The sequence below is a fragment of the Cinclus cinclus genome, chromosome 11 (assembly GCF_963662255.1).
Source record: "Cinclus cinclus chromosome 11, bCinCin1.1, whole genome shotgun sequence".
Taxonomy (NCBI): domain Eukaryota; kingdom Metazoa; phylum Chordata; class Aves; order Passeriformes; family Cinclidae; genus Cinclus; species Cinclus cinclus.
This window is the reverse complement of record NC_085056.1, coordinates 23,388,111-23,460,199: the sequence shown is the minus strand read 5'-3', so window position 1 is coordinate 23,460,199 and position 72,089 is coordinate 23,388,111. Positions and strand designations below refer to the sequence as shown.

At 43.3% G+C, this 72,089-nt stretch overlaps 2 protein-coding genes across 2 annotated transcripts in view; one reads left to right on the top strand and one right to left on the bottom strand.

Moving 5' to 3' along the window:
* The first annotated feature begins 26,074 nt into the window (after positions 1 to 26,074).
* Positions 26,075 to 61,866, top strand: LOC134048174 (uncharacterized). Its single transcript, XM_062499775.1, is given in 6 exon segments — positions 26,075 to 26,114; positions 44,200 to 44,409; positions 46,542 to 46,683; positions 56,580 to 56,796; positions 56,798 to 56,823; positions 61,533 to 61,866. Coding segments are annotated over 6 exon segments (969 nt in total).
* A 9,552-nt stretch (positions 61,867 to 71,418) lies between these two features.
* LOC134048178 (thymidine kinase 2, mitochondrial-like) overlaps positions 71,419 to 72,089 on the bottom strand; it is a 10,989-nt gene continuing 10,318 nt past the window's right edge. Inside the window, exon 10 of the mRNA XM_062499779.1 lies at positions 71,419 to 71,765. Within this exon, the coding sequence (XP_062355763.1) occupies positions 71,667 to 71,765 (99 nt within the window). The 3' untranslated portion in view covers positions 71,419 to 71,666. The remainder of the gene's footprint in view (positions 71,766 to 72,089) is intronic.

Sequence of the window (72,089 nt, the reverse complement as noted above, 5' to 3'; positions counted from 1 at the left end):
AGCAGCACAGTTTGAGCTTCCCCTGCTGGGCTCTGGGCACTGCTGGCTCCCAGTCCTTGTGTTTATTTTCCAGGAGATCCACAAGCAGAAACCACAGTTACTCTGCTGTGGCACTCCAAGCAACATTAGCTCAACGCGTACAACATAAACAAGGCCTTTTAAAAGCATCCACCAACTCTCTTCGTGCACCTCTTCTTCCTCAGGGACAGTCTCCCTACATATTCACAGAGTGATTTGAAGTTTTGACTTGAATATTAAGGCCCAAGATTGAACTTTTGACCAGAATTTCAATGTCAGTGGGCATTGGCATTCATGCAGCCCAGAGAGACACAGGCAGCAATTACAGGGGTGACATCAACTACTCCTGGACAGCCCTCGTTGGAATATCCCCCAATTCAATCTCACATTTCAGACCAGAGGGGACACATACCCATGTTAAGGTGTGATCATTGGAAACTGGGAGAACTGACATTGCACCCCCTGCATTCATGTTATTAGTATTTGTTGCATTTATAAGAGAAAAAAAGTGTTTTCCTTGCCAGGACAGCAAATGCTGGAATTTACAAATCCACATGTTCTTTTTCCTTCTTAAAACTTGGGCATTTAAACCAAATATTTCTGGTGGTAAAACATGCTACAATTGCTCAAGAGATATTTATATTATATTTCAAAATCTGGCAACAGAGATCATGTAGACCCATATGTAGTTATAGTTAGTTATAGTTATATAGTTATAGACTAATAAATGTTTTCAGTTCTAAGATTTAACAGCTATATGGTTTTGATCTTGGCCCTTACTCAGTACTAAAAGAAATGTGTTATCAACCTTTTGGCCACAGATGTTAGTTTGAAGATAGACTTGCAATTAATTTATTACATATAAAATACCAAAGTCTATCATTGCTTTAACAACTTCTTCAGATCCAAACTGTTACTGGTGGTATCAGCAATCAAAGTGCCCCAGAATAAGCAAGACTTGATCTTCTTACTATATTCCAGCACCCGAATAATTGCATTGAATTTTTTCTTTGTTATTTTTTAAGGCTCTCAAGCTCATTCCCAGTGTCTCACACAGTATCTGGAAGCAGAAGTCAGCACAGGTTGAGATCTTTTCCTCTGCAGTAATGGATTGAGTAAAGGTGACTTTCACAAAATAGTAAAATGAGCTCTGAGTGTTTTATTGGCAGAAGCAGGGAGTACTGTGAGATAGTTTTAGATGAGCATGGAAATCAGCCTCTCATATTGTATTTTATTTAGCTTTGTTCCCTCTGCATGCTCATATTCTTATGCAGATCTTCACCTGCTCGAAAGAGATCCAGGTAAGGCATTGGAATCAAATCCATGCTACAGTACAAAAACATGAGTAAATGTCATATTCCGGGTGACTTCTGGGCACAACACTGGATAACATCCTTGTTTCTGATGCTGGATGATCCAAAGAGAGCAATGCAGTCACTGGGACAACATCATTTTTCCCCTAAGACACTTGCTTACACTGTTGTGTAGCAGACCTGAAAAACTAACTGCTGGTACAGGAAAAAAAAAAAAAATATATATATATATAATTCAGCTAAAAAGTTAAAAAAACAAAGTAATATTTTAATAAGTCATATCATCAAGGTTCAATTCTGAAACTTCTTAGTGTAAACTGAATACTTCAGTATTTAAGAAGTGCTCATTTTGGGACACTTTGGAGACCTTGGGAGTGGTTTATTTGTTAGAGATCTGAAACAAAGTAGCATCAGAGCTCATTGATGAAAATCTGCACATAGTGTTCATGCTATACTTTAATGACAGATAGTTAATGATAAGAACTTTTAACAACCAGAGTAAAGGAACCTCTAAAATATTAACTTATTCCAAATATTAAAGTGCAAAGTATACACTGAAATTAAAATTAAATTTAAAAAATACTAAACAAAACAAAAACAACCCCCAAAAATCAAAACAAAACAACTCCAAAACCAAATTTGGTCACTTTTCACGCTAATAACCAACCAATTTTTTTTAAAAATCTAGTTGCCCTTTAGTTTCCCCATCCCCTGTTTGACACTCAGCACATTTTCAGTTAAACTTGGACCAAACCTGGGTTAGTAAGAAGGGCATGCTCCTCTCTTCACCTTGTGCTGTAAAGTAATGAAAGCAAGAGTGGCAGAGACACATTCCCAGCGCTTGTGTTTGTACCATTCAATTGTTTCTACTGGGCTTCTGATAAAAATCAATTGTCCTTTTAAGTACTAAGGAACAAAAAAAGTAGCTGTCCTAACTACAAATCACCAACTCAGGCAGCCTGTGGCTTCAATTCCTTTCTCTTTTCCCAGCTACTTCCCATCATTTCCCTCTGCAGAGAGTTCTGGCTCTGGCTCACTTCTACCTTAGAGTGCTCAATTCACAACTGCTCCTTTATAATTTTACCAGCAATTTTGGGAACATCATGTTCTGTCCCAGGTATACACAAAGGCTGACCAGAAATTGTTGCAGTCTGAGGGCTGCAGCACCCCAGCCCCTCTGAGTTGCTTTTGGTATCTCTTTATCAGTTTGTGCCACCCTCTTTGCTCTTCCCATTGCGTTAAACACCTGCCCAGGTTGTCCAAGTTTTACCCCAAATCCCAGTACAACCTTTTTGTGTTGCAAACTCTCAGGGTCTGGTCTACTCCTTCTCCTTTGCTTTGTTCTGTTCCTTTTTCCCCCAAGCCTGCCTCGAATTCCTCTGCAAAGAATTGCACAAGGCACCTGACTGCCCTGGTTCCCCACCTCTCCACATCATTTATCACAGTGCTCCTCTCTCCCAAAGGGCAAAACTGTTAAACAAGAGGAGAGGTTACACCCACTTTAACCATTAATAGTTTATAAAAATGCATGTCTCATTTTAGATGTGGTACCAGTCCACCAGGAAACCTGGAGGATGCTGATTTGTTTGGTTTTTTTTTCATGTTTCATATAAAATCTGGCTGTATTTTAACCATTCCCTGAATGAGCAAATTCTTTTGTGTCACTGGTTTCTGCAATGGCAATTCCTCTGGGGCAGGAGCCTTCCCAGGGCCTTATCCTACCCTCCCTTTTGCCAGCCCAATGCCATTTAAACCAAGCTGGGGCTGCACAAAGGTTTCATGAGCCCTAAGGTTCCTCCCCAAGCACTTTGATCTCCAGTCTGCATCTCTTCCTTACTACCATGAAAAAGTGCGCAGCTCCAGTGAGGAACTTTGCACCACTGCTTATTTATAATTTTTTTACCACCTTCAGAGGCTCTGCAGATTCACAAACACTTTGTAAATAAACCAGTAATAAAATTGAGAGATACGGACTTGTGCATTAATTGGTAAAACACAAACAATGAATAATATGGTTTGTACTGCCAGATGAATGAAGTATTTCTTGTTAGCACACAACAGTGTCAGAGAGATAAAATCAGTGTTGGGTCACAATTACATTTTGGGCTGCTGCCATGCTGCCTTTTCCTCATTTGTACTTTTGGTTTAGGTGAACAAAGGCATGGCTGGATTATCATTCTTGTCTGCAGTAACGGCACTGCAGGGCTGCCTTCTCTGCCCTCTGTCACAAGCCTATTTTTAAAACCTTCCTGAGAGTAAATGACAAATACTTTACTTCAGTGTAGAAAATAAGGACTAAATCATAAAACTTATAACCTCTACGAGGGTTACACCAACCAGCAATCTTTCAAGTAGTCAATAAGCTACCCTGGAGTGTGGAGTTTCCTTTCATGTCCCTTTTCTTTGCTCCTTCCTGTGACATTGGATGCACACACCAAGCTCTGCCAGTACAGGAAGTGGACTCTGCACCAAAAAAAAACAGATTTTAAGCCTGGTACCCCACAGGGCCATGGGTACCCCTCACCTTAGGAACAGGTATATCCATGTTTCATGGGATATGGGTAGATCTGATCATCCAAACACAGGATTTCCAGCACCAAGTGCAACAACCATGTCAAAGAGTGGACCTACAACATATAAAATGCTTTTAACTATTCTGACATGCAGATTTACTGTTGTTGCTGGTGGTAGTGGTGTTACCTAATTTTAAATGCTGTGTATGACATAATTCAGTATTTCTTTCCATATATTTTGGTACGTTTATAGTTTTGCATCTCCAGGGATACATCTGTTACTATTTGTAAGTAATCCATTGGCCATCTGTAATTCCAAAAGTGCCATTAACCTTTATAACAAATTCACTCAAGGACCCATGGAAATAAACACTGACACTCTACATTCACTGTCAGATGCTCTAAGGTCTTTGAAAGGTCAACACAAAATAAATTGCATAATTAGCTCTAAATTTAATTAAGGAGTCAGATTGAGTGGGAAGAGAACACTGAGATTAGATTTTCCGTTTTACATTCTTAAAAATTGGCATCAGGAAGATTGAATGCATTTAGGGGAAATATTGGACTTTCAATAACAATCTTGGACCAAATTATTTCTTAGCATATATATACAGATATTTTTTTAAAAATGTACAGAAGGCACTGACAGAGTAACTCACCATCTTCCTCAAAAGTCTGCAAGCAGGTGAATAAATAAGAAATTATTTATCTAAATCTGGCCCCATAGCCCAAGAGAACCTTTTGTTCAAGAGAATAAGACAGTTGGCAAGCTAAAAATCACAAAAATGGCCTTTGAGAATTTGGGCGTGACATAAAATTCCTACAGAATCTTTTCCTGCCATGGCAGTTATATAAAGAGAGCCTCTTCATTCCAGGTCTCATTCCTTTACATGGCAGATAAAATAACAGGACTTCTGCCTTTGGGTCTTCAGGTTGCTTTGAAATATTTATTACTGATATGCTTCATCTGTATTAATAATTTAAAATTATTTTTCCTCTTGGCAGATTTTATGCCTAAAGAAGAAAAACACTTGATTAAAAACTCTAGAAAACACTGTTCAAAATAAATTTACCTATCCTATAAATGCCAGCTGAAAAATGTTCTACAGTAAATGTATATATTTAAAATTCCACCTTTTTCTTTAAAATAGCTTTCTGTATGGAAGAAATTCCTTTGTTAACAATTCTACAATAAGTCCAAACTCAGAAAATATTTAAAAACTGGCAAACACCTGTTTGTTTGGGTTTTTTCAGAAAATTTGAAAACTTTTCCTTCAAAGGACTCTTTTATTACATTTCAGAACCCAGGGAGCTGTGACAGCACGAGATGCTTCCCATCAAGCTCCAGGGCCTCTTTTCCTGACCTCTTTTGCTCTCAGCAGCAGGCACAGTTTTACTCAGCCAGCTCCACCACACTGCGAAGATTCCAACAAGGAATTCCCTGAGCCCAGGGCCTGGTATAATCAGCTTTTGCAACAGTGCCAGAGCACTGGGAATGCCCAGCACAGGGCAGGATGAGCCCGCCCGAGGTGACGAGAGGGCAGGAAGCTCTGCAGACTCTACAGCAGCGATGAAATCTCACTGCTCCCAGATTTTCCATGCAGAAAAGACTTTCCTGTTCCCATCATCGATTTTGCTGATCCTGAGGCATTTTATCTATGACTAATTGTATAATCCAACCGACATTTATTTCATTACCACCTTTTCCACAAAGCAAAAGAAAGACGTGGTGAACAGTATCCCCCAAACGTCTCACTGTGAATACATAAAAATTCTCAGTCAAAAGTGATCTCATTACAGCAAGGAAATTTATTTTGCCTTACAAAAATTGGCTACCAGACTGCAGCTTCCACTCGACTCCAAAGATCCCAAAGCAAACTAGAGGAGATGGGAAGCTGAGCCAAGGTCTGTCACTACACTGATGGCAGGTTTATGAAGAAGTCCCACAACTGGAGAAAATGTTAAATCATCCAAAAATAGAATTATCTGTCTTCAGCAAGACTTTATCACTGTTTTTTCCCTTACCAGTAAATTGGGCAACAGCCTCTGTGGACAGGAACTCTGTGCAGCTCCATCCATAAGGAAAACCATTCCAAACTTTACCTAAATGTGCTTGGGCTCCCAGGAAGTCACACTCTCCATTTCTATAGACTGGGAAAAAATGAGAAGATGGCAGAATTCAGACTGGAACCATTCAGGTTCACCCAGGCAGTGCCTTGGTCTCCCCTGCTCTGTGATGTCCCAAGAAGGACAAACTAACCCGAAGTCAATAGATAGGAGCAGCAGAAATACTGAATAGTTTTTATTTTTGTTCCAGCTCTCCCAAATACCATCCATAAGCAAACTCCTATGTGTTAAATGATCCATTTGTGGTGAATTTTCTTTAATACAAATATGTTTTACTGAAACAGAAAAGCAGATGCTACCAGAAGAGATGACTAAGGATGTAAACTACCCACAGTATCATGCCACAACAAAGCACTGCTGCACTGGGTGTGCAAATACAAGTCTGCACCCATCTCAGTCCACAGTCAGGTTCCCCTCAGCTGCACAAGGAACAAAACAGAAAAGTGTAAAAGCTGAAAAACATGCAGGAAAAGGGGTAATAAACTCCACCATCGCCACATGCATATGATGCAGATTTAGAAATCAGTGGGGTGAGCAAAACCCACACCATTCCAGCCCATTGCAGCTGGGTGCAGCGAGTACTGCCGGGACCCAGAGGTTCCTGGAGACTGTGGGCATATTCCTGCAGGCTCTGATGGACCCTGCTGGGCACCCTGGTGTCTGACCCAGAAACAAATGTTCTCTGTCTCAGGAACAGTTGCAACTCCTACTGCAGCAAAAGGACAAGACTCTCACAGAAAGGGCTATAAAGGCAAGCTGAGAGATTTCTTCAGAATTGCAAACACTGAGCAATTCCCCTGCATCTGAAGTCAGCTACTAAGGCACTTTCCGCAATTTGTGAGCTTATTTAATTGTCTGAGCAGGGATATTTCAGTCAAACTTAAGACCCCAAGTCTGTCAGGACTAAACTTCATACTGATACTGTGAGTATTTTTGAGGTACCATTGAACAAAAATGTCATCACCAAAATTTGCAGAAGCACTAAACATTAGGAATTCCTGAACTTTAAAGCAGAAAATATTTTGAAATCCTTAAGTGCAGTGTTACACACATAGATGATTCTTGACAGAATGAGGCCAAGGGGCACATATCCAAAACCCAACACATAGAAAATCAGATTTTCTTTTGCATTTTCTTTTACATTTTTTTTTCTTCTTCTTCATGCTGTAACCAAACAACAAAGACCCCTAAAAGGAATCCATGCAATTTCCATTTACTGAAATTATAAATGAGGAGTCTTTCAAGGAGTCAAACGCCCTAGGGATTGGAGAAATTTATTGCCAGGCAATTTCTGCAGCAGCATTCTAAGGGATTTTAGGGTGCCAAGGTACTATAGTTTTGGAAACAGGTACAGATTTCTATGAGCCATAAGGAAACACACCCGCAAATTCCCATAAACCTTCATTTCAATTGCCTTAGACTGTCTTAATGCTCACCTGGATTTAGAAAAGAAAATGGAATAAAAGGTGGTAAGTGACAGCAGGTAACTTTTTACCAGGGAGTTCATATGTTTTATATTGACCCCAAACTTCATTACAGCCCTGTATCCATCACTGCTAAACCAAGCAGAAACTGAACAGCCTAAATACTGACAGCAAAGCTGTTCTAATTGAGAGAACTTGTTCTCCAGGCTACAAAACCACTCAGGGCCAGGGCAGTAAAGAAGGCTGCCGGCACACCCGTGGAGCTCCAGCTCCACGTCCCCACACACGGGATCAGTGGGACCACTCTGCAGTGTCCTGCATGAGTGCATGGGTGACAGAAACTGCCAGTGGAACTTGGATCATAAAAAACCCCAAACTGCTTACAGGACATTCAGAAAGGGGGCCTCACTTCATATATTCTTTACCTAAAAAGCCGATGATGCTTTTCTTAGAGTTAAACAAGCAGTTACGAAAGCTCATACTCTTCAGCACCTGCTGCAGCACTGTTCCCTCTGTATCCAGTACTAGAGCATTTAGCAAGCACAATGAGCAACGTCCCCAAGATCACTGGTAACAAGTAGATCTTACTACTGTAAAGTGGGTTTAGCTCTCGATTGGACTACATGACTACATCCTCCTCCTAGCACCGATCCAGCCCCACGGAATTATATCCTCCGCACTGCCGGATAATCCCGTCCGTCCCGGTGGGTTTACTCCAGGCAGTGCCTCCCTTTCATCCCGAGCGCTGGGCTGGACTCGGCTTTCCGAAGCCGTTATCCGCCTACAGCTCCTCACGCAGGCAGCGAGCCCCCGCACCAGCTCCGGTAACGCCGCTCGCCGCTGCCGGGCGCTGCCGCAGGAGGGATGAGCGGCGGGCTCAGCCCCGGCGTGTGCGGCCCCGGGCCCCCCCGCGCTGCCCCCGGCATGTGCGGCCCTGCCCGCGGGGCGGGGGTCACCCGCTCCCCTGCCCCCAGCTCGGGGCCGCCGGCTCCGGCTCCGGCTCCGGCGCGGCCCCGCTCCGGCCCCGCGCACGGCAGGAGGCGGCGGGGCCCCGCCGGCCCCCGGGGAGCCGTGGCGGGGGCGGATGGAGACAGCGGGTACGGCGGCGGGCTGGGGTAAGGCAGAACAGGGCAGAGCAGGGCGGGGCGGCATGGGAGAAGGCAGCGGCTGAGCCGGGATGGGGGAATGGCAGCGGCTGAGCCGGGATGGGGGAATGGCAGCGGCTGAGCCGGGATGGGGGAATGGCAGCGGCTGCAGAAAGACAGAGGCTGAACCTAGCCGGGGAAAGGCAAGAGCTGAGCCGAATCGAGGAAAGGAAGAAACCAAGCTGGGGGAAAGGGTGAGCCAATGCCTGGGTAAAAGGTAGCGGCCGAGCCGTGCCGGGTGAGGCAGTCTGTGAGGGACCGATCCCAGGTGGGGCACGGTGTGAGGGACCGATCCCAACAAGGCGATCCCAGCCGGGTGGGGCAGGGTGTGAGGGGCGATCCCTGCCGGGTGGGGCAGGGTGTGAGGGGCGATCCCAGGTGGGGCAGGGTGTGAGGGGCGATCCCAGCCGGGTGGGGCAGGGTGTGAGGGGCGATCCCAGGTGCGGCAGGGTGTGAGGGGCCATCCCAGGTGCGGCAGGGTGTGAGGGGCGATCCCAGCCGGGTGGGGCAGGGTGTGAGGGGCGATCCCTGCCGGGTGGGGCAGGGTGTGAGGGGCGATCCCAGCCGGGTGGGGCAGGGTGTGAGGGGCGATCCCAGGTGGGGCAGGGTGTGAGGGGCGATCCCTGCCGGGTGGGGCAGGGTGTGAGGGGCGATCCCAGGTGCGGCAGGGTGTGAGGGGCCGCGGGAGCCCGTGGGGTCCAGGGATCGCACAGCCCAAAGGCCCCTGCCCGAAACTTTGAGCCAGCGGTGGGAGCGCAGCGGGCGGGGTGGGGCAGCGCCGAGACCCCGAGCCGCAGTCTGTGACACGGCGAGCGATTCTCGGGAGTCAGGCTTTAAATCCGTCTGCAGTCGCAGGCGAGCTCATCTTTTAAGAAATCTAAAGAATTGGTTATTTAGGACACGTTTTACTCGTGTGCATTTTGTTGCCTGTAAATATAAATCTTTGAAAAGCAAGTTATAAATATTAAAGCCTAAGTGCATAGGGGGAGTATGTGTATCAAATTTTAGACTAAATTTATTCCAACCCAGTTTGGCACACACACACACCGTGCATTCAAGCTGTACTCACACAAATCAGGGAAGTTACTTGGTTGTACAGTGGTAGGTGCCTGTTTCAGAGACTGGTGAATGACTTAACAACAATAACTAGCCTGTTTATATAACACGTTGTTTATACATGGGGTTTGGAATCTGAGAAGCACTAATATAATTTCCTGAACAGGAGGGATTCCTGGAAGTATAAAGCAATGGCTTATTTGGTGTTTCCCCCCCATTCGAGCTACATCTGTGTGTGTTCAGGGTCTGAGATGTGCAATCCTGCCCAGAGAGAGCAGGTGAATCTTAGCTCACATCTGGTACCAAACAAAACCAAACTGCTATTAAGGACCTTTCTCTTCATTCTTCCCTTTTTAGTTATTTTCTTCCATCTTCCTCTCATCTCTGGAAGCTCCATCAGTATTGGGATTGGCAGCAATTATTCCAATCTCCGTAAGTAATCTCTTTTTTTTTTTTAACTGCATTTTTGACATGCTCTGCAGTCATGTACAAATGCAGGAATATTATATTTAAAGTTCTCTAGCCGATAAAAATCAATCCACTAAAAAGCAAATAGCTTATTGACTGAGAAAAAACTGAGTTATCAGAAATGTCCTTAACTTTGTTATCTTTAGGGAGACCACAGAACTCATAGAAATGACAGAATTGTCTGAAATAAAGGACCATAAAATTTAGTGTCAGGTACAAGTACTTATATATTTTATTATTTTATTTTTTAAAAAAATTAAATCCTCCTTTCACCATTTCTCCCACAACAGCAAACTAGCAAATTGACAAATGGAGCACACTGACATCAGTCAAAATTTATATCAGTTTGGCACTCCCTAGTGAAACAAATGTGGCTTAAAATTACTTCCAGTCATTGAAATAAAACAATTCCTGATATTTGGCTTCCTTCTGGTCTCCTTTTTTATGACTGCCTTTTGTAGTCATTACCTGAAGGTTTTTTGAAAAGGAAATACAGCATCATAGGAGACAATTATCGTCGTGTCACTGGTCCTATTTTGGCAGAAAACCACGTGCATGCAGGGAAGTAGGGCAGTATGTCCAGTGCTTTGGATGGAAGATGAATGCAGAATGACAAATATACACACACAACAATTAAAGCCACCCTTTAGAGCTGCATTGGAGCAAGGGCTGCAGCTCAAGAAAATCTGTGCTGGAATGTTACAATTAGACTGTGACTTTGTAACACTGTTCATACCCATCATGGCTGAGAAATCATACAATTAAAGGTGCAGTTTAAAGGAAGAACAGACAAGAAGTCCTCTTAATTTACTTTAGAACATACATGGAGGAGCACAAAGTCAGCTACAGTCATTCACAGACTAGAAATCATACCCATTTTAATGTTTGCTGTCACAACCTATCGTAACAGCAAACTCGGAGAAATTATTCATAGAGTCAGAACCAGCTTCTGGCCATAGTAGGGAGTTTTAGGATCTATCCCTAAGATAACTTTGGTAATTGAGAGCAGAGTTTGGTTAGTAAAGGTGAAGACAGTGCAAAACCAAGTAAATGCCAAGTGCTGTCTTTCAGATTGCCTGGTAATCCCTTAAACACCTCTAAAGAAACACATTAAAACTGGGCTGAAGAGCAACTGCAAAAATTAGTAGCTGCTGCCTAATAGAGCCCAACTGGCATCACCCAAGTCAAAGAAAATACGTAACAGCAGTACAAAATGTGGACACTGGTATAGCTGCATTGGCAGTCTCCTCAACTGTTAGTGAGCTGCCTGTGGGCTTGGCAAGAAAACCCCTGTGCTGTGCTGGTGTTGTTACAGGTCAATATTGCAAAAAGAATGCTGAGATTCTTTTCCCCCGGAAATGCTGGGTTTACGTAATGCACAAAGTGCTGTTTCCTAGCACTTCATTGCAGGACAGCTTGGTCTTGCATTGGGTTTAGATCAGCAGAGTTTTGTAATAGAACAATTGCAGTGGACAGAGGAGTTCAGAGGAGTCGGAGGATTGCTCTCATTTCCACACAGGTGCCTACAAAATTAAGTGGTTTAGACCATGGTTTTCCTTCAGCCTTAACTGAGTCCCGCTCAGCCAGGCCTGACACTCTTGCCCTCTCTACAGGGGCTCTCAGCTTTAATTCCTGTAATGCCTAGGCTCTGAAATGTTCCACTGACAGGAACAGATAATATTAGCACAGTACTGGGTGGGCATTAGTCAGAAATGAATCCGTGGCCCATGGGATGGTTTTACAGCAAATGTGGAAAGACTGGAGTTATCCCAGGTTTGGAGGTACCACAGGGAGTAGACTCCACAGTGGCCTCTACAGCTCTGCAGAGCTTATGTAGGCCAGGTACCAGACCTGTTTGCTCTCCAAACACTGAATTTCCTAAGCAAGGGCAAAGGCCCAGGAGCAGGACTGCAGCTCTGCCCATATAGAGTCGGCTGTGCCTGGAGAATCCTGCTCTAGTCCAGGACAAAGGGGAAAAGTCAACTGAGCAAAGTCCAGGCAAGAGAATACTCAGGGATGGAGCCCAATGGCTTCAACCACACAGAGCCAAGGTGGGCTGACAGGGCCAGCGTTTAACAGAACTTCCTGGTCAGACATAGAATCTGTTTTGACTTTTTTGCTTTAGATGTTTCTTTCCCGTTTCTTTCTGAGAGAAACATTGGATTTTCTTTGCAAAGTGTTCCTAGGTTTTAGTCAGCTGTGTTTGGATGGTTGATTGGTTTTCAGAAAAAAAAGCCACATTTATCTCAAGAAAATAATGAATATAAATCATTAATCAGCAGTCATGTACCTCAGTCAGTGTTTCAAATGCTTAAATGAAGGGGTCTGAAAACTGTCAGAGAAATAAAAAGGTAGAAAAATGGTTCTATGCAAACTGCCTCTCCTTTCTGCATGTGCCTGCCTCCTCCACCTCCTTCCCAGCACTTCTGAGATTTATCTCTGAGGATATTGGTTGTAGACACAAGTCAGACCAGACAAAAGAACTGAATATTCAATTAATTATCCAGATCACAAATACGTATCTGGTATTATAAAAAGATAGTTATTTCCAGCTATTTAGTGACTCTATAATTATGTGTTCAAATATTAAGTATTTATGATAGTCCCATTCAACTATGTCCCTGTTTTTTTATCTAAGAGCACAAGGAATGTCTGGAGATACGTAAAATGTTCATTTGCAGGCATGAATGACAAAAACCAAAGCTTTACCACAAGCCACAGCATTTTCAAATCCAGCGCTAAGATTTCTGTCTTAGAATCTTTAGAGTCTACAAACTTATTCTGACTAAACAGAATTCTGTCACCAAATCAAGAAGGAACAGAAACATTCCTACTGTGGCTCTCTGCACATGAAAACTCACCTAAGACAGGCTCAGGGACACCTCCCACAAGGGAAGAGTGCAGAAAATCCTCATCTGGGAATCAGTAGAGCCACCTTGGAGGCTGTCCCTCAGTATCTGGCTTGGGGACAGCAGAAGAGCACAGCTGGCTGCCAGCTGTGCTGCCACTGACTCGAGCACTGAGAGCTGCACCTGAGACCCCAGGATGACAGTGAAAGGATGAATAAACTTCTACTCATAAACAAGGAAACATTTCTGCACACAGCAAGAATAAAATGCTCTCTCCACTGCTGAAGACCTGGGGCTCTGCAGCTCTTGATGTCAAATCCTGTCTTTTTCCACTCCAAACTCAGCCATTTTAGTACAGTTGTCTGAGGCATGAACACAATTCCCAGTGAAAGAGAGCTCATCAGCAGGAACATAATTCCACATCCCCAGGCATGGGTGGAGCCAGTGCCTCAGTTCAAACCAGGGAAGAGACTGGGTGATTTAGGGTCTGTGCAAGCACCTTCAGGAGTTCTCCTGGCTGCCCCAGATTTGAGACATGCAGAAAGACAGAAGATGGCTTCTAGCTTTGGTGGGACCTGCTGGCCTGGAGAGGTACAGGATGCCAGGAGTTTAAGAGAGAGCCTGACAGATCTCCAGCCAGACTTGTGCACAGCACAGCAGGACATCCCCTTGCACTGGTGGGATGCCATGAGAAGTGTCAGTGACCAAAGCACCAACATGCACCACCCATTATCAGTCTCTCTATCAAAAATGCCAGATACCGCTGTGCCAGACAGTGAGGGACATGCACTGCAGTCGTCCCCTCTTATCTAAAGTGCACAGCAAAATTTAATCCCCAGAATGATCTGCTCTTTTCTTCTTTGTTTCTTCTCGAAGTGTGGATGTTTTTCTGAAAGTGCTGAAGTTCCCATCTCCTTAAGGGCATACCCCATATCTCCCTACAGTTTTTCACATTGCACTTCATGTTTTAATGACTCCAGCTGTGCAGGAGGGAAGGATGCTTAAATACCTTCAGAACCACACCTTAGAATCCTTTGTTCCTCTCCCCTACTAAGTAATAGCCAGCATCTTTCTGCCATCAATTTATTTTATGATGGCTTGAAATCATCTGTTACATGAAGAATAATTTCTTCACCTTTTAATTTATTAGGTTGGAATCTGCACTGGGAAGGAATCCATTTCTCTCCAAGCCTGACAGTTTCGCATCCTCCTGAATGAGGATGTAGGCTGACAACTCCAAGTCATTCATTTCCATTGTACCTACTGACTTAATGCTTTCATTTCTCCCAACTCACTTCTCCACTTTAAATAATAGATTAGGAAATAATAGATGCATAGTTCCCATGCACCTGCATGGCAAACACACAGAATCTAGCCCAAACCTGCTCCCTAGCAAATAAATAAAATGATGCTTCAGTTTTGGAGGGCTACAAGCAGCCCTATCAAGAAAACTCTCAGAGGAGAGTAGGTGGAGGTTTGGTTTAGATCCTGTTTGAACTGTGTGTTCAGGCACATGCCCAGGTACCTTTATGCAGAGCATCTCTCCAGGAGAGGCGCACTCCTCTGTAAAGCTTCCTTATAGTCTCTGTCCTCAGATGCTTTGAGGACTTGGCCTCCAGCTCAGAGCTGGCAGAAGCAATTCAGCTGGATTTGACAGCATTTATGCAAACAGGGATTTTTAGCTCCAAGACTTAATACATTTCTTGCTGGAACTTCCTGAAATATCTCTGACTTTTGGTTTTTTTTTTTTTTGTGTGGATGTTTTTGTTTTTGTTTTTGTTTTGTTTGTTTGTTTTTGTTTTTGGTGTTTGTTTTTTTGTGGTTTTTTTTGTTTGTTTGTTTGTTTGTTGGGGTTTTTTTGGGTTTTTTTTGTTATGACATTATATGGCATTGGGAAGCCTACAGTCCTCTGTGAAGATAATTCACTAAAAGACATTCTAGCTAAAGCATCTGTCTATTTGATGCAAATAGTTCCTTTATGACACCACGTTTCTGTGGGCTCTTTAAGTTTCTTATCATTTAATTGCTCTTTTTAGTTGCAAGCATGTTAATCCCTCTGTTTCCTCCTTAAAATGAGGCTTTCTCTTTCAGCAATTGTTTTTTCCTTCATTGACAACTAATCTTTATTAGTTTTTGTAAGCATCTGTCTTTACAGGTTTTTAGCATCTTAGCTTTATTTTGATTTAGCTGCAAAATTGCTGCAAGATTACTTAAAAGCCCAAACTAAAACTGAAGTTTAATCACTCTAGGTTCTGCACAAAACAACTGGCTTTGTCCTTTCAGGTGACAGGTATCTAGAAAACACAAAAGATGGGCAGAGGAAAAAAAGGCTGGAAGAAAAGTTAATTGCTTTAAATTACACAGGAACTTATGGAGAAAGCCTGGCTCTCCTGGCTGCTGGGTTGGTGTCTGTCCATTACCTGGCACTGACTCTTGCTAGCAGGAGAGGAATTCTCTGAATTTCTGCTGACTGAGGACCTGTAATGTTTTTTATGGTTAGATGACAAATGCAGGCAGGTATCCATTCCACTGGGGAAGGGATTTCTACAGCAAGGCCTCAGGACTTAAAGAGATGAGCTTTACAAAAGAGATACCAGATCCTCTCAAGGAGAGAGTAATTCTGAGTTCTTTAGTCCCACCTGGAAGACCAGTTCTTATTAGGATCCCCTCATATTGAATTTTGTTTCTAATCCACACTCTAACATCTCTTCTTATTAGCAGAAATCAGTATTTGGGTTATTTCCAAGCTAAGCTACTGAGGTACAGACTGGCTGTTTTCACTCTCCAAACACACCCAGCAAACACTCTCCAAGTCCTTGGCCCAAACAACTGGCAAGATGTACCAGGCTTTATTAAAGAAGTTGGTTGCAGAAAGCCCAGCACAGAAGACCAGAGTTTCTAGAAATTTGCAAACCCAGTTTCCTTGTTGTCACCTCAATGTATTGCCCTGAAACTTGCTCCAAGGGCAGTGGTTACACAGGGAACCACAGGATCCTCACTCCCTGGGCAGCAGAGAAAGGGTAAAGCCCTTCTGCCTTGACCAGACAATAAAAGTTCTGAGAGGTAAATTAACTGGGGTTTATTTTATTTTATTTTATTTTACTGAAAGACAAATTGCTGCTTTATTGCAGCAGCCATGTTGACAAGTAACCCAACAATATCTAATCAGTGGATATTGCAATTACAATGCTGCCTCACAGAACATCCAGAGAGGAATGTGAATCCAAAGTGATACTTGGTTTGGCCTGGAACCTGGGGCTAAGGGACACGGACTCTGCAAAGAGGAGCAAAAGAAGGAGTTACTTGTGGGTGATTTTTCTGTGTCATTTGAAGAGTACATCAGACTGCACTAACGATCACTCTTCTCACAGTAAACACATTTGTGGAATCAAATGTTCCTTTAGAAAGAATGTGGGACATTCAATAGTAGACTGAAAGTTCTAATGCATCCTGGGTGCTCTGGCTGTACATCTCTGAGCAGCAATCCCAACCAGAAAGTCCAGATGTTTAGGGAGAGCACAAAATCAGAATATCACCAATACTTTTTAACTACATAGACAATTTTATAAAATACTTTTTTAGAATAGCACAATTCTAAATGAAAACATGAGTGGAAACTGCATGTGAACGAGAAAGGGCTTCTCTGAGAGAGGCTTCTTAGCTCCTTTGAAAAACAGGTTTCAAATAAATGTTAGTTGTAAAACATGCTTTGAAGACAAAATATCTTGTGGCAGCATGTACTGGGACAGAAGTATCACCTTGGGAAGTAATGCATTTTTTTCACCAGTGAAACAATCAGTCTCAAAAGAATTTTCTTTGCTAGGACCTGAAAGCTCATTATTTGCTCAGACAGTTTGTGATGCCTCTGTCCCTGCCTGCTGGCTGTGCCTCACTCTCTTCCTCAAAAGTGTATTTTTAGTCTTCATCATTTTGGGGATTATTTTACAGCTCTCTTTGAGAATAGATGGGAGATTTGTATCATCTGGATTCACAAAACACATAATTTGCACTTGCTACAGCTGGGATAGGTTTGCACACCCATTTTTTTAACCGTCATTGTACCCCACTGCCTCTCAGTCCAAAGGAAATTGGATCTGTCCATGTAATGTTTTACGGTTTTCAATCTGAATGGTTCTCCCCGAGGCTAACAAAACATCACTGTGGGTTTCTGGTGTTCTCATAAAGGCCAGATCCAAAAGTGCCTTCCCAGTTCCACAACAGCTGCCAGAACAAAAAGCACAGCATTACCTCATGGGAGATGAGGTATTTGGATTAGAGTGACATTCAAAGTGGATCCAGTAAACTGGTGAAAGGTAAAACAGGAATCTTATGTTACAGGAACTGTAGAGAACTTTCAGATGTCCAAAAAGTGGTGACATCACATCCAGTGGTAGAGGAGAATTGTGTTGAACTGGTAAAAACAGGCACAGTAAGCAAGATACAAAAGGGTGTAAATTCATAGCAAGTTCATAGAGGTTTAAAATAATCAGGGCAAGTTTGAACTAGATTAGGAATTAAACATTTATGGAGGATACGAGCTATTACCAGGACAAATTACTCCAATAAATTTCCTAATATTTTTTTTCCCCTTTGCATCATTTTTCTGTTTGATATTTACCGTGACCGTGCAACCAGTCCAACACCAATAAAAGTTGTTCCCATTTACACAAGGACAACTCCTGGCACCAGAAAGTATTACTGCTTAGCTGTTGCTTCTGTAATTTTTTAAGTCTAAAAAAAGCACAAAACCACAAAAAACAACACCCTCAAAAAACCCCACATATAAACAAACAAAACAACCCATGTAATCCCATGTCGTTTTACCTGAAATTGTCTGAGATGCCTGCCAGAAACTCAGAGAGTGTTTAGGAGGTGCACCACGATGTTCTGAAAGTGCACAATGAACCTGGGAAGTGGCAGAGCTGCCAGGTGCAAGGGCCCAGGCTGAGATTTGCTGTGGCAGTGTGTTGTCAGTGCTGGTGATGTTTATGAACTGGGGACACTGCCATCTTCCCCTGCAGCAGCTGTGCAGGAGGGGAAATCAGGAGCAATCACCCAAACTCCAGGATTTTGCAGCTGTAAAGGGTGACAGAAGGTTCCAAATTAAAAATACTGGAGTGTTACCAACGTAGCAGCAGTGCCTGTGCTCTGCTGGGTGCCAGCCTGCACCTCTGAGCCTGTGCACTCCAGAGCTCCTGCCCACCAGGCTGGGGCCTGAACCTTGGTTAGCCTCTGGAATGTTTTAGATTGCTCACATAAAGTGGCCTGGATACAATCTGAATCCATGACACTCTGCTGAAAATTAAAGCTGATTTCCAAAGAATCTTTCTGCACAAAGTTCTTCCTTGCCAAACTTAAAAATATTTAATTTGGTCATTAATGAACTATTTTCTGTCTGTTTTACTTCTCTTTCTCTTTGTTGGAAGACTCTACATGTGTCAGTGCACACTCAGATGCACTTGTCGGATAATTATTTGCTTTTATGTACAATCCAAAACCGATCACCTTCAATAGCTTTTCTGGTGAAATGGGAAAAAATTATAAAATAATATATTCTTTGAATAATGTAGGAAGTTTTCATCTCTTTTTTCCTGGAGAATTTTTGGACTTCCTGATCTCCATATTTTGTTTATTCCTTATAGTATGTTAATAGCTTTGTAACCTAAGAAACTCATATATTTACATGACAAGTTCTTTTTTTCAATGATTTGCTCAGTGGTTTAGATGGTTCTGTGGGACACTGAAATTCTATGGGATATTTCGTACTGTGAAGTGTAAAACACATAAGAAAATGCCATATACTTCCTTTCAAAGAGATGCCCCAATTCCTTTTTAAACTTTGTGTCATGCAGCTGCTGTTTGAATGTTGATGGACATGAAAAGCCAAACTGCTGCTGCTGCAGGCAAACCCTCAGAGCTTTTGGCCTGGGAAGGGGTGGCCGGGCTCAGATGTGAGAAGTGATTCCAGTCCCACCCACACTCCCATTTCTCAGGCAAATACATTTTGTACAGGTGGATGTTAGCATGACCTGAAACTGCTTTACTGGCTGTTACCATCTCTCCTTTGAGAGGAGGAAATGTCTATTTGTTGCCATCCGTGTGCATAAAGATATAAGGAACCCCAGTGCTCTATCAGAGGACAAGAGAAAATTACTATTTTCCCCTCTCCAGGCAAAGAGTTTCCTACTCAGCCTCCCAAAATCAACAGTAACCCTGGGACACTCTTCAGTCATTTAACTGGGGGGCCTGTAAAACGTTTGGCTTCAGGCAGAGCTGCAGATCCTACTGGATAGGATTTCATGTCTCTGTAAACCAACACTGAGTTTATGTCTCCATAAATTCAAAGGCTTTGAAAACATCCTCCTCCACTCTCTCAGACTCGGTTTCTGCCCTTAACTGTCAAACTGGAAAGGGACCATGACAGAGTTATACTTACAGCTAAGGATGTCTTAATCCAGTCCTTCAGGTTTATGCAAAATAACAGGTATCTTCCCCCCCCCCACCCCCCCATTTAACCATTTGTGTGTTCAACTGGGGTGAAGATGCATAGTTTTGGTTTGGATGTTCAAGCATGTCAGGCAGCCAGAAGGCTCAGAGACACGCACTTGGGATTTCTCTGGGGTGTGTTTCACCCAGACCTCACCTGGCTCAAACCCGAGTTAAATGCCGGGAACGACAGGACAGGAAGTATTTATTTCAGTCCCAGACCCTTTTCAGGTCTGACAAAGCAGAGTGCTCTCACCCAGCCGGGCATTTCAAAAGCAGCAAGGTTGACCTTCAGAAGGAATTGCTCGTTACACAATCGTCTGTTGTTCCTCCTCTTTTCAGACGAACGGAGCCTTCTGCTGAGTAAAAAAGAACCACACTGTGGTGGTGACAAACTGCCTCTTACCCTGGCTGTGCTGTCACTAGAAGCGGGACTGTGGCAGAGGCCACGTGTCCTCGGAACTCTGCTCAAACGAGTTACCCTTCACTTTCCTGAATCATGCCCCCACATTCTGTGAATGTGAATCCATCTGCTCACCAACTCAGTGTCTGCAGCAATAGGCTGCTCTGAACAATAGGTTTGATCTGCTTTTGCTGCTGCAAGGACATGGATATTTAGAGGCTTATTTATTCATCTGTCTAAGTCATTGTACTGGATGCTGAGTTCAAGGACAATGTGTGGTTCAGGCAGCAACGGGAATAGAAAATGTGGTCAAGATCAGACTGCATTAAGCTAATGTATTATGAAAGCTACTGCTCTGAAATGCCAGTTGAGGAGGAAGAAGGAAGAAAAAAAGCCTGAGAAAGGCAGTTGCCATTGCCAGAAACAATTAGAACAATTAAGCATTGGCAGCTCTGCAGAGCAGTGGCTGCTGGCTGAGCCTCTGCATCTGGAAATGGAATATGAATAACCAAAGCACCTCACAGGTGATTAAGTAGTGCTTGGCCAGGGAAGAGGGAAGAATTACTGACAGGTCAGAGATATCCAGTGTATTTAAGGGAGTCATGGGGTACTTTTTATACAGACTGCAGACAGTTTTAGCCATTTGTTTTAAAACCAGATTTGTTGCAAAGGAGTTGAAGGAGGTGTTGGAAGATCTCTGAGGAACACGAGGTTGCTGCAGCTGCTGTTTACAAGCAAACTCAGAGATGTAACCACCTCAGCTCCTTCAGTTCCTGCCTTGTTCTGTTGACACGTTGATGTCAAGCTTCAGTTTTAACACTGAGCCCTTCCTTTTAGCATACCCACTCTGCAACTAGCAACATCTAAGAGACAAACTACTTTTAGACCTCTATTCTGCACTCTACAAATAGCACTGATCACATGCTGTCACTAATTAGAAGTACTTGGAGACTTGTGGATTTCAGTTACCATGACATTCTACACAGAAGAGTGTGGCCTCAGTTGTGCAGAAAGATCAGATATTACAATGGCAGAGTGGACTGTAAAGACACTTTAGGTGAAAGTAACCCAAAAAATGAGATTCAGGAGTGAGCCTAGTACAGCCTATGCTGGAATGGGCATGAGCTACATGGAGGAAAAATGCAAAGTAAAACCCTCTGGACACGCGGAGTATGGACAGCAGGCACTCAGCACCACCCCTGCTCAGCACCATCCACTCCCAGGCTGCCCAGAGCACCTCCAGCCCCACACAGCACTGACAACAGAGCAGCATCTGGGGCAGGTCCATGGAGTACAAAAGATTATGAATTTATATTGACAATTCCTAAGGTTTACAGTTAATGTACATGGGAGGAATGTAAGACCTGATTTTAGGCAAGATCTCAGGTTCTTACATTCTGAATTTATAACCTAATCAGCAGAGATTACAGATAGGCATGGGATTGTGGTTTTTCTTCTGAGAAAACATATAGGGTGTGGCTGGGGAAGGTTTAATGGCAACACACCAGTTTGTATGATCTTGCATTTTGCCGGGATCCCATTATAACCTTTAATCAATTTACATTGCACATAAGAATGTGTTACTTTCTGCCCTTCTATAAAGGTGTCCACAAATAGTGACTGACAACAATCTTCTTAATATATGCAAATATATTTTTTCTAAATGCAAAGCTGTCACTTCAGTGCTAATAAAAAACTACAGGAATGACAGCTGACAAAATGAGAGTCAAGTACTCACAGGCTTGCTCTGAACACATTACAGTCATTAAGAGCTCCAAACCAACAGAGTATTTGCAATAGTTACAGGAGCGCACAGAACTCAGAAACTGCCTGGAGGAAAATTCATTATTTGTCAGTGCAAGGACTAATGATCGTCAGTCTTCACACACCGACTCTTCACAAGTGACCCTGGGAGCTGGGTGTCACCACTGAGACACCAGCTGCTGTCACCCCACAGGCACGGAAATACTGCAGGTAGGCTGCCAAAGGAGCTGTGCAAGAGCTGTCAGCAGAGCAGCAGCCACAGCAAAGCTCCCCAGGAGGACTGAATTAGGCCTGAATTAGCCCTGGTGCAGCATTCCCTCAGTGCCAGCCTGCCCAGAGCAGCACTGCTGCCCAGGAATGCAGGACAGAGCCACACGGAATCCAAAGGCTGCCAGGCAGATTTCCATAGGAGTTGTGTCCACATCAGGAAGTCATCAATGAACATGTGGCTAAATCAGCACATGGAAAAGTTCTTGTGTATAAACACCCCCCCCCTCCCCCCCCCTTTGTGGCTAATTAATAGGTAACATTATGTAAGGTATATAATTATATAACTAATATCTCGGGGGTGAGTATATATCTAAGTATATAGCATATATATGTACCATATTTATTACATTTTCTCCTATCTGTGTGCAGGATAGAGGCACTCCACTTGAATCATTCACTCTTCTTACTTCTAACTTTCTGGTTTTGTAATACTGACATCTAAACATTTAACCTATAGGGTAGAAAACACCTTGGTTCCCTCTGAATGGATTTGGTATTTGGTATATTTGATATACCTGTTTCATCCTAGTACATTTTAGGACATTTATGACTTCCTGGCAGGATCCAAGCACCTTGTGTTGCCCTCTGAAGGCAACAGTCATTGAAAGAACTATATCCTTGAGCCATAAAGCATGAGTGAAAATACCTGACTTTTACATGTTAGTTATCATTATTCTTTCTCATCTTAGCTTTGTTACATTTACTTTACAGCTAATGGTATCTCGATTCAGAAATTTATTTTCTTTTTATTTTGGCCAACAAAAACTTCATCAACTTCATATGAAACCCATAAATAATAAAAAACAGGTACCAAGAAGGTACCTTCTAGCATGCTTTTCTGGGTTTTTTTTCTGTTTTATTGTTTTCTGTTTTACCTTTAAAGCTTGTGTCAGTCATATCACTTATCCATTGTTTGTGTGTCCTTGGACAATTTCTTATGCTGCTTAAGGACACTGATTAAACATGCAAATAGATCTATCACCTAAGATTATTGTTTGTGTATTTCGAGGTTCTCAGAGACATAGGGATTGTCACCTTTTTAACTGAAAAGGATTTTATATAGATAAAAACAGGAATAGATAGATAGATAGATAGATAGATAGATAGATAGATAGATAGATAGATGGATAGATAGATAGATGATAGATAGATAAAAATTATTTTCATATTATTACTCCAACAACCTAAGAATCTTTTGATAAATGTCTTTAAGTGACTTTAAACTTGTTTTTTAACAACAGGCAAGTGCAATAAAGTTACAGGTATCAGACTGTCAGTACTAAAACCCTACGGCCACCATCTCCCCACATTTGTTTAGAGGCCACATCTGCATCCCCGACAATCACACACACAAATTCTCAGTGGAAATTGGAGCCTTCTGCTAAATAACCATTTCTTCAAGGACAAAAAGTGAAACAATATTTTTTGAATCCCAGTGCTGGCAGCCAGCAGTGCTCCCACTGCTCTGTGTGCTTCTGACTCACATTAGCAGAATGCAGCAGGACCTCTTATTTGCAGTAGTTATGATGCATTGACTGAAGGGAGGAGGAAAAGGACAGCTGTTGACCCAAACAAAACCTGGAGTCCAAATCTCTGCCATGCAATATGGTGTTCCTTGACTGCAGGTGCCTCAATGGATGCTAAACAGATGTTTTGAAATTAATTTCTGCTGGGCTGGAAGTTTGTAATTCTCATAAAAAATTATAATGTAAAACTAGTGCACAGATAGGTTACCATTCCCATTTTCAGTGTGTTACCAATAAATAATTTCTACACTATAAAAATCTAGCAGAATAAAGCCATGTTCCACTTTTGGAGCTGTCTGTGAAAACAGCCATTGTCAAAGCTCTTCTTCATTACTAGCCAGGAAGGGCAGCTTCATATTTGAACAGGAGGCTGAATCAGCTCCTCAGATTTTCCCTGCAGCTTATCAGGAAGTTTTCTGTCAGCCTCAAGAATCCCAGGGAGAGCAACCCCCAGCAAAAGGGGGAAAACTATCAGGTAGAAAATCTTCACTCGCATCTGTTCTTGCTGACAGCTTGACTCAGACTAAGTAGGTTTGAGACTACTTCCTCAGCCTAAAAATGTGTGAGCACAGGAAGCCCACACTTTGTCCTCTACAGAGAGGGAAGTCTCCCTAAGTGCCATTGGGGACACAATCCCTGCTTCTCATGGACGGATTGGGCACACAAATATTGCACAGCACTCACCAGGCCAGCAGATGTACTCTACCAGTACTACTACCAGACTATGTTCCATCTAATTAGCAAAGCAATTTTGTGATAGAATCAGTTAATTACAGTGCCAGGCAGATGGTGATAGAGCCACGCGGGTGTGCAGAGCTCTGTCTCTTAAATTCATTATCTGGAATATTTATCAAAGTCACAAAACCTTTCAATGCTGGTAACATGCTTTACTGTGTTATTTTGGTCTGCTCTATTTCAATTTTGTTCCAATTATTTTCTCCACCTCTGGCTTTCCAGAAACCCAAATCTCTTTCAGTAAGGCTGAAACAGCACTTATAAAACTGTGTTATGAACAGTAATGGCAACTGCTGGTTATGCAGCACCTTAAAGAACTCCTTTATGTTTTGGAACCCTAGTGAAAACTGTGTACAATCATTTGACTTTCAAACATAAATGAAAGTGGAAAATGAGAACCATCTCAGGTGTTTCTGAAACACAGTTCACCCCCCTAGTAAATGCCTACAAGCAGGACTTGGGTATTTTTTGTTTCTACTCCCAAGCAAATCTGTCATTAGCTTCTGAGGAATTTTTGGAATTTTTGGTGGACTACAGCTGTAAAGGGATTGCCAGGGAAGCTGACCATGTGCAGCTTTATTTGGAAAAAAACCCAGCAATTCAGTCTCAGCTATCAACCAACAGAACAGACCAGTCACCCAGAGAACTGGGATAAAATATAGCCACCAAAGTATAGGGATGTATTTCCCATTGCCCCAAGAAAACTCCTCCATCAGTCTGAAAACTGGTCAGTCATTTCTGTCAGTGCTGAAGTTCTTAGAAATTAATCACAGAAGCGTGGCGGGGTTATTTTTGGACTGGACTAGCTCCTCTCTGATGGCCCTTAATAAAAACCTAAATTCAGAATCTAGAATCCCAAAGCATGGAAGGTTGTGCTTTGTGCAGGTTTGAAAACAAAAAGCTTTCCCACTGCATACCCATTAGAAGGTTATTAGTCCAGTTCCATTTTTGGTCTGAGAAAAGCTTTTTTCTTTATAGAGAGAAATAAATGGCCAATCCTCAGTCTGGTACATGTTCCCAGAGTGCATTCACTGCAGGGGCTTCTGGATTGGCCTGTCACTAAGGAAATTCATGAGATCTGCTTCTTGAAACATTGGCAGCTCATCAGCCATGGAAGCAGATTAATGACAGAGGGAAAGGGAAATTACTTTCAAAAACCTCCTGTGCCATTAGTGCCTAATCCAATATCCTGGATTCCCGTTCTTGGGCCTTGGAGGGAATCAAACCCTTTGTTCTGGCATTGATAAAATCAGATTCAGTGGTATCTACAGCAGTGACCTGGAGGCCTCAGCACTCGCTAGATAAGAGATTACTTTGTATCAGCTATGCAGGATCTCAAATGAGAAGGGCAAAGCAAAAAGAGATGCTAAGGAAGGGGTACAGAAATAAATACTGAGGAAAGGAGAAGCCCAAACTTGGCAGCTCTTTCTCAGCTATATCACACCAATTTTACTACCACAAAACTCATGGAAATCTCAGGCCAGAGCTGTGAGAATGAAGGCACGGCGTTTTGAGATCCACCACTGCAGTGTGCAGTCTGGTCGCACTGGGGCTCTTGGCAGCGCTGTTTGAACAATCATGAGCAAGTGGCAGGGACACTGCATGTGTTCTGTTTGAGACAGGGAGAGAGATTCCCCAGGGCTTACAGGATTCGCAGTATTTTACACCTCCTTTCAGACCTAAGCTGTGCAAAAGAAGCCAGCCACTGTGAAGTGAATTTTCAGGGAAGAAGCAGAGGAAAAACTCGGGTCCTCAAAAGCAACATCCACAGGATCTACTGAGAGTAAGAGTGGACTTCCCAGGGAGGCTGTATTCCAGGATAGATTTTCATCATATGTTCAGCATATTGCTGCAAGGTGGAAAACATCTGTGCTATTGCCACAAAGCAGGCTGGCAGGAAGAGCCTGAACAAGTGGTGGATCAAACAAGAAGAATGTGGGAGGAGGCAATCTCTGTTCTTTTTGTCGCGCTTCACGCATGCAGTTTCCCAGCCATGGCTCCTGGGCATTACAGCTGTGTAAGGATATCAGTCCCAGTGTGCTGAGCCACAGCTCCAAAACTCCTGAAAGGCTGTTTAGGGCATCACAGTAACCAACAACAGCACGAGAAACCACGTGTGTGGTTTATGGAGAGGATTCCAGCCTTCCACACAGTGTGTGCTTCCTACAGCTGCTGTGTGCACACATCAACACACACAGCTCTGCACAGGAGGGGCTTCGTGCAGAAAGAAAAACTAAAATATAACTTGATACTTCCCATTTTATTAGTAATTAAACACTGCATAGAAAAACTTAAAATAATTATGTCGTGAAGATTTTACTCAAAGCTCACATTGCCAGGTTTCTGTTTGTTCCAAGAGCTCCATCTCCACAGCCAAGCCCCCAGATTGCCTCTCTGGGCAGCACCTCAGGCCTTTGGGATTCAAAACCTCCATCCACTATCTCTCTCCTGCAGCTCTATAGAAAGTCCTGCCCATGGAAAATCCTCTCTAGGTAATGCTGCCTGGAGTCCACCAGGATAGTGAACAGTATCAAAAGCAAAACAGGAGACTGTTGAGGAAAATACGTTTGAGCACTGTCCAAACGTGGGTTTTGGACAGTTCTTTTCTGAAAAGCTGATTTCAAGAGAGGCACAATACTGTTATTTAAACATCTATTCAATAAACATAGCAGAACTTGAAATACTAAATATAGAAAACATTAAATGTTAACCTAATGACTGCATTCTTTGTTTCCAGTCATTTCATTGCACACTTTTAAAGCTGATCCAGCTGAAGAAAAGGAATTTGCAATTTCACAGTTCTTTTGTAAATTTGTACCCAGGCCTCTGCCAGTCCTTGCCAGCAGTTCCAGGGAAGGCACACAGACCTTCTCCAGATTGTCAGAGACAGGCAGATACTCAGGAAGGGCATTTCAGAGAGGTTCAACCTCCCTGCAGGTGCATCCAGGCTCCTCTTATTGTCCAAATAGGAGAGCAAGAAATTCCTGAAACAAGCTCCAAAGTGAATTTCCCAAAGTGGGGCAATATTTGCTTTTAATCTGTGGGAGACCGTCACATACCACTGAAAGAGATGGAAAAACCTAGTTTTAAGAAACTAGAAGGATACATAAATGGAAGGGTTATCAGAGGCACTGACAGGAAGGAATCCCAACTCAGGAGACCCAGACTGCCTCATGCCTGCCGATTTCCTTCTGAGAAGTCATTTCAGCTTCCTTTAACCTTACTTTTTCACTCAGCAAATGAATATAACTGTACTTGTCAGCTTGGCAAATTGCTCTATCATAGTAACTTAGCACTTCTGTGAAGCAAAGTTATATTCCTTATATTCAGGAATACCTTTATTATACAATCTTCTCTATTAGGAAAAATACTCAAACATCTCAAATTAACATGTAAAGGGATGAAGGAAAGTAAAAAACAACCCAATCAGCATTGTTTGGGGGCAGTTTAATAAATCAGTTCTTACAAACACACTGACTACTTCAGGCTTCTTAAGGTATCAGATTGTTTGTTGTACTGATAGTTTAAGCACTCTTTGTCAGGCAGTTAAGTTCTGAATTCGCTGCTATTTGTAACTCTTACTCTTCAGTTAAATGGTCACAGGCTGTGACCTCCAGACAGGTTTCAGTTCTTTGGAGCATTCACAACATTTATCAATATTTAGTTGGAGAATTCAGATTGCTGTGGAAGTCACCATCTACTGTTTCCCTGCCACAACAAAATGCAGCCTGTTGCCTACAAAAATCCTGCTGCTGGGCTGGTTATAAATTTCACAGATTACCTCAGTCTGGATTATCAACAGTAATGACAAAAATATCCTCTTATTTTACAACTTTTATTTATCCTTTCTAAGGATTCATTTGGAAAACTGCTTCTTCCAGTTGTTATGTTTATTCAGCATATTCTTCCTCTTTTATTTGCTGGCATTGGGTTTTATTTAATGAGTTACTGCCTGCTGAGGGTCAGTATTTGTTGATCTTGCCTGATACAGAAAATCCCAGTGACACACTACCAACTTCTGTAAGCAGAAATGAACAAAGGACATAATTGCAATGGCTCTTGAGTAATTGTTATTTACAGCAGGACTTTTATCTGGTTTTGCATCTCTAATTTGACACCGTATGTTTTCAGAGGCTAAAAGGAACAGAGGGCTTAGGACATAACAACTGAGCAGAGAGTTCTGGCCCACAGGAAACAAGAGAGACAAACCTGCAGGGCTGTGGCCCCTTTGCCTTCCCCTGGAAGTTCTGACAGTGGCTGAGGGAAACCAGGAGCCTGACCACAAGAGGAGGAGCAGGGACAAGCAAAGATTGCAGTGTCAGCTCCTCCTGAAATGGGACAAGCATTGTGATGATGACACCCCTTGTCCCATGAACTTAGAAAATGCTCAGTTCTGCTAAATACAGCCATCTTCAAGATAGATATAACAACAGTAAATTATCTGACAGGATATAAAGAATGACCAGTTCTGGTTTATAGTGAGAAATATCAGTAGTATTGTTATAATTTGAAATATATTAACATAGTTCTCAGAGTGGCTGCCCTTTTTCAGGGGAGAAGCCAAGGTTTAAAAGTTTCTATCAAAGCAGCCTGTAAAGGCTGCTCCATAAATCCACAAACACAGCCACTTTTCTTGTTCTTGTTAAAGGAGTGACCTTGTTATGCCTTTTCCTTCACCTGTTACATGAATCCATGAATATCAGCAAAAGTGTTTTCCAACATTCTGGTAATTTTGATTTGAACACTTCTATAATACAAACTTTGAAAACAAGACAAGCCCATCAGCAAGGCAAAACTCTCACAATCTAAAGGGATGGAACAGTGACAGTTTTAGGACATGAATCTTGGTGCCTCCTCAATTGGAAAATTTTGTAGAAATAAAATCAAGGATGCATTTACAGAGCACAAACTATGCACATAAGTACCTTCCTGAACTGAAGCTTCACTATCTTTATAAAAAACAGCAGACTCCAGTTTTTTGCACATTATCTTTAGAAAAAATGAGTTAGTGGAAAATGCTGTGTGTTGTAGAACTGGGAGTAAGATGAAAAATACAGAGTGAACAGAGTGAATGGAAAACAGCCAGCAGGGCCAGGGGATGTAACACTTCCTTGAAATCCTAAATTCAAATCTGCCTTGAGTCATAACTGAAATAATGGGGCTGGTTTCGTCTGAGTGGCTCCCAGAAGAGGCTTGCTTCTATCATTGCATTGCAAGAGAACTGTTTGTAGTTGCCAGGCTTTGTTCCCCAGAGGGGAGTGACAAATAAATGCATATTATATATAATAATATGCATTTATAATATATGTATATTATTAAATAAACAGGGCAGGAGAAAAGTATATGGAGTGGTAAACAAGAAAATATTCTGATGTCTCTTGTTAAGCATCACTGGTGACTCACATTAACAAGAGCAATTCACAGAACCTGTAAATGATGTTTACAAATGAAAGAAACCATGGGGATACCCTCCCTGAGGAGAGAAGTGGAAGTAACTGCCTCAATCCTTCTGCATGGGATAGCCGGGGAAATGCACAAAGCAGGGATATGGGAAAAGAAGACCAAAGAGTTGAGGATCTAACTCGGAGAACACTCTGGCACTGACTCCTTCCCCACCTTTGTAACACACACTTGCTGGGAGTTAGACTGGAAAAAGAGCCTGGGAATTAAGCATCCTTTCAGTGCAGCTACAGGGATAATAACAACCTTTCTTTTCCACGGATTCAGTTGTGTGGCCCCAGCAGTGCTGGATCAACGTGAATTCGTTTGGGGTTGGAGCTCTGGTGTCCGTAGGGAACTCTGCTAGCCCACCAGATCCAGGTGCAGATCCTGCCTCCAGAGTAGAACGGCTTTGGGAAAGGCTTCTGTCCCCAGCTGGCCATGGAGGGCTGTGGGGCAGAGCTGGGGAACGGCGCTCGGCGGATGCGGGCGCACCTGCGGCTGGCACCGCTCCCCGGGTGACACTGGGAACCAGCACAGCCATGCTGGGGATTCTCCAGCAAAGAGAAGTGTCACAACTGACACAGTGTTTGCAGTAATAAGCTCTGTTGGCAAAATTCTTGTAGATGTCACCCAAATGTAAATGAACCCCGGAGACTCAAGGAAGCAGTCTTCCGAAGAAAGAACTTATTTGCATTTAGCACTGGATTACAAATATCACTGTTCTCTCTCTTCCTCTCTGACTGAAACTGCTGGCTCAGTGAGGCGTTTCTCCTTCTTGTTTTATAACTCGTTTAATAGCAGAAGGATAAAGTGTGGATCCTTGAGCTTCTCAGGCAGCTCTTTTGCACACACACTTTGCTGAAGGACTCCTGATTCTCAGTACTGGGAATATTTTATACAGCATAGCAGAAACACGTAGAAGTGAAGAATTGCTGCAGAAACACAGAGATCAGTCAATGAAAATATAAGACAGATTAATCACTTCAATAAAACACAGAGGTCAATCCACCAGCTTCTGTTGGGCTTTAAAAGTTTTCTTGCTCTAAATACCACACTGGAGACAGTAGGCAGCAGGGCTTTGCAAAGTTCTGGAAATACTATGTGGAACATGAGCTGCCAAGGACAGAGAGTTCACCTGAAAATAATGCATGAATGAGACGGGCATAATGCAACATCTTAATTTTTGTTGCTTGGAGAAAGGAGACATCATTAGAATAAAAACAAAATACCCAAAGAGAGTACAGGAATGTAATTTACATTTCTCACTTTTTAAGGAATATAAAGAAAAGTATGAAAAATCTAACAGACATAACTGTCATATTTTCACCATAAAGAATAAATTGCACAGTAATCCTCACTGCAGAAGAGATGAAAGCATCAAAAAAAGTGGAAAACAACCCCTGTTTCCATAACGAGTCTCTTTATTCCTACGTTTTATCTTTGCATAGCCCATGTAATACTCATTCAAAGTAATCGCTCAGTTTAAGGAAACAGCGAGCTAGTAATTCATTCCTCTTCACAGGTCACAACAAGTGCAGAATATGCAAAAATAGGATGTGACTGAACACAGAGCGTGATAGAGATCTTGTGCCACAGAAAGGACCATTGGGGTTTAAATTAAATGACAAGGGAATCCAGGGCAGGGCAGAGTTAAGTCACCAGCCAAAAGGACAGTCCCTCAGAAATGCCTGCAGTCAGAGCCCCACTCACACACTTGGGGTGTCATTCATGGTGCCACCAGTGTCCCACTGTCCCTGCAGTCCTGTCACCACCTGCACAGTAGCCTGTCTCCACCACAATGCACCCTAACAGTAGCCAGTGTGGGATTTCAGGAGTGAACAAGCCAAAAAAAAGTCTCCATGTGCTAAAGTCCTGCACATTTAGGTTACTGTTTGGTGCTTGAGCAGTTGCCTTGTCTCATGAGCAGTTGCCTTGTCTCATCGTGGATCCAGTGTGGGCTGGTGCTGGGCTGCTCCCGAGCACCAAGATCATCCCTTCCTTCTGAAAAGACAGAGATGTCAAGTTCTGGTACATCCTCTGTTCTACTGGGACAGAGAAAGTTCTGTTGGCTCTGCAGGTGATAAATTCCTTTAGTGTAGTCCAGCAAGGGCCACCTCTGGCTGTGTGGGGAGCTGTTGGACAGGGGAGCTGACACAATGCAAAATAAGCTCACATTTTCTGCTGAAACCCAGCGAAAGCCATTTGACTGGTTGTACAGGAGACTGCAGTGCTCTGCTCCATGTTCCTCAGGAAAAGGGGCACCTGCAGCCCCAGAGCTCTGTGGGGACACCTCTGCTCCCAGCACACTCCTGCAGGAGGGAAGGGCTGGGCCAGCAGCTCCCTCCCTCTCCCACAGGCAAACTGGCATCCAACAAATGGAAATAAAACAAGCCTTAAAGTCAGCATCTCTCCTACCACGTTATGGAAACTTGAAAATCCTGCTGCATTCTGCTAAGTCACAGGGGAAAAAAACCCTTAATTTTATCCGTAGAAATTGCCAACAAGAATTAGAAGAACTCTTCATTGAAGGCAAAATATGGCCAATATTAGGCAGACTAATTTTGTATTAATCTTGATTTTGGATCATAGCACAGCTACTATTTGTGATAATATAGATCTATACACATTTGTAGGCGACAGAGATGGGTTTGATGTACTCATATTGAATTATCTTGAGTCAGAACCCAAAGGACAGTGTTTATAGAGTAAATAATCCTTTAGATTATATTTCTCTGCTTAAAGTCGCTTTTAAATTTTAGGAAAAAAATACTACTACTAAGAACAAAACCATATTCCAAAATTTCAAGAAAGATTAAAACTGCACTGAAAAAATGCAGCCATAACAAAAAAAAAAAGTATTATTCAAATCTGATTAAATAAGATGGCAAATAATAATTAAAGATATGTTTCTAATTTACAGATGCATGGCTGAGTAATTAATCTGGTCTCATACCATGATCACTCTGCACCTACATTGCCTGCCCCAGGACCAGCATTCCACAAGCTTATCCTGGGGACATCCTGCTCCCTTGGAATTCTTCCTCAGTGTAGTGGCAGCTGCTTTGTAATTTTGTCCCTGGGAGTAACTGAGACATGAGCAGATAACTGAGCCCATGCACCAGATAGTTTGACCAGACACTGTATTGATTCCTCCTGCAATGACTCAGGAGCTGCTGGTGAGGAGGACTTGTTTGGAGAGAGAAGTAATATTGCAAAAAACATTCCAGGGTACCTGTGCTTCATCAGGGATATCCACCCCGTGAGCAGGAAAAAAGGAATCTTGTGCATAATTAATCAGAGGAATTAGAACCATAATTCAGTCAGTAATCACCTTGACAGATATAAAATAATGCCTCAGTCGTTGTTCATTCCTTTTTTTCTCAGTCACAGTGGTTTTCTAGGGGTAACATGTACATGGTTCTCTTTGCAGAGCTTCTGGGTAATCTGATAAAGGGCAACATGGGGAATAAACACACACCTAGTTGGGCTGCCTCCAGCCTCTCTCCAGGCAGGGTTTATCTCCAAGGGATACAGGAGGGGAGCAGGAGGAGTGAGTTTCCTTTCTGAACCACAGAGCTCCCTGAATACCCTCAGCACTCCCTGAATCACCAAGGCTGCCCACACCTTCTCAGGGCTGCAGGCTCAGGCATCTTTAGCTCATGTTGTTGCAGCCAGGCATCTGTTTGTGTCCTCAGCCCTGCCTTCCTTGGCCCAGCATGAAAATCTGGGGTTTCAGGAAACTGCAGCAGCTGCTACTTGGAAAAATCTGTGATCTCATTCCCAGAAGGATTTAACAGGATGGTATTAACAAATGACACAGTACATATGAATCCATCAATTACTATAATAATCCCAACAGCAGGGTTTTTCTTGTCTCAAGTGCTGTCAGCACAAGGAACATCACAGTGAAAGTCCCTGCTCTAGGTGCTATTCAGAACTGCAAATTGCAGCAGGTCAGCATGCACTGGCTGAACATTCTAAAGCTGTAGTTGTAGCCCCATAAAACACAGTGATCACCCTTGTTAACATTTCTAGCCCATTTCTCCAATTAATACCAGTGCAGGAGCCATCCAGAAGGCCAGAGGAGTTCAAACAGGATTTTTTTGTTGGCAGAGTTCATACCTTCTTTGGCCAAGCTTTGCAGTCTGTCCTTCACCTTCAGCAGCTAAAAGAGGCTTGAAACAAACCAACCCCAAGAAAGAGAAACCAAAGGCCAACCCAGAGAAGCCATAAAACCATAAACACCTGGCTCCAAATCACTCTCTCCCTTTCCAGCTTGCAGTGGAAGGCAGGAACCCACATCTCTGGAGCACAGTTTAAAGACACCACCACCCTCACTGGGACCGCTCAAAAGAGCCTTGTGATGCACAAGTCAAGAATGGGGAGTTGAAGGAAACTGTTTGATACATGCAGAGACTGGAAGCCTTTCCCCTTCTTATGGTTTTCCTCAAGCTTCAGGGCAGTGGGAACTTTGGATTTTTTAAAAAACATAACTAAAACAATCAAAAAAAGTACCCTCTTCCTACTACCATTCTAACAGGGCATTTTCAAGTGCAATTATATTTAGGATATACTGTGAAGTTCATGGGTTTATAACTTTGAAGGTGCAGGTGAAGAGCTACTTCTGAGAGGTAACACAGATTTCAACATTGCTTTGAAGCAACAGGTCATCCTAAATTCACACCTTCTCCCCAGCAGATCCACACTGACTGTCAGCTTTTTAATAATTAATTATCTTAGCTGTTCTTTTACTATTTCACTTTCCAGTTACAAGGAGTCCATGCTGACATTAAAGCACAAGAGCTTTGAAGAGAAAGCAGCCACCTTTTCTAGACTGATTTCTGTTGCAGTGTCAGCAAGCTGTCATTGCACTGCTGGTGCTTTAGGCAGCTGAGGTTCAAGGCTCCCACAATGTCTCTGCATTCCTTGGCTCTCTCAATCAGCCAGCCCTCCCTCACTGGTGACCTGCTGGATTTCAGCCATTCCTACCAGCCTCTGCTCAGGGGACCTCTGAGATCACTGGACTAAAGTGAATTCCCGTTCTGGGAGTTGTTCTTGGTCCTCCAGAAGCCACAGCACCTTTGCACAGGACCAGGTCCTTCCTCCTGTTGAGCCCTGGGACTCCACTGCTACTGGATTTTCCCCAAGTCGTTCCTAGTAAGTTCATTCTGCAGATAGAGTCCAGCACAGACAACATCCTACTGTGCTGTGCATGGGTTTGATAGTGCTCTAGTAACCCTGGAGCACCATTTCCCCCTTTTATTCCTTTCAGTGCTCCATCACTTCCATGAACAAGCCTTTTGCAGAACAGCACTCACTTTTCTGCAGCTCACACACCTGTCTTTCTACATGCTATCAGTTTCTTCACAAAAAAAGCCCTTTTTGTCTACTAATCAAAAGAATATAAAATTTCAGCTTGTTTTTTTTTTTTTAATCTGAATGTTCATGCACCAGAAACTGAAGAGGTTCATCCATTCCCACCATAACTGAAGAGCAGCATATCCAGCAAATCCTCCTAAGAGCTGGAGAATACAATTTACAAATCTAGGTTTGTCAGTCTCTTGATGCAAAGTCTTTAGATTGCCCTCATATTGAAGGACATTCTGATTCTCCTGTAATGCAAGGTTGCCTTCAGGTAGGGAAGAAGAATGCTAAGGTAATTTGGACAGCATTCTTTCACTGGCCACACCATGCAGGTCCTCTCAACCTCATTAAGCACCTAAGGAGGTAACTCTGATCTGCAGCATGGAGTTAAAATGAGTAATTAAGGCAGGTGAGAGGAAACTGAAGAAGGGGGTTCCATTCCTTTTTGTCATTTATTCCAAATTTGTTAATCCACAATGTAAAAGCCTTTTCTCCATATGTCTACCCATGTACTTGAAAGGGGATAGAAAATTACATCAGCCTAGATACCAGTTTCTCTACCAGAAATCCCATAGCTTTCTTCAAAAATTCCCTTTTATTTTTTTTTTTCAGTGGGTAAATGGGAACAATTTAACAGACACATTTCCACTGGGAGTATTAACAGAAAGCAGCAATAGTTAGTGACCTTTAACACAGCCTGCACTTCAAGAAGGTGGGGGCTGGATGGTATCCCTGGATACTTCAAGGCAGTAGCCCTACAAGAGCTTTTATTTAGATAGTTTTATTAGAACCACCCCTGCTGGGCACACATTTTCTGGGACTGAACCATTTTCTGGTCCCTTTTGTTCAAAAGGCCACAAAATCCAGCCAGCCTTAAACCCAGACAGTGTTCCAGGTTAAGGCATTGTTCAGGGTGCTCTGAGGGAATCACAGGGGTTCTCATATGTGTGCAGCACCATTCATTACAAAGGGATTTATAAATCCTTTGGATTCAAAATTTAATCAACTTTCCCATAACTTACAATTATTTAAATTGAATATAATCTTCAGAACAGTCTGCTCACAGAAAAAGCCCAAGTTCTTGCTCCAGCCTGACTCTGCATCCCTCAGTTCTGACTCTTTCAGTCTCACTGGGTGGCAATGCAAACAATGCACCCTGCAATTCCTGTTCCTTTAGAAATATTCCTTTGTTTGAATCATCTTTGAAAGCAATAAACAGCTTCCCTTTAATTCCCTTGGAATACCTACAGCCTAGACTGTCAACTGCCTGGAGAGGAAATGGTGCAGCAAGCACAGCTGATTCTCAGGGGATCTGTAAATCTCAGTCTTTCTCTGCATGCCTTCTGTCTGGGGACAGCTCAGAGCCCTTCGGACTTCCCAGCACACTAGGAGCTGCTGGAGCTGATGCAGATGTTTATGGTAACTCAGCTGAAACAGGCCTGCAGTGAGTACTGCATTTTCTGTTTTAAATATTCACATATACACACTGCAGTTTACATTGAAGGTGAATAAATGTCCTTTCCTAAAGGATACACTTGGCTTAGAGGGAATTGTTTGTTTGGTTTCAAAAGTCTTTCCCCTGCCACCTCAAACAAAAAGCAACCATCATGACTTTATTTAGGGGAAGGAACTGTGTGGAGCCTGTAACAGGAGCTCTGCGTGCAAGGAGCAGAATGTTCTTCTGCCCCAGGAGAAGCCCACAGCCTGCCAGCTTTCCCTGCCAGCTTTCCCAGCCTTTCAGGGTGAGTCTGCTCTCACGCACAGGGCACGGTGCGTGGTGTGCGTCAAACAGCCCTGGACAATGCAGAGATCCAGGGAGTGGTCCTTGGCTGTGTGGCCAGTCCTGCACTCCCAATGACCAGTCCTTTCACTAAATGGGTGTTCCACAGGAGCAATTTCCTGGATTTCCCCCTAGGCTTCTGAATAGTAATGTTTGAGTGTTTAATTTCCACAGATTTTTTTCAGTGGGTCCTTTGGCAACAAAGAACCTAGGTGACTGAAACTGTCTTCAGAATCAATATCTGATTTGCATTATTGACATCCCTGCATCTGTTTATGCTGACATTCTAGTCCTGTTCAGATGAAATCTGAAGGAATTAAATAATTTCTTAATGATATGAGAAAACTTGATTTATGCAGACTGATACTGCTGGAGCTTTCACAGATACAAATGATTATGTAAATCCCACTCTAGGCTTTGTGTGCTCTGCATTGCCATCACCATTACTCATGTGGGAGTGCAGAACACCACTGCAAACTATTTTAATTATTTTTTAAAATTCATGTCACCTTGAAAGAAAGGCTGGGATAGATCACATGTGATACCATATCCTAAAGGAAGATCTTGGGATCCCAGCATTTGTTAACAGGTTTCTATCTCAGCACCACATTCCTTACACAACTCCCTGGATTTTTCAGTCATCATTATTTTCTAAGCAGTAAAAATCACTCATTCTTCTCTGTGCTTTTTCAGTAGATTAGTCCTACTGAAGACTGGCAAGGAGGCTGGAAAAAAGAAATGGGATTAATTTTGGTAAAAAAAGCCCTAAATAAGAAGCAGCACAAGGGCACAAGCACTGCAGGAGGAGTGTTGGGGATGTGTATAGAAGGTGGATCTCGTTACTGAAGCTCAGTTCAGCCTCAAATTTAGTTGCAGGTGGATTTTCTTTATAGAGCTTTGAATCCTGTGAGCAGGGTAAGGATTTCTAAAGATGATGACTGATAGAGCCAGTGGAACAAATCACTGAAACACCAGAAAAATACAAAACTCCATCATTTAAAAAGTCGTAAATGTGAGCCAGTTTAACAGTGATCAGAAGTGGGTAACTGATAAAGAGATTCATAAATGCATACAGTGCCTAAGTCAGGTGCTCAGCAGTTGTAACTATTTGAGCTGGCAAGGATTTCATCATTCCTTCCCATTTTCTCTGTGGAGGTTGAGAGAAAAGTTTGTAAGAAAGGAACTTTTTTGTGGAAGGGCTTGGATGTTTGTTTTGGGGTTGGTTTTTTGTTGCCCCAATATAGATTATGTTTCCTGCCTGGGCTCCATGTCCCATGAGCTGCCACCCGCCCACTTTAGGTTACATTAAATACAGTGCAGACAGAGCTCAGCCTCCTAAAGATAAGACATGAGATATCCAGATTACAGTTTAAGCAGACTGGTAAGGTAAAATATAAAATAATTTGACTATTATATTTTTCCAAGCCTTAGGAAATATTATTATATTGCAACATTTTTCCAAAATTTTAAATGAGAAAGTTTGTGCCAAAAAAACAGAGTTTCTCACAATAAATATCCTAAAATATATAGGGCTTTTCCTATTCAAGTCACTGCCAAGCTGGGTTGGATCTGAGCTTTAGAAGGTAACTTTACTTTAATGGATAAACGAGAATTCTCATAATACTTATTTCCAAGCCCTAATACAGAGTTTCTGAGAAAAGTAATAGCTTGGGGTCCTGCTTATAAAGCTGTATTAGCTCCAAGTTGTTTGCATATGGTAAAAGAGGGGGAAAATATTCCTTGTCCATCAGAAACTGGGCTGTTATAGTTGAAGAGTGATTTGTTTCCCTCCAGTGGTATTTATCATGTTGATAAGAGAGACCATGGATCTGAAAATTGGAAGATTTTTCCTGTTAATTTGAAACAGCACCTATACAAGCTGCTGTGACATCAACATAATACCCTAAAGCCACAGCAGCTGAAAAGATTTATTTCCTGAGCCCTTCTGCAGCAACATTCTCTTTGCTTCTGACATTCTCAATTTGCAGGCTGCTGGTGATCCAATCTTCCTCATTCTGGCTCTATAATAAGGATGTCAATTGAAGAAGAGAGAAAGTCATTATCTGATAGGCAGCAGACAGGATAAAAAGGCAGAGTTTGCTCTCTCGAGGGAAAGGTCACCCTCTCTGCCTTGGAGGAGCTCCTCAAGGTCATGGGCAGCTTTTGTACCTGGAAGGATCTCCCACACTCACTTGCAGCTGTGGGCATCAGATAAAACTGAGCCATCCCTAGCACACAGTCTTAGGTGTGTGAGTAAGGTTTTAATTTTTTACTATTAATCAGTGAAAAAATTTAATTCTGACTAGAACATATATATGCAGTAAAAAAGTTCAAAGAGTCTTTGAACTGCAGAGAGCTGCAGAGAAACTGAGTCTGAATTCACAGGTCCTGCCTAGTTAATGGCATTTGTGTGGGTTTGAATTATGCTGAGTTATCTCCCACAGCAGCAACGAACAGGCAAGATTAGTTAACCATTTATATAGGAAGATTTACCTCAAATTTAAAAATAATAATGAATATAATCTGTTTTGGGAACTGTTAAAATGTCAACGGTGCAGCAACTGACAGGAAAAATTTATTTATTCATTGACTTTGTCAAATTAGTACTAAGTGTCCATTGCAGAAGATAAGAAGATAAGAGGTAAAGTTTGAAGCACGCCCTATAGAGTTATTATTGAACATCCACTGTAGCTTAAGAGGCAGTTTAATTTTTTTCTGTGGAAAGCAGAAAAGCCTGAGGAACAGGAGAACTGTGTTTGAGAGAACCAGACATACTCCTGAGCCTCCTGAACTAATTCCCTTTTCTGTACTATTTTCCTGGCTGGTGTAAAACTGCTTTATAGAGAGGGCGTTTCCCAGACTGTTCTGGTCATCCACTCATTTCTCAATTTTTCTACAAGAGAATTAAGAGAAATACAAAAGGACAGATAGCCTGCCCTGTTCTGAGCATCCTCATGGCTTCCTTTTAGTCCCATGAGGCAGATGACACCCTGGTGTTTATCAAGCCTAAGTGAAGTTTCAGCCTTCCTCGGGATCCAGTGGAATAGCTTTGAAACCAACAGAGACTTTTTTTTTTTAAGTTAATTTTAAGGTTCAGTTCCCATGGGCCCTTGTATTCAGTGTCTGTGTAGCATCCCTTCCCCCTGGCTGCAGGGACACACCTGTGATTCAAACCCTTTCCCAGGTCGTTTTTGTGCTACACCTCCCTTACTCCTTTCCTGTGCCACAGAAACAAGCAGTGCAATTTCTGCAGATTTCCAGAGATTTATTTTCCAGGGCAGCAGCAAGGGCAGGCTCCAACTGGTCACTCTTGGCCAGACTAAACCATCTTCAAACAGGAACTGTTCATAAAGGCAGAATCAACAAAATCTTGGATCGTTCCACTGATTTAGTGTATCTGGGTGCTCTCAGCTCCTGCCTGACATCTGTCACACACCTTCCCTGGATAAAGAGTCTGCATAACCCAAGGGACTGAGAAAGTAAGGATATCAGAAACATGTTTTAAGTAAATTCTGTGTTTGAGATACTTTGTTGTAATTGTTTGAAGACTGGAGGATTAGGGAGGGTACTGTGCACCATCCTAAACTGACCTCCCCACTGCTCCTTCCCAGTCCTGGACCCTGTGGTAGTGCAGTGCATCTAAGGGTGCTGGATCACCATCCAAGCAGTTTTACTGACCCAGGGGGTACAAGGAATACTCCTGTTCTGTCCATGTGTTTCAGCTCTAGTTCAGCAAATCAGCACCAAACCCACCCTGCCCTCAGAAAGGAGAATCCCAGGCTGGCAGGGATGAAGATGTGGATAATTCTAGACACAAAATCTTTCCAGAACAACACATCAGCACTCCTTCAGGAGCTGGTCATGCAATTTTCAGCCTGGGAAACAAAACCACTCCATGTGTCATCCTCTCCACCAGTCATAACATGAATTATCATTTTTATTAAGATACATTGGAAGCCAAGGGAAGAGATTTGGTTGTCTTAGCAGGATCCAGCTCTAAAATAATCTCAAAGCCCATCAGTTCCAGAGGCCATTGCAGCCTCACTAGAGCTGATGTGCCTTCATGACAAAAGGAAATAGAATAAGACTCCCCACCACCACCACCAAACTCAACTCAGTGTGGAAGGTGTAGGTGCTTCCCTTCTCTCTCCTCTGAGGTACAAACAAGTGAAAGGCACTGAGGAAGAGGGAAGCCACTCCTAATAAAGGGCTGAATGTTGGGTGAGCCAAGCTCCCAGGACATGTCTGCACACCAGGTTATTTCACCCTCACAGGATCCGACCCAGCTGAAACTTCCCCATTACTTATGGCCAAGTCAGAAATGGGTGACTGCCCCTTCAAAGACAAGTTAGCAGGAGTAAGAACAACAGGCACCCAAAAACTCACTGTTCTACACATCCTTCAGTTACTTTCCAATTGGTTTGTTGAGATGCAGGATCACTGATTGAAATAATATATTGCAATATCTAAGGGATTTTTCAAACCTCTAATTTATTGTCTGACACTGAATGGGCAGTCTAGGCAATTTTGCACTGGTGCTCACTCTAAAGTCAGTGTTCTGCTAGCCCTGTGCTAGTTGTGCTGTTTCACAGCTCCCATCGTGGATAAAAGCCATGGTGTGTACATTCAAAATACTTCATATTTAGAGGATTAGCTATAATATTTATGTATGTATTGTTTATGATTTGAAGTTTCATGAGGAAGGATACAATTTACCTCAAAACAAAAGCGATAGCACTCTGTTGGTGGTATATTTATGGGCTTCACATACATTTGCAGATACTTCTATTCTGAAAGAAAAAACATAGCATTTTTATATGGACAAATGCACAGTTTATCAAAAGAAGATGGTTTTGGATATGAGGAGAAAATTTACAATGTGTTTTTTTTCCAAAAGTAATATAAACATCTCTTTTTTTCCCCCCACAAAATTCAAACCCAAAGAATTTATATCAACGCAGTATCTCATTCTCCTGTTGTTTGTCACTGTAGTAACTCAGTAGTAAAGTCTAGAGGATCAGACTCACAGTGTCAAACTGAAAACGGTGCCTCAGGAGAAGTTTTTCAAGTGCATTTTGTGTTAGGAGCTGGGCTAAGGGGACATTCATTCCTTCTAATGAAAGAATATTGCACTATAACTTGTCTATACGAGGAACTGGGCTCAGTTAGATTAAAAGCATAAAAAAAACCCAGAAAGATTCATGCTGATGAAAAACAACAGATAAAACAGACAAGACTTGGGACAGCCAAGGAAGCCCTGAGAATGTGGTGGGTAAATGGGGTGTCTTGAACTAAACCACACCACCTCAATACCAGTGCAGGAGAGTATTTTCTGTATGTCACTGGAAACTCTTTAATTTCTATAAAGCAAAACAGGTCCAAATATCAGTGCTCACTCTGGGTGGCACCACAGGAGTCTCCCAGACAGTCAGAGTGGGGATATTCCAGCTGGCTTCCACAACTGGAAAAAAAAAAATATTCTTAGCTAGGCCCTTTCTGTTTAGAGGATCAATCTGAATGTCTCAAGTTTTTAAAGATCTGAAAGTACTCACTGCAGCCTCCTTCCCCCCAGGTGACAGCAGTTTATCACCAATTCTAATTCAGTGCTATTTGACAATAAATTGATGACCACAAGCCTGACAATGTGTGGGGCAGCCTCACACCCCAGGTTCTCATCATGTTGACAACAAAATTGATTCTTCTTTTACCTTTGCAAGTCAGCCAAAATTACCAAAAAATTACCTGCCACTACTTTCAGTGAAGGTGCTAATCCCTGCAGCCAGGATTTAAACTGCCACTGCTGTGATACTTGCATCTCTCAAAGGCAGAATTTGCAAAAATCTGAAAAAACAACCATGGAAAGCCAGTGAGGGTGTGTTGGACACATTACCAACAGAGATAGCTAAAAAAATGTACAAATAAGAAACACAGTTGAATTTTTGAAAAGTTTTGAGAATTTGAGTTCTAGCACAAGAGCCTTCCCCCCAAACATATCCCATATCCAAAACTTCTTTGCACTGAGTATTAAGTAGGACACTTGTCCATAACCTTCGATTTAATGCTACAGCATCATTTTAATTCTCAGAAAATTCAGTCTTGGTTTTTGCACAAGAAACTTGGTAAAAGCTCAGCACATTTCTTGGCTGGCTGTCCTAAATACCTATAAAGATCCTCAGCCAACAGTCAAATGCTTCCAGAAAATTAACAAAACTCCACTACATGCTTTTTGCCCTGGTTTCATGTGTATGTTTCTAGATGGTTGTCTCAGTCTCAAGCACCACCCAATGATAACATACACTGGCTTGGAACCACTGTCTTCTTTCTAAACTTATTGTGACTGCAAAACATCAAGTGGTGTCTCCCAAAGGAAAAGAGCAAACATTGCTGTGATCTCTCTGATAACATCCATCCGTGTAATCAGCACTGCACTCCTTAGAACACATATTCACTCCACAGAATACTCAAAAGAAAAATTTTATTAGCCCTGATTTCAGCAGGAAATAAATTCTGTGTTTGTTCACCTGGCACATAGCCAGATATAAAAATATATTCAGGCCAGATTTGACAGCCAAGCTTGGTATATGGCATCTCCAGCAAATTTTTTGCATCAATAAAATTTTGGGTTACTGATACTGAGCAGCTAATGGGAAGTTTTGTTTTAATTTGGGGTGAGAGGGAGATTCTAGCTGCTAAAATCCTGAATCCTTTTCCTCATAATTTGTTCTATTTACCTTCCCTCCATTAGCAATGCAATCCCCTAAAAATAAATCTGTGGGAAATTAATTCCCATGTATAATCATGTTATCAGTTGATTCTCTAAGGGAATATTATTGTTTAACTTTTGATACTGTCTCTGTGGCTTATCTCAAAAGGATATTTGACTTGGCAATAAATTACTGGAGTTATTCTCCTTAAGAAGATTTGTTGTTGAACTCAAATAATTCATTTATAGATTTTGGGTTTTTTTAACCAGAGTAAAGCAGCTGCAACCAAACAATCCCACTCTGGATGAGTCTCTTCCCACACTTCAAACCAGTTTCTTGGGATGCTGAGTCTCCCCACAAACCAAAGCAAGCCCTGTGCCACAAAAGCAGGCTCCTGTGGTTCATTCTTTCCCGAAACTTTCTCTGCAAAACCTTGGAGCCTTCTTACACCCCTAACAAGAGGCAATTCCTCTCTTCCTCTTCTTACACCCCTTACGACTCCTCTGCTCCTTTTGGATTTTCCGCTTTCCTCTTTGTGCACTTCAGTTCTTTCAGCATCAGCCCGTTCACGGTACAAAGATTCTTTGGGAGGAAGAAGCCACGAGAATTGTGGATCATACAGCTCTGGCTCCAGCAGGATATTCCCAATTAACAGAGACCAATTAACAGGGAAGGTACTGCCGGTGTCCCCTCTGGAGTGAGGTCCTGGCAGCCCCAGGTTTTCCCAAGGGCAGGAGCTGGCGCAGTGCTGTGTGTGAGGCTCTGTGACAAGTCACCCATTTCTCTCTCTCTCTCTCTCTCTCTGTCCACAGCAATTGCCGCGAACCAGAGCAGCGCGTCCAGCGCCTTCCCCAGTCCCGGAGAGCACGGCGGTGACACCAGCCTGCTGGTGTCCCCGCTGCTGGTGGCAGGGCTGGTCATCGGGCTGGTGCTCTTCCTGTCCTGTGCCACCATCGTGGTAGGCAGCCTGCGCAAGGACAGCAGGCTCGGCCAGCCCCCGCTGGCCCGGGGGGCTGCGGACGGTAAGGGAGCGCCTGACCGGGGAATAAGGGCAGCAGCAAACACCCGGCCACGGGCAAGGGATGGAAAAATGAAATGAAATCCTGGGATCAGTCCGTCACGGGCAGCTTGGCAGTGTAGTGGCATCTCTGTGCTGGGACTGCGTTCCCACAGCACAGCCCACAGATAATGGTTGACGGAACCCAGCCAGCGCTGACGGCAGCTCCTGAACAGCTTATTTCCCTTGGTATGGGATAAGATTTATTCTCTGTTGCATTTTCACACATCCCCCCGTCCCCTCCACCCATAGCCTTGGTGCAGCATTTGCTGTAATTTCTATTTCTTGGAGAGGGAGAGCTGTTCTCATTTCAGCCAAGTGCACCAGCCTACAACAATCACTGGGCAAATGCTGTTTGTTTGAGTGTAAAAGCGAGTATCAGCCTGGAAACAGGACACCTGAGAGTCTTTAAATTGTCACCATCATTAACAATGTCATTGATGACATCCGTGTCATTACAACAGTCATCATCATTAGAGAGTCAAAAAGGTGCCAGTTCCTACCCCCTAACCAAAATAAAACCCATAAAACAAAACCAACACGTAACAAAACACCTAATAGATAATTTGGGAATATCAAGGAGTTAATTTTAGATTAGTGTTTTCAGCCCTTTTGGGCTTTGCTGACAAGAAGCCACTTTGTTAAGGAAATGACAGAATATTATTTCTATTTAAGGAAAAAAATAGTTTAAAAAGTTACAGTGTAATTCTTCAGACAGTAAAAATTCAAATGATAAATGGTGGAGCATTAACAACCACATTCTCTGTGAGCAGGCTCCTCTACCTGCAGTTTGCTATGGGTGCAGTTCTGTGCACATAATTGAGGGGTTTTTATTTATATAGAAAAGCCGATAATAGTGAGCCACATAAAAATGCATTGTCTTAAATCTTGTTTTCACTGAGGTAAATTTAGTATCCATTGAAGTCAACTGAACTTCATTTAGTTATTTGGACCAGGAATTTTTCTGTCTAAATTAAACAAATCTCCTAGGATCAGTTTGTCCCCTTGGAGCAAGGAAGAATTTCTTTTTGGCTTTTCCCGAAATACTTATCCAGATAAGTGAGTAACATCTATATTTTGGGAATAAAATTTAGAGTCCAAAAGAATTGAAATGTGAACTCCCATGCCAACCTACAGAGGGAAAATAAAAACAAAATCCAGAAAACTAATGTCCACTATTACAGTAATATAAATTTTCCTGATTTTCAGCAGCTGAATTGAGGATTAAATAGTCAAACCCAAACTGAAGTTACTGTTTGACCCAATATTTTGGCATGATAAAATACTGACTATTAAGCTTTAATCACTGTGTTTAAATCTACTACTCCAGTAATTTCATCTCCTTGAAAAAGCCTAGAGCCAGGCAAAAACAGAAAGGAAAATTTTCAAACTGCTTGTTAGAAATAACAATGCTCGAGAAACAAGAAAGAAAAGCATATTTTGGGAGATATTCTAAAGAATAATCCTAAACTAAATTGTGCCACACTACATTACACAGACACAAACACACACTAATTATCCTCTAACACAGAAAATAGCACCAAACTCTTAGTATTTGTGAAGCTGAGAAGCTCTTGCACGGAAGCATTAAAAAAATCCCTGGAGCAGGCAGCAGGATGATTTTTTTTGCTATTTTCTAGCTTTTCCCATTTTTGTCAGTGTTTATTGAGAACAGCATTTTCTCAGCAAACACCTGCCCCTCCTTTTACACCCCTCGCAGAATGGACAGACTTTCCACAGGTGCAGCTGCTGGGAATTCCAGTTACCCCACAAACATCTTAAGCTGCTCATAGTAGAACCCACACACCTTTTCAGCCCTTGAGGCACAAGAAAAGCTTTGGAACTTCCATTTGCCTTGTAGGGCAGCACTAAAGGTACAGTCCCTCTGCCACAGCCTGAAACACCACAGTTCATCTAGAGATGGTGTTCATTCACTCTTAAAGGAATAAGAATATCCCATGAAACCTGATTGTTCAAAATATCTGCAACTCCTCTGCCTCAGAAGGGGTTTTTTTTCTGATTTTTGGCAGTGCTATAAAGAGTGACAGAGAAAGGCACAGAGGGGAAGAGCAGCCAATATCAATTCTTGTTTTGCAGCTCCAGATGGTTTCTCTCACGGCGGCTCCTCTGCAGAGCTGAGATCAACCTGCACTGAGGAGTTCCCCCCAGCCTGTGATTTTGACTCCTATCTGGATATACTTTCTCAGGTGAACATCATGTATCCTGATCCACCTCCATGGTAAGTGCTTGATGAGATTCTCAGGCTTGCAGTCCTGCACTGGCAAAGCCCATTACAAAAATTCAGCTCACACAAACTCTGGATACAGATAGATCTTGTTTAGCTTGAGTGTAAGTTCAAGTTTTCCTTAGCAGAACACATTTTTACTAAATAAAGATGTGGACAGGAATTCTCATTCAGTGATATTCACATTAAAATTTATCATAGTGATGACATACTAATGAAACATACAAGTAGAAATACAATAATATTTTACAAGTCAAAGTTTCAAAGTCAAAAATACATACTTTTCCCAAGAACTTCCAAGTTACATTTATGACTGACCTTGAGAGTGTTCAGATCAGAGGAAACAGAAAAACAAAATTCCAGAAATTATGCAGCAGCTCCTAAACTGTGTGCCCACATTCACAGGGTACAGGAACAGCCTCGTGAGCCACAGGAGCTGCACTTTGGGCCATGGGTATCTGCTCCATGTGCCTAAGGCAGCTTGAGGTCCAGAAATAAAGGAAATTCAGATACTTCCTCCAGTAAACCAACAGAATTAATTTGAAGCAGAACATCACTTGAAGCTATCCGTAGTGCTGTGTCTTACAAACAGCAAACAAAGGTTAAACAGCCATCCCCCCCCATTTTTCTTTTTTTCCCTTCATTTTAAGCAGACTCCGTTTTGAGTTAAACCACTCTAAGACCAGCCCTTTTCTGACTGTGATATAGAGCAACTCAGCACTGTGAGCACACCAGACATGGATCTTTGCTTTGTTTATTCTGTGCATGTTCTACAAGCAGCCCGTTATGTATTACCAACCCATCCTATATAACAAATAGGCTTTTAGGGATTGTGTAAATATTTTAGCAGAAAGCTCACATGTGAAAAATTACTCTGAGCTGGCATCCAAATGTGTAGAACTTCATATAAATCCACTTAGGAATTTAGAGTGGATTTTGGACCCACACCCACAAGTCTTTACTAATAAAAGGCATCCACCTGACTCCCAAGCAAGACTCTGAGTGGGCAGCTGGCCAGATTCCTGAGAACAAATTGACAAGATATTTATTTAGCAGACAGATCATCAAAGATTATACCAAAGGATGCTTCAATTTCAAGTCAGAAACAGGCACAGAGAAGGATCCTTCCATCTCTATGGAGTTGTGTTTGAAGGAAATAGGAGTGACACAGGGTAGCACAGATTATCCATGTTTTGCAGTAAATTCTGCAGTGGCCTCTGCAACAAGGCTGGCAAGGGTTAATTATCTTGTGTCCTACCTGTTCTCAGAATATTCTGGGACACATAAAGGTGTCCAGCCACTGCCTCCTCCTGCTGGGCTGAGTGGACTGTGTCCCTGAGGATCCACTCTGCACACACACTGGAAAAACTGCTCATCCCAGTAATTACAGCCCTGTGTCAGGTCCAAAGTAAAGATTATTGTTAATGGTTTGGCTGTTTTCTCACTGCTACTGCAGTTAAATATTTTAGAAAAAGTAGCTTTAGCAAATCATCAAAATATTTTTATAAATTTTATATCTTAGGAAGACAACTTGGAGAACTTCAGGGAAAGCAGATAGCTGAAAGCAAAGCTACACAGAGACTGAAACTTGCTATTAATGCATTCTCCAGACCATTGTAATTGTTCAGAAAAGCACTGGGTGAGAGGCACTGTCTGAATTACTGCATTACTGCATTATTATTGTTTAATAATTATTATTATTAAACAATATTATTATTATTACTGCATTAAGCCTGAAAAATTTCTGTACATCTCTCTTTATAGTCTCCTGCATGGCAAAACACTGCACAGTCTCTATTTGCAATTAGTAGAAAATGGAGATTATTTGAAATAATCTGTCAGACATGGCCTGGAAGCAGAAACAAGACATGCCTGACCTTGTACATTTAAAATATTAACTCCCTGGGATCGATCTCATTGCATATGATAATATTTTGAAGAGTAGGTTTACTGAAACATAGCACTGCCTAAATGAATGTAATTCCTCCTCCTAATTCCTGGAGGGCAAGATGTAATTTAAAGCTAAACTAACATGGCCAAAAGCTAATAATGCAGCTGAGGCATCAGCAGAACAGAAATTAAGAGCAGCAAGGAAAGCAACTGCAGTGGTAAATAACCCTTAAAAATCTTAAGTGAGAGAGTTCAATGAGTTAAAAGCAGTGGGTGCTGCCAGGATAATTTCCTTTATCTACCTGGTGCTGGCAGAGCCTGCAAGGCCACCTGCATCCCAGCAGCCAGACAGGAATGTGCAGCCCAGGGCTCCTCACACCAGTCCTGCCAGACCACACTCCAGAAATGGTTTCAGTAGAAAGCACAATACCTTTATTTGGCCAAGGAAGTTAGTTTAGAATGTTTTAGTTAGATTTTACAGCTGAGCTTTAAACCACAAAGTGAGTGGAAATTAGAATTAAGGCAAAGGCTAATGAGAGAGTCTGTCCCCATATCTGTGGCTGAGGGGAAGCTCCCTGTTCAGGCCTGCCCACTCCCAACTCTCCTGCTGGAAGTCCAATAATACTGTTTATGTAAAACACTATTTATAGAAAAAAATGTTATTGGTAAATTAATCTATGAAAAATGCCTTGGGTTATTAACATTTGCTCTGAGCTCTAAATCAAAAGTTTCATTTGAGACTCAATCTGATTATCCCTACAGACACTTCCACTAACCCCCTTCTTGCATTAGTTTTAGAGGGATGCAAGGCATGGAATTTTGTAATTAGCCTGCCATAGTTGCAGGGTGGTTACAGAGAAGCCATTTGGTCAATTTGTTTTGACAGCCCAAAATATACAGTGCTACTATCCATAGACATCCCTTTAGGACAGTTAATAGCTTTTTAATGAGTCTCAGATCTGTGCTAGCATCTGTCACATTGATTTTACATAAAGTGTGGATGGGAAATATAAAAACAAGATACAGGGGTATGAACCAAACTTTCAGAATACAAGGGGTTTGTATTTCAGAGCATATTTCTGACATGTACAGACACTTGCAGCAGGGCTGGAAGTTAATGTTTCATAATCTGTGTCACCAGACATGGCAAAGCCTTTGTTTCTAACAAGCTCAGTCTCAGAAAGATGATCCAAGTGATCCCCCAACAATCTAAACCACAGAATTCTAATCGCTCCAAATGAGCAAACTGAACACATCCAACGAGGACAAAATACAAGCACGATCTCCTTGCCACACCTTCCTATCATCATGGTCAATATGACTTGGAAAGAAACACTGGGAAGCCTGTAAATCCAATACTTGCCATTTTGTTCAACATTCACTGTGCTGGTGTGAGTAAAACCACACTGTTGACACTGTGGGGATGAAACCTTTATCGACAGAAATCATGAGCTCATGTTCACTGTGCTGAGCTGTTTGTTACACACACTTCTAGTGAGCATTGCTAATTATCTTCTTACTAATATGTAGTAAGAAAGCTTGTTCAAAATAAGTTGAGCCAACATATTTGTTATTGAATGGGATTGAAATGGACTGAATCAACCAAAATCCAAGTAAATTAAAAAGCATTAGGAGCAACTAGGAGATTTCATGGCAGGAAAGGAATTTTATCAACTTCTCACCTTGTGGGCAGGGAAAATGCATCTCACCCCACTGCATAAGTGCTTTTTCACTCCTTAGTGATTGGATATTAATGGTATGTACAGAGCTTTAGGCAACCAAAATTACTGCTTTCTGTATCTGAGACTCATGAGTGTCTAACACAGAACACCCCTGAGGAATGACTGGTCAGGAGGATGCAGGGATTTACCTTCAGGAATGGTTTTAATGGAAGCCACAGAAGTCCTCTGCATGCTTCACACTGAATGTTCTCCACGGGGCACACGAAGATAAAAAACATTTGGCCCCCGCTATCCCAGAATTCATATTAAATCACATTGTGTGAGGGCTTGTTTGTGGGCTCACTCTTCCTCAGCTGGTCATCCTGCCTAATCTACACAGGATCTGTTCTAGAGAAAATTGTCTTGTTTAGGCTTGATAAATCCCAGTATTCTCAATAACCATGTACAACCTGCACTGTTTAAATGGGCAAATCAACTTAAAAATTACTTTAAAATTACAAAAGGAAATGGTCCTGTCTGAAAGGAATTTCCCTTTAAATATATATTTTTAAAAGCCTACTTAAGGGACTTTCTTTTTTAAAACATTCTTTTCCATCCCCCACTTCTGAAGACACAAGTTAGCCAGCCATGCATTTTCTTGAAAGGCAGAATTAGGCTTGGCATAAAATCTTGCTATACTGTGCTGTATTCCTTTGCCAAGGCTGTTTTCCTGAGAGCAAACCAGGTGAAGAGCCTTTGCCACATTACAATGACAGCTAAAAAAGCATGAGATGGACATTTGGGGTTAAGTTCAGCTCTTCAATACCCCCACTGAGATTTTCAGTTAATAAGGTAAAAAATGCCACTGGAAATATGACAGGTTGTAAGTCTATTAGATATCATGATATGAGCTAAAACTCTCAATTCCTTTAATTCCAAATTCCAAACACTCTAAAGTCCCTCTTTTCACATCCCAGTGCTTATCCTTATCAGTATTAGGGATAGAAACAAGTAAATTCCTAATTATTCAGGCAAACTTCTTATTTCAAGCTTAACTTTGTTTACAGCCATTTTGTGAGTTTCTTTCTGTGGCATTTCTATTCCTCTTAATTATCCACACCTTTCTCTTTTTTCTTGTCTTTGTAGTCAAAAATTCTCTGACATCTCAGCCTGCGTGTTGGGAGGCTGAGGCACAAAATTCCCTTTGCTTTCTATCATCAAAAATATCTGTGGGGAAGCTGCACCTTCTGACGAGGCTCTCTTTACACCTGCCTCAGTTCCACTCTGGAGGTGTAAATTATTGCTGCATAAAAAACACCCTGCAGCAGTGAAAGCAGCAACACCTGATGGGAGGGAAGCACCAAGGATTTCTAACCACAAATCTACAGTGCCATGCAGAGCAACCACAGCTTAAAACTGTCAAACCTTTGATGACTGTACTTCAAAAACAAAGAGTATTTTTCTCTGATCTCCCAGCTGTCAGACTTTCTGATGCATATTGCAGCCCATATTCCCTTCACCTGCTCAGAATTCATTGCAGGAATAATTAAAGCAAAGCTCTTTCTAGGAACATGATCCTAAATCTTGTGAAATGGAAAACTTCCTCAAACATCAGCAGGTTCTTGTGACATGCAAGAACTGGTGGTATTGTTTAGAATCCTGTTTGTGGATTAACTCCATAGCTTGGGAAGCTACAAATTTTTATTTAACTGATTCTTGTTACTTAATCAGTGCCCAGCATCCTTTACTGTATAATGGTTGCCTAAATCCAGAGACCAAACACTGCTGATGACCAGGTAGTTCTTACTATGCATAAAATTAATGCCAGGCTGAATTGTATCATATGAAATCTTCATCCTAGAATGACTTGTTTTATTTAAAACATTTATTTCAATCGTTTAAAGCTGCATAATTATGATAAAACTGCATTATATTGGTTTCAAATGTTATCTGATATATGTTCTCACTCAAACGGTTTACAATGAATTTCATTTTTCCTCTGGGATATTTATCCATCAAAATCATAACTTCCTCAAGATTATCTTGACACAGAAGATGCAGCTTTTCAGTGCTCATTAACACAAACAGTCCTATTGTAATTCTGAGGAACTGGAAATTCCAGGAATAACTATGAACAGGAAAAAAAAGACAGAAAAAACATAAATTTTACCTTTTCTGTCTCTTCAATTGCTAAATTACTTAAGTCCTAAGTGTCTTCTTGAACAATACCTTGGGTTACATTTTTTTTGTTATTTAAAAACATTAAATATATATATATTTATAACTAGAATTTCAAATGGAAAATGTTAGGATCAAAAATAAACCTAGAAAAATATCCTAGCTCATGATATACGTCATTAGAGGACCAGTTCTGTCAAAACTGATACATTTCCTCATGGTAATAATAATCACCAAAGAAAATACATATTCTAGGAAAACCCTTCGAAGGAAACATGGGCAGATTTCCAGGCTGCTCTCCTACAAACCTGGCTATGAGCAAATTGTGCCATCACCAACGGTAGAGTTCAGCATCAGCTCAACTGCCTACATAGGCATCAAACATATCATTCTTTTTTTGTTCTGAACCTCCTTGTAAAGAGTTACAGTACAACTGTTCTAATTTCAGCTTTTCTTTTAGGTAACAACATCATCTGAACATCCTTTGTGCTGTTTCATCACAGCTCCAGCCTGTCAGCACATGGATGTTCCAGATTCAGGGGTTCTGTTTGCCATTATCAAAAGAACACAGCAGGTCACCAGCAAAATGGAAGCAGTGCAACAGGAGAAATTTTAGCAGAGTCAGAACATACAACAAATGAACAAAGTGAACCATGAGACATCTATTACACAAAGACTTCTTCATTCCCAGCTGTGCCTTTTTTCATTTCTTGTTGTTTGCATCTTAAAAAGTTCTGTCAGCAGAGCCTCCTTCCTGCCCCAGAGAGGGGCTCCTAATTTATGAATGACAGCCAGTTAAAGAGGGTCTCCCTGGCAACAAACCCATCATAATACTTACTGCAGCGAGACCCAACAAATTCACAAAGTTACTGCCCCTCCTGCCATGCTCTGAGTCAACAAGGTCATCTTGGAGAGCTGCTGCCATTTATGAGCACCATTCCCCTCTCTGCAGATCACATTTATCTGCAGTAGGGTGCTCACAGACATCAGCCTTCCTTGCTTTTCCCAGGGAAATGATCCCTTAAAAACTCAATCATGTGTCTACAACAGCAGTGCAGGTATCATAATAAAAAACAAGGCCCAAACCCATGCAGACAGCAGCACATTTCATGGTCAGTAACCCCTTCATTCTCATCACTGCCTGCTGATACTGAACCTCCAGATAATAAAAGTTTTAGAAAGCAGTGGATTAAAGTGGATTCACGACAAGTACTGCAGCCAAGGGTTTTTGCAGGGCTGGTATCCACAAGATGCAGCGTAATGAGTTCCTGTGCTCCATTACTTATGTTATGGTAACACAACACTTTCCAAAAGCATTTTCTTTCCTGTCTAAAAGGATTTTCCCGTGACTGCTGTAGTGAACTTCAAGCCTGAGCTACTTTTTACAAGTCCAATATCTTCACAGAAGTGAATCTGACAGATAAAATAAAACTCTTGTGGTGGGTTTTACAAAAGATGAACAAGTATATTTGTTTTTCCACTTCATGGTCCTGCATTGTCAGATGCAAAACATATACATATATGTAAATATATATATATAAACATATAAATATACCTATCCACACATACATACATGTACACACATTAGACACCTCTTTGTGGGTATCACTCTCCTAGCAGTTCCTGAGGTTGCAATTTGATGATTTCTGCCTGTGAGCTGCAGTCTCAGACCTCCCCCCTTTTTCTGTCTCTCCCATTTCCACTTCTCTGGTGCTCTCCAACTAAATTGGGAGCTTCTGACTGAGGCAGCCAAACCCAGAGAAACCTGGTCCAGGAAAAAACTTCACACATAAAATACAAATTAAAAAACCAAACCAAAACAGAACCTTATCTGGAGAAATAGAGCAGGAATTGTTTGCAATGTCAGCTCTACAAGCAAAGATCCCATGCATAGAAAATAACACAGGAAATCAACATCAAGGTCATAAACTGATAACCAGATACAGAAAGTTATTAAAAAAAAACACAACTATTTGAATTATTTGTAATTCTCTCCGTGGCCATAACAATCTGTAGGCACAGCTGTGAAGCTGCCAAAAAGCTGTTTAATTGAAAGTCTGGCATGTGTTTTTTACTACCTTACTCAATTTTTAAATGTGATCTTAATTGCCAAAAATGAGGGGGAAGAACATTACTTGCTTTTGGAGAAAAAGAGAGATTTTTATCCATCATATGTATGAAGGATAAAATGCCCTAACAGAAATATATTGATATTTGGAACTAAACACTAAAATTCCAACTCTTTAATACCATAATTCACGCCTAATTACTTGATCCTTAAAAGTCTCCTTCCCAAGGGATCATTTCCCTGTTTATCCCAGCCAGCAGTTTAGTTCTTACAAAGCTGACCTGTGGTACAGAAAAGGCATTAAATTAAAGCCAAGGCAGAGGAATCACCTGCATATAATCAGGTAACAGCAGCAAGAAACAGTTCCCACTGTGTGCATGTCTCCTTTAGGTTAGTGGCAGATTTCCCAGGAGCAGGAGACAGAGAAGCTTCTTCCTTTTTGTGTCTTGGCAGAAGGATTCTGAATTTTCCACCTTGAAGCTCACAATACTGAGGGCTCTTCTAAATGGACGCTTTTCCCCTGTGCTAACAGACTCAGTAAGTGCTCTCTGTTAGCCTGATTAAGTCATTCAAAACCTGAGGAGAGATTCTAAATAAATTCACTGGGCTTTGGGTCAGCAAAATGTAAATTAAGTAAAGATTAAGGCTCATAGGACCCCTGCAAGAAGTGGCTGTTCCTTTACCGTCACGGAGCTCAAGGAGAGTTGAAGACATCAGGTCCTCATCCTCTGACTGAGGTCTAAGAACTTTTCAAAGACTGCCATGTATGTTTGAAAGCTTCAATGTGTTGAGGCTGGAGTGACATCTTTTCCACATGCTGTAAAAAAAAAAATTCCGCTTCCTAACATGCTGGAACTTTTCTGAAATATCTAGCAGCTCTATTCACGGTTTTGAGAACAGACTTGGGTTCTTAAATATTTTCTGATGGGGAAATCGAACTTTTCTAGTCTGAACTTAAAGCCATTGTCCTGATGAATATAAAAGTAAGATGAAATAAAGGTAAAAATAAAAACACCTGTGGATATTTGAATTTAGTTATGTAGCACTCTGATTTCACTTTCTTACCTCTCCCTTCCCCAAGAACCATTTTCATCAGCCAGACTGGGGTTTGGGAGCTTTGGCAGTATCTCAGGCACAGGGGCACAGTGTGTGCCTGCAGTCTGCTGAGAAGACACATGCTCAATATCCCAGTTTTCAGAAAATATCCCAGATCTTAATTGCTCTGCAGTTAGTGTGGCTGAGGAAAGAAGTTCTTAATTTGTCTGGCTCCAGCAGAAATGTTGTTCAGGTTAACTCAGTAGGGAAAGGTTGTGTTTTGTTTTTTTTAACAGGAAACATTCCCTGCTTCAGGATTAAATTTTAAATGATCCTGGAATGGTTAAACAGCAGCCACAAAGCAGGTGTAACATTTGAGATCATGAGGACATGACTCTCTTGCCTGTAGCCAGGGAGCAGAGAACAGCACAAGGAGGGAGAGTTTCCCTGGCATCAGCCCGATGGCACCACAGAGCCACAAAGCCTGGGTGCACCAGGGCTGGCCTCCCTGACCTGCATTCCTGCTCTGGGGAGAAACGTGACAGACACTGTGCCCAGTCCCAAAGTGACCAGCACTAGTCTGTACAGGTTATCCAGCACAGCTCTGCAGCTCACCAAGGAATCCTGCTGCTTCTGGAGCACACTCCTTCCACCCAGACCGGCCCTGAGCTCCAGAGACCTGCAGTCAGGACAGCACAAAGTGGTGTCTGCTAGATTCCATCATCAGCTCTCCATACCTCATTTCACAACTGAGACAGCAACACAACTTCCCTTCCTCTAGATTTTTGTAACCTGGTTCTTACAGGCAGGTGAGAGCAGGAATGAGACCTGGCTGCACTCCACTTACGGTGACCGTGCCCCTCTGGCATTATCTCTGGGTGCTTTTAAGTGCTGTATTCTTGAGTATCTGACATGGCAGGGTCAGCAAGGATGTGGGCTGAGGAACAAAACACCAGACACTCATTTTCTTCTCACTTTACTTGCCTCTGTTATGCTGAAAAAATGTACTGTGGCATTTTTCCCAGGAATCTAATGAATATTTCTTTTTTTTCTTTCAGCTATGATGAATGTGTGGGGCCAGGAGCAACACAAATATATATTCCCACAGATGATCCCCCCCCATATTCCCTTACGGACCCTTACCAAAGAAATGAAATACCTCTAAATATCTGTATCAGCCAGGAAGAGGAGACAGCATCTGGGACTGCAGGATGGGCTGCACATTGTGCAGTGAGGCTGCAGGACTGGCAGCAGCCCAGCTCAGGCATCTCGGTGATCTCCCAGTGCGGAGGCTGCTCCCCCGTACGGGACAGCGGCGTGTGAGCACAGCCTGTTCCAACAGAAATATGGAACATTCTCCCACTGGCCATCAGACCCCAGATTGTGTCCATGAACGTGGCTCTTTGCTTCAGTTCTTCTGAAGAACTCAGACCAATGAAAGAATAGAACCTCTGGAACTTTTACCAATTTTATATCTTAAAACAAGGGTACAATGGAATTTATTTTTCTTTTACAGCTAATTTTGCAAGTTTACCTAAATTTCCTTGTTTATGTTTCAAAGTGTTCCATGGCATCATATAACATAAAAGAGCAGCAGGGAAAAGCAGTGCATCTGACCTTTTTGAAGCATTGCAAAACCCATTGAAATCAGCCACTCATAATGAAGGTAAATGTTATCCAGTCAAGCCTACTTGTTGATTTTATGATACTTTGCGTGTTTTAGAACATAAGGAAAAAGAGTATTTTGTTGTCATTGTAGGTGTCACTAGTACATCTCATTCACTGTATTGACAACAAAGCATTTTTAAGTAATTCTCTGACTATGTGTTTCAGGAGGCAAAGCACTGCCTAAAAAAAAAAATTATCAGTACCATGTAGAAGCAAAAGAAAAAAGGAATAATAATATTTTAATATTTACATTATTCCTTTGGCACCAGGCTTTCCAGGCCATTGCAAAGCCTGCTGCAAGTCTTCCTCGGAAGAAGCCATCCACAAGTGGTGGAGAGGTGGCAGTGAGTGCCCAGAGTGCAGCTGGCTGTGCTGGCAGCAGCTGCAGCACAGCTGTGCAGGCTGGAGCTGCATGTCCTTCATGGGCCTTGCTGCAGCCAAGGGAAGGGCACAGGAATCCTTGAGGATGCTTCAGGCCAATTTCCACACACGGCTGCATTTCCAGGCACAAACCAGTCTCTTTTTCTGCAAGGAGCCTGGGTGACCACATGTGACCACAGTGACCTTTAGGAACTGTGAGAGACGCTGGGCTGGGTACAGGAACAGAACCTCAGGAGCCTCGGAGCATTCCCAGCTTTGAGAGGAGGGACCAGGAAAAGGAACCCAACGAGTGAGCCCAGGACACTCGGGAGGGATGGGAGCCCGTGGGTTCCCAGCCGGTGCTCCAGGGCAGTGGGAGCTGGGCTGGGGGTTCAGCTCGGGCACAGCAGGGTCGGGGCACAGCAGCACCTTGTCCCCAGGGACGGCCGGGGCTGCACTCGCTGCTCCCAAGCAGCCTCCCCTGCACCAGCCCGGCCAGGGGACACTGAGTGTGGCACCGAGGGGCTCCCAGAAGGGGCACTGCCCCTGGGGCAGGCAGGGCAAAGCTGGGCACGGCTGCCAGGGCAGGGTACGCGTTCTACAGACAACACATCCCCTGAGCTTCTGTTCACCCCGAGCTGGAAAAGATTCACGTGTGGGACAGGAAGAGCTGGTGCCCCCACTTCCTTCTTATGGCCCAGCAAAAAATAAAAGTTGCAAGATTCAGATTAGAGGCCAGCCCTGAAATCCAACAGTAGGCGGCCAAGGAGGTTTCCGTGTATTGCCTTAAACAAAACGAAAGTTTGGATCCTGTTATTCACTTCTGCCTGGAAAATCCTGGAAATAGTCCCATTCCTCATCTGAAAGCTTCTGTGTGTCTGGCTGAGGACACTCAACCCACAAGAGACCAAGGAGAGCTCAACCCTGAGCTTTCCTTGGGACTTGCCCTTGGAAAACTTCTTTGCTGCGTTGTTTCCAAACATGTTGCTGCAGGAAAGTCTAGCTCTTAGTTTGCACTCTACATTTTAAGTAAATTTTAAGTTCAGTGTCTAATGGCAAACCCCTGGATGAGGGTGGGTGCTAGCAGGAAGTAGAATTGACTGCCAGCACATCAACAGCAGGGATGGAGCTCCAGCCAGCCCCTGGGGCATTCACAAGCCTGGGCTCCCTCTGGGACCAGGGCCAGGATCCAAGGAGCTGTGGCAGTGAGCAGGAGGTTCATCTTCAGGAAATTTCTTAGAGGCATTTTCACTAAAATACCAAAGAAAAAAAAAAGTTTTTACCCTGAGAAAATTTACTTCATTTTCCTATCCCCACTAAAAGATATGTAAAGCTGGGTATAGTAAATATATAATGATGTTTGAAAGGAAGCAGCATCCAAATTATTAAAATTGCACTTGGATTTTCTGTAAATACTGAGCAATTTTTAACTGTAATCATCATTCAACACTCCAAAGATTGACACATTTATAATTAATATTTAGATGGGAAGTAATTATATGATTCTTACTGCTATATAAATTATACCATTCCTGAGTCATAGGCACATGATGAGACATAAGGTAAGCATGCATTTTTTGCTAAGTAGATGACATTAAATATGTAGTTTGCTAGAATGAGACAATTCTTCTGCAGTTCAGCAAGATTTTCAATATTCTCAGTATACTATACCCAAAAGAACAAAAAGTTACCATTTTGCATTGCAGAGCTGCTGGCAGGCATTGCTGGAAGGTAGGCTCTGTTTCACATTTGTGTTTTTAACAGAGAGAACTGCTGCTCTCCATAAAGTATTTGTTTAAGCAGTTTTGTGGATCCAAAGTACCCGGCAAAGAGAGAAAACTCTACCCCACCTCTGAGGGGCCAGAGATGCAGAGAGTGCCCCAGTCAGATTTACTGGTAGGAGAATCAGAAGAGAGGGGAAGCACAGGGTGGTTTGTGCAGAATGGGATTTGCTTTCACAGCTGTGAAAGCTCCTGCAGAGCTGCCTAGAACAGGGCAAGGCTCTGGGACCTGCTTCCCTTGGGCTGCTCCTGGGAAGGGCCAGGGGGAATATAATGAACCCAGATTAGAAGAAAAATGTGATTTTTTTTTTCCCCTGAAAGTGAGGCTCTTCCAAGTACCATGACCAAGCTGAAGGCTCTTCTGCAGACAGCACAGAGGGCTCCTCACACATGGCAGACAAGTCCCTACTCTGTTACTGATGCTCAGTTTCTCTGCATGGTGGGAAACCCTTTGGTTTGGCTTTTAACCTTTCAGACAGGGATTTCCCAAACAATTCTGCGTCTGTGGTTTACAAAATAATCTGACTTTAAGCAGACTTCTGATGAGAATGGGAGATTTACCTATTACTTCATGTTAGCAATACATTGGTAAAATTGTAGAAAACTAATCCAAGTCTTTCTTCCTTTAGTAACAGTGAAGTGTCCCTGGCACTGTGCTCTGGGTTTGGCAGCATTTCTTACACATCTGCCTGCTCCCTCTTGTGGCATGGACCACTCCATAAAATCCTGTTATCACAGAATAATCCAAATAATCCCAGTTGCTCTGTCACATGGATATGGGAGCCAACCAAAACATCCACATCCACACTGTAGCATTTTTCCAAGTTACCGTTGAATACCTGGGTTATATGATTCATTGCAAACATATACAATTAAAATGCAAACTGAATTGAAGGCAGTGTGCTGCCTTCTGTGATATCTTACCACCATCACTTGCAGGAGTGGTTTGGCATTTTCTGCTCTTGTTCATCTTTTTAACTCAGTGATATCCCACAAAACTTGTGGGAGAGTTTATAAATTCAAACAGACAGCACTAGAAAGAAAAAAAAATAGCTGTAAAACACTACAGAGAGAAGTTTGCAGCTCTGAAGCTGCTCCAGCAGCTTCCAATGTTACTACTAAAAGTGTTGAAATTCCTTGTAATGATGCAATAAGAACATGCTTTCATTTATTGAAAATATTGCAGATTTTGGATAAATCTCAGCAAAGTTGGCAGTGATGTCGAGAAATTTGTCCCCTGCTATCAGATACTATCCTAAAACCCTTGGATAATTCTAATACCAGTGCTAAAACCCAGGCTTAATATAGGCCTTTGCTTTATTACACCAGTAAAATCAGAAAGAAAACTGGAAATGCTATTTCTTGCTACATGGTAACAGCCCTGTATTTCTGTAGTCCTCTCTCCTGCTTCAATTTTTAGTATACTGATCTTATAAAGAACTTTTAGTAAAGAACACACATGTATTTGGGTTTGCTTCTGTGCTTTTTATTTTACAAATCTGGGACCACCCACAACTCAGGAACTGCTGAGGAAGCAACACTGTACTTCATTTTACCTGTGTCAGAGGCCACAGGAACAGGCACTGGAGCAGGCAGGTCCCTCCTGCTCTGGGGGACAAGTCAGTGTCCAAGCTCAAGAAGGGCAGAGTCAAATTACTGAAGTCAGGGCACTGAAAATAGCAACGTATCACCAAGAGAAAATATGAAAAAGCCAGGAAATAATAGGCCAATAATCCCAGAAATATTGAAACAGATCATTTTTTTAGCACAGCAAGGCAAGCAAAGATGTATTTCCTGAATGGAAACCACATCCAGCTGATCTAAGTGGTCTTGATACAGTCTGACAAATGATTCCCCTCCTTAAACTACAGAAATAATTTCTATGTGAAATCATGACCACAGACTTCTGTGTATTAAAATAATTATCATCATATGAGAGAATATTTATCAATTTGTGAAGTCAGACAAGTGCATAACATAATAGTGGCCACAGGTGGTGACTTGAAAATTCAGATTCCAAACATCAAGATTAGAAAAGCACCTGGATCACAGATGTATTTCCCAGCTGCTAGATTCAACCTACATTTAACCCTACGGCAGGACACTTGTCAGCCCCACAGCAGACACAAATCTCATTTAACCCCACTGCAGGACACTTGTCAGCCCCACAGCTGACTCAAATCTCTTCCAGCTGTTTCCCAGGCCTGGCCCTGGGATCCAGAGGCAGCTCCAGCAGGAGCAGATCCGGCCCAGGGATCGTTCCTTATCTCGGGGGTCTCCAGCAGGGCAGGCAGCGATTGCAGTGTCAGTGCTGCGTGCTCGGCTGACCCTTGGAAGGAGAGGGAGGACAGCCCCACAAGGAAGGGGCTGTTCGGCAGGATCCAGCAGTGATGAGAGCAGGACTGAGCACTACCCGGACAAAAGGGAATTCCAGCAGTGGAAGATCGTGATCAACTCAGTGACCACCTACGGCAGATTGAATATTTATCAAATGAATGTAAATGAATGGACCCAGAGCAGGGACAATCCCCCCTGAGGGCCAGAGACACAACCAGCATAGAGGGGTCTGAACACTAATCAAGATAAAAGTTATACCATTTGTGACCAATGAATGCTGATACCTCTGTTAAAATGTACAAATGGTGCAAACTTTGGATGATCAGGGAACTTTTAGATGAGTTACCAGCAGCTCCCTCCTTTGTGCAAACCAGATTAAAGTACAGAACTGGCACTGCGTACGGTGGAGCCACCGACAGCCCGGGACATCCCCACGCACGCCTTGCCTTCCCTTCCCTTCCCTTCCCTTCCCTTCACTTCACCTCACCTCACCTCACCTCACCTCACCTCACCTCAGCGCTCCTGTCTCGACAAGCCCCGCCCCGCCCCGCCCCGCGCGCAGCCTGAGCTCTCGCCACCCTCCCGCCTTTCACTTTCGGTTCGCGGGGCTCCGCCCCCCGCCCTGACTGACAGACTAGAGCACCAATGGTCACCCGGCGCGGGAGAGGTGCCGGCCAATGGCGGCGCGGGATGGGCCGGCGGGGCGGGGCGGGGCCGGCGCCATGGCGGAGCCGGCGCTGCTGAAGGAGTACGTGTCGCAGGTGGCGGCCCGCGCGGCGCAGGGACAGCTCGCGGCCTGCGCCGATCCCGCGCTCAAGGCCCGGGCGCGGCGGCTGCTGGGTCCGGGGCGCCGCGGGGCCCTGGACGTGCGCGGCGTGGTCGAGCGCTGCCGACGGGTGCGGGGCGGCCGCGCCCTGCGCGACCTGCTCAGGGCTCTGGAGCTGCTGGAGCTGCTCTGTGTCCACCTCCTGCTGTGCCCCTGGCGCCGGGAGATCCGCTCCCTCAAGGTACGGCACTGCCGCCCGCCCCGCGGCTGCGGGGCCGCTTTCCGGGCCGGGGCTTGGAGCGGCACCGGGAGGTGGCGCGGGGTCAGGGGCACATCCTGCTCGGGTTATGGAGCGGGGTCAGGGGCACATGCAGCGCTGCTCAGAGGTGTTCAATGGCCTTCACAGGCCTTGTCACTGGGGCTGGGAGTGCTCCGAGGGTTGGGAAGGGAAGGGACCTTGTTGTGGTGAGATAGCAGAGAAGGTAAAAGGTATTCTGAAAGGTTTTGCCTTGGATCACACTAAGCTCTGACCAAAATCTGCCTATAAGCAGGGATGTTTTTAGCAATGGCCATCACCAGTGGCTTGGTGCCAAAGGCCAAGTGGGCCAGTGCCTCTCTGGCCCCTGATCCCAGTTCAGAGCCTGCTGCTGGTGGAGTGGGAAGCTCCCTGGAAAGAGGAAATGCTGTTGTTTTTTGCAGCAGGGTGGTCACAGTTTGCCCACTTCCCCAGCGCACTGAAAACATCTCATGGCCCAGAAGACACAGCCATCTTCACAAATCCCAAATTAAACAGACTCCCCAAACACCTAAATGCAAACTTACTGCCCTTGCTTTGGCAACAGGTTCTGGTGAAGAAAAGTAATTTATTTGCTTCTTCCTGCACTTAGGTCTCACCTGTGGCTTCTCAAACACCTGTAAATTTCTGTTCTTCTCATCCATCTCCCTAAAACTGGTCTACTACACTTAGTGGGTTCAGCTTTTCTTAGCACAAGAATCCTAGGCTGCATTAAAATTAAACTTTGAAGACCACCGTGGGGTAAGACAGCCTGATGCAGGCCTGAAATAATTCTACTGCAAGGCACAAGTTGCAGAACAAACAGTACCTTGTGCACATACAGATTTGATTAAAAGCTACTGAGATACATGGAATAGTATTTTCCATATCCTGCCACTCACCTGCTCTGATGTCCCTGCAGTGCCTGCAGCTGCCCCCCTCCAGAAGGAACAGAAGATGAGTGCAGGGCAGATTGACTGATTTATCTGAGAGTTATACTGTGGTCATTCTGGGGGCCAGTGTTCTTCTCCTGAACCTCCTGCTTGTGACACTGATGCTTGGGGGTCAGCCTTGGTCTGACCCAGGCTGGGCAGCCTGAAAATAAGGTACCCCACCCCTAGAAATCCTGACTTTGCATTCCCACCTCTGTCCTGTTCTGACTTGCCAGGAGCTGGTCATGCCCAGCTCAGAAGAGTCTCTCCTGTCACAGGGTTTGAGACAAAACTAAAAACCACTTCCAGGTTACAGACTAGGCCTCATGCCTGGGGTAGCTCTAAAATCAGGCAAACAGTTTTTTAAGTTGTTGCACAGCAGCAGCATTTTATTTGTGTTTTGGAGGCAGTTTGTGCAAAGAGAGGTGTTTGGACAATATTTCTGTTAGAATAGTCTCTCTTCAGAAAGGTGCTTTCAAAAAATAGCAGTTTAATTCAAGGGTAGTAAAGTTCACAGCAGGAGTCTGAACCATGGAAAAAGAAAATGTTACAGATTTGTCACCAATTCAGAAATGTGATTCACAGTGAGTGAATCATGTCTGTTTCTTTAGAGAAGTCCTCAGTGATTCATTCTGTGAACCTCTGTTTCAAGATCTTAGGTTCAGTAGAACCTAGAGAACCTAGTGTTGTAGAACACAAAAGTTTTACCTCTGAGTTTCTCTAGTTCGACTAAAATTGTTTCCTTACTCTCTTCCTTTTTGAATACTCTTAGCCAAGACCCCAGCAGGTTTAAACAGGCACAGCTTCACTGAAACTGATGTGCTGTAGCAAAGCTACAGTGCTCGAGGGGTTGCCAAAATAATGCTGTTAGAAAAGCCTCACTCACTACAGTTCAAAACTCAGACTTCTAGAACACAGTTTTTTGAAAGCTGTAAGCAAGTTTTGAAGTATTTTTCACCTTTAGGAAATAAACTCTTTCATATTTCCCTGCACTTACTCCCCCAGTGTACACCAGCTTTTCCATGTTGCGTTCTGTTCCAGACCTTCACTGGGAATTTTGTCTACTATATCCAGCCAGTGCTCCCAGAGGACGTTGTGAAAGCTGTCCTGGAGAAAATAGGTTATGTGGCAACTACAGCTACAGAGTTTTCACTTGTCAAAAAGAGAAACAATGAGGAAACGAAGCAGACTGCATTTGAGATATTCCTGGCAAGAATCGAGTGTGAAGCCATCCTCGAGATGACAAATGAAGAAAAACATGGCAATTTGGAGAAGAGCCTGCAGCATGGAGCACAAACATATCGGCATCGAGGAGAGGAGGGTGAGGAAGATCAGACACCCCAGAGAGGAGATACTGAAAGTCTGGGAAATGAAGGAAACAGTGAGACACCTTTGTGCCTTGTTCCCCAGCAGAAGTGCTCAGCTACCTGTGCTATGTCCTTTGAAGCTGCTGGGAATCTGAGGATCAAAGGACATGTGGCTCAGTCAGCAGCTGCTGCACCCCCCGGCAGCCTTCAGGAGCACCAAAGGCAAGGCATCAACACCGCATGTCTCCCAGGCAAGTGCTCAGACAGCGAGGACTTCCTGATCACATACAGTGACATTGTCATAGGACAGACACCGATCTTCAGTGAGACTCTCTCTCCAAAGGCTTTGGAGAAGGAGCCCAGAGCCAGGCTGAGTGAGGAGTGTGCCCTGGCAGGAGCTGCAGAGGCAGCTGCAAGAGTGCTGGGGCCTGTGCCTCTGTCCCCAGGAGCCAGCGGCCCCCCAGCCTTTGCCATGTTTGCTGACAGCTCCTGTGACAGCAAAACAACCTTGGAGTTTGAAGCTCCAGGAGTCCCAGAAGGATCAATTGAAGCAGAAATTAATGATGCCATAAATTGCATAGACCCAGCCCCTGGTGATGAACCCACTGAGCTGAAGTCTCTGCCCTACAGGGACTTTTCCCAAAACTGCAGAGTCCCCAGGGAAGAGGATGTTTGTGAGCTGTCTTTAACCTTCACAGAACTACAAATCAGGGATGCTCAGGAAGAACTTACATATCCAGTAGAGGAAACTGGCCAGCCTGAGGCAGTGGCCTATGCAGGAACAAGTGACAGGCACGTTAGAGAATTTCATCTCCCCCAAATAAAACATCCATACCTGACTAATGCTGAGCTTCACAACAGAGCAGCGTCACACACTGAGCCACCTTCAGCTCTGTGCTGTACTGCTGGGCACTTGGAGGATTCCACTACTGATGCTGACAGCAAGAGACTGCTCATGGATCCTGCTAAGGCACACCCAGCTTCTGAGTGCTTCAGGCATGTCAGAGAGCCCCCCAACCTCACCTATGTCCCCCCGCAAAGCATTGATGTGCAGCCCTCACATGGGGGCAGGAGCAGCACTCGGGGCAGGAGCCTGGTGCAGCCTGCAGGTGACTCTGCTGGAGGCAGGGAAGGGAAGCTGGAGAACTGTCAGTCCCAAGAGTCTGACACCCAGGAGCCTTATGTCATCATTGACAGAACTGACCAGGCAGTGCTGTGCCATCACACCTGAGTCTGCAGTGCTTTGTTTGTAATTACCTGGGGGGATTGTCCTCTCACCGTGGCCTTGATCCTGTTATCAGGAAGATGATTAGCTTTGTCAAAATAGTTAAAAAAACCCAAACCACATCACTGCTCTGGGACAGTAAATAGCAGCAGTTACAGAAACTCTTAATGGTTCCTTTGACGAGAAAACCTGAATGGTCACCTTTATAAAGGGTAGGCAAACATCTATAAATTTCAGTTCATTTAATTCATCAGTCAGATTCCTTCTGGCTGTTCTTAATGCCAGATATGTTTCTTCAGCTGGGCATCCTACTTTTCTGTTTTCCCTTCACAGACCTATTCCTGGAATACTCTTCCAGTACAAGGTAAATTCTTCTAAACTGGAAGACCCAGCTTTAGAAATACCATACTCGAGTGTACTCCTGTTAACTCTGCATTCCTTTGAAGCTGTGTTGGAGCTAATCTTCCTCATGACTACAGTTGAAAACAGGTTTAGAAAGTTTGATAACATTCCTTTAGCTTTAAAGAGGGAAACAGTTCTGTCAACACCTGGTTTTGTAGAGGCATTAACCTATGTTACAGGTTTTGTATCTGCCTCCATTTGTTACCAAAGTATTTTGTGGCCACCACCACAATTTCCAAGAGAAGCCTTAAGCATTATAACTGTTCACTGACACCAGGGAGAGAGGTCCAGCTACACCTGCCATTTCTCTTGCCCCTGCTCCTGACTTAATTCTGCACCAGAAGTTCACATAATTTTTCTGCAGGCCAATTCATCTCACTAAAATGAAGGGAAAAGATCTCATTCTTTGCCAGTTTAGAGGCAGGAAAAAAATTGCTCAGAGAAGGTTCCCAGTGAGCAGCAGAGGCAGGGTCAGGAATATCCTGCAGGTGGGAGTGCTGTGTGGAAAGCTCTGGAGTGTTGGATCAGCTGGAAGCTGGGGTCCCAGCCCTGAGAGCCTGTGTCACACACAGCTCTGAATTCATTTAGGAAAGCACACTGCTACTGTGTGCACAGTCTCCAGTGTTTCTTTATACAAATATCTCCAAGGGGTGTCAGAGGGTGGTAACCAGTGGCAGGACAAGGAGCAATGGCCATAAACTAAAACACAAAAGGTTTCATCTCATCGTGAGGAAGAACTTGTTTTCCTGGTGGGGGCAGAGCCCTGGGGCAGAGCCCTGGAGCAGATGCCCAGGGAGGCTCTGGAGTCTCCCTCTCTGGGATATTCCAAACCTACCTGGACCCTCTCCTGTGTCACCTGCTCCAGGTGACCCTGCCTGGGCAGGGCTTGGACTGGCTGACCTCCAGAGGTCCCTTCCAACCCTAAAAGTTCTGGAATTCTGTGATACACTTGTTAGCTACAAAGACACTTTAATACCGCTTCAGGTAGCTTTTTCAGTAGTACTGATATGTATGCTGGTTTGGGCTGGGGTAATTTTCTTCACAGTGGCTAATAGGGAGCTCAGTTTTGAATACAAAGAAATGTACAGTTAAAATATTAGCTAAAATTAATTGTGATTGACTTTCATCCCCCAAAAAAATCAGAGGCACACACATGGACTGGACTAGAAAATCCTTGGGGAACTAAAATACAAAGATTTGCTTTTTGAACAACTAATGGTTGAACTTCTGTCATCCCCTGATTCCAGCAGCAGGAGAAGCAGAACCTTGCCCAAGGTAACACCAAGGGACAGGACTGCCTTCAGCTCTGGGTGGGGGTTGTGAGAAATGGGTGTTAGGAACGAAAATCATTCACAGGGCTGTGTCCTGGCACCCTTTAGTCTGCAAGATTCTCTGTACTAAACAATTAAGTCATATTTTCTGTGCTGTGCAAAATGTATGACCGTAGTGAAATTAGAATTAAGAACAAACTGCAGATGACTGAGATTCAAACATATAGGACCATTTCCAAAGAAAGCGTTCTTCTGGACTCTTAGAGAAGAAGTTTTGAAAGTTTAACAGAAGGTATCAAGAATATCTTGTACCCCCCTACAAAGAAGCTGCAATAAGTAAGATCATTACTTAGCAGACAAAATCTTACTTTTAAGCTCAAATTCTAAAGATTACAAGGGAGCAGTAGAATGGCATTCCTGGGATCACATGCTTTAGTACCAACTCAGTACTTTACTAGGAAATGCTCTCTCTGTTCACTTGCCCTTATTAAGTTGCAGTGATTCACAGTTCATCAGATGGGAATAACAGCTGCAATTCTTGACTGGGTGTGGTTCTTTCAGTGCAATGGGTTTTAGGCAAGCCACAACCCTACAAAAGCAGTGATGTCCAAAAGCAGCACCAGAAGATGCAGTGAAAAGCCACATAACTGAATGTTTCCATCCTGCACTAAGTGCCTGACAAATGTCTGTACAAAGTGATCAAAGTGCTAATGAAGCCTTGCTTGTTCCAGCTAAACTAACCAAAACCAGTAGGGAAAAATACACTCTGTACTTCCAGGATCATTCCCCTAAAATTATCCAGAAAATCCATGTGAGAGCAGTCCAGGTGCTGCATTGAAAGGATTCCCTTGAAGGCAACACAAAGAGGGTAAAGCACAAGTGAAGGGCAACTCACCATTTCCTTTAACAAGTCCAAGAATGAAACCCCCACTGGTTTTCTCTACTCTCTGAGTACTTACAGGTCATAATAAACTGATCGTGATATAAACCAAAAAAACCACCTGCATGTTTCTTTACAAAAAGAAGTAAAATCAAAGAATGCAAACCAGTTAAGAAATCAGTCAGTTGTCCCACGCACCCTGTATTTTCACTGTGCCTCAGTTTAGCCAGAGCAGGGCTAGGGATCTCATAAACACAAATAAAATAATAGCTCTAAAAAGTTAGCTGAACCCCCCCCCCCCCCCCCCCCCCCCGGGCCATTCTGCAGTCACTTACAAAAACTGTTTTGAGGGGTTTTAAATTTTTTTGCCCTAAATTCAGTGGTGTTGGGGGTTGGTTCTTTCCCTTTTCCCTCTGTGGAATTTTCCCCATTGTCATGCTAAGATACCTGTTGGCTGGGCCCTGATGGCAAGGGGGAGGGGAGAGAAGAGGGAAACCCTGCGAGATTCAAACAGCCAGAAGAGGAAGCGGAAGGCTCTGGCTCGCCCCATTTCCCCAGCAGAGTTTGGACGAGAAGGACGATCGCCGCCTCTGACCCATTCCTGCCTTCCCAGCGGCGGGAGCCATCCTCACTGCTGTCGGACCCTGCCCTGCTGCCTTCTCGCTGTAACCTGCCACCATCCAGCACTCTGCTGAGTCGGGACCCACACCGTGAGCGGAGGGCTCTCTCTCCATCTCTCTCTCCCACCTGGGACAGCGCTGCCATCACCCCCAGCCCTGCAGCTCTGCGGGACCTGCCCGTCCCCAGAGCCGGGAACTGCAGCTCAGGGAAAAGGTGCCTGCAGCCAGAAAGGGACTGGGACTGAGTTACTGTTCTGTTTGTGGGCAATTTCATAGCTGTTGTTGTTCTTGTTTGTCTTGTTAGATATACTAGTAAAGAACTGTTATTCCTACCCCCCATATCTTTGCCTGAGAGCTCCCTTAATTTCAAAATCATAATAATCTGTAGGAAGGAAGGATCATATTTTTCAGTCCAAAGGGAAGCTTCTGCTTTCCTTAGCAAACACCTCTCTTTCAAACCAGGACAAGTGGGAACTACCAGTGTGCAGCTCTCTTCAGAAGTAAGCTGTATTATGATGTCCTGTAGAGCAGAAAGAACTTCCTTTCTTTGAATTCAATGAAATTGCAGTAATGTGGGCAGGATTAGAGAAAAGCACCATTTCAAACTGGTAAGATCTGTTTAACAAAGCTACTTTAACTCAATGCACTGCATTTGCTTCCTCCAGTAATAATATAATGAACATCTCTGGTATGAAGTGTGTACAGCCTGGGCAGGAATGGGTCATGGCCTTGCTGTGCCCCAAGCACCTGATAGCCACTCAGGATGTGCCTGGAAAGGGGAACACAGGAGCAGAGGGTAGGGCAGCACCTTCCTGGAGGCAGTTTCCTGCTCAGGTGCCCTGTTCCATGTTGCCTGTTCCATGGTGCCCCCCATAGCACAGGAGCACGAGTGGGCAGTAGCCAGAGGCCCTTGAGACCAGCAGGACTCAGAAGGCCCCTGACTCCTGCCAGGGCGGCTCCACCCGAAGGCTCTGCAGGGCCCTCAGTGTTACAGCTGGCAGAAGGAATCATCCCTGGGCAGGGATACAGAATATCTGCAACCCTCGGAACCTCTGGTGGGTACCACCCCAAGGGATCAAGAGTGAACATTAATCTGACCATGGGCATCAAAATTCCAACAATCCTGCCTCATTGCTGTGAGATCTTTCTCTTGCCTTCCATACTAAGTGGCGTTTTTGTACTTGAATAGAAGAGACCCCAAAGAGCAGCACCACTCCTTTCTACTGCAATTCAATTGTTTGAAAATCACAGAACCAGTGTGGTTGGAAGATGCCTCAGAAGTCACTTGAGTCCAGCCTGTAACCAAGCGTTCTGTCACCCAACCCAGAGCACTGAGTGCCAGACCCAGATTTCCCCCTGGAGCTGCAGTGCAGGACCCGGCCCTTGAGCCCTTGGACCTCATGGCAGTGGCTTTGGCACATGCACCCAGCCTGGCGAGGGCCCTCAGCAGATCCCATTCCCACCCAACAGGTATCACCCCAATTAGCTGAGGGTAAACTCTGTGCCGTCCTCCAGACCATCCATGAAGGTGTTAGGACTGCTCCCAGCATGGATCCCAGGGGCATCCCATTCCCACCACTGGGCCCAGCCATCAAACAGTTCCCTTCCCAGCCAAGGATGACCCTGGCCAAGCTGAAGGCTGCAGCTTTTCCAGGAGTTGCCATGGGAGAGGGGCTCAAAGCCCCTGCAGAATTCCAGGGAGATACATCCCCAGCTTTTTTTTCCCTCATCCACCAGGAGGGGCACCTCAGTGTGGAAGAGGAGGTGGGCCAGACTGGCTTGGGCTGATCCCATGCTTAGCCTGTGGTTATTCCATGTGCCAAGTGCTCACGCTCAGGATGATCTGCTGGGCACCAAGGCAGGCTGACAGCTCTGTAATAATCAAACCTCCCTTGTACACACACTGGCCATTGGGTGTTGTTTACCTCAATTCACCCCAAGGAGGTTATTAAGGGAAAAGAAATGTCAGGTACTCTTCCTCAGAGAGGTGTTGTAAGAAACCATTTATTTCAAATTACAAAAACAGGGCTGTCTTTGGGGAAAAAAAAAAGAAATTTCTTCTATGAAGCAGCAGCAAAGTGGGAAATGAGGGAAACAGCCATATTTTAGCTGAACAGAACTAACACAGTAAAGCTGATGGAAAACCTAAAAACACAAAGGGAATTGGCTCATGCTCTGTTCCTGATTGGTATATGATCATTTCAGAGCTGCAAGTCCACAGCATTCGACAAAGCATAATGCAGAAACAATACTCATGTTTAAATATTAAAAATACCAAACCAGACTTAAGGAGATGATTTTTGATCCAACAGTCACAGGCTTCTATAAACGGTGTTGCCTGTTAGGCGAGTTCAGTATTTGGTCCCGGTTTTCTTCATACTTCTCTATCATTTTCTGCATGTCATGGTCAGCTCCAATAACCTTGGAAAGAAGAACACTGCAAATAACTGACACCATAAAACTTGGTTTCTTTTGAGCAGAACAGAACAGAACTCCCAGTGCAGCCAAACTGGGATACTCCTAGGGATCTGCCCAATCTGCTTTCTGCTGGGAATTTGGCATTCCCTGAAATGCTACACAGATGATCCTGCAAGCAACCCCAGTGAACAGCCCCTCAAATTCCACTGCAGAGATGGCAGACCCCACTTTAATGCCATACACTAACAGTTGTCATGTTTGTCAGAGGTTGTCCTTCTCCAAAGGCCATCAGAAATGCAGATTTATTTACTTTTACCACTAAACAAT